The following is a 72,089-nucleotide window of genomic DNA, read 5'->3' on the forward strand; positions in this document are numbered from 1 at the left end:
AACAATTTCCAACTTGATTCTAGAAAAGCGCAACCGATTCCTCGAAGGCAATGATTTATACTTCAAAAATGAATTTTAAAATCAACAGTGCAACCGGTTGCGTTTTAGGGCGACCGGTTCCGCAAACGTAGTGCACTTTTTGTACAAATTGTCCTTGAAATTTTTTACGTGTCCTTATACACTTGTCTAATATGTCGTTCTTATCGAATCGGTGTATATCGTCACGATCCAATTCTTCAATTTCGCTTCCGAACACAAGACTCAAAATTCAAACAAAAAATACAACTTAATCGGACTTGTTTTGACACCAAAATTTTCAATTTTAATATTATATCTCACAATTCAGTGTGATAAAAATCCCTATTTTCCATCTATATATATATAAATCACCTCGCAAAAGTGGCCACTCACCGTGACATTAATTTCAATATTTATCCAGGAGAGACTGCATCATATGCATAAGCGTTTGTTTTTTAATAGATAGAAGCAATGACTTTTTAATAGAGTTTTTGTAAAAATGAGTTTATATAGATGTATAATCGCCAAATTAAAACTATAGTCTAGTCATATTTGGAAGGTAGAGTTTAAGTCCCAATAAAAAGAAAAGGGTGTGTGAGTTTTATTTTTTACAAAGTTAATAAATAAATAAAATTATATAGATGTATATATTATATATTTCTTTTTTTCGCGAGAGATCAATTCGAGAAAACGAAATAGATGTTTATGTTTTAGGTAACTACTTTTTCTTTTGTTTTTTTTCCCTCTTTTGTAAAGTGCTACTATTACCAAATATAAAAACACTCCATTAAAAGACAGTTAGAAGATTAGTAACAGAAGCATTTCAAACAATACTGTTGGTAAACAAATTTAAAATTATTTTAAGGGAAAAGTGCAAAAAAACCCCCTGAACTATGAGGAAACCTGCAACTAACCCCCTAAACTTCAAAAAATGCAAGAAACCCCCTGAACTATGCAAAAAAGTTGTAGATTACCCCATCTGGCCAAGGTCCGGTGAGATATAGCCGTTAAATTTGAATGAATTTTTTTAAAAGACGATATTGCCCTTAGAAGCATGAAATGACAATAGTGCCCTTAATTTCCAACCGTTGTACGGTTATACCCCAATATCCAATTCCTTATAATAGACCAACAAAGCCAAACACGGCTTTTACCCAAATATCCCCAAATCACGAACTCTGCAACTGCTAGGGTTTTCTGTTGTTGTTCTTGGTGGTCAATCGACTATTAATTTAGGTGATAATCGTGGTCAGAAAATCGATACAAGTGTTAGTAAGTGTTATCATCCATCTTTACTTCTATTTTCATCTTCACGATACTGTTAGTTTTCATGTCCATCTCCTTCTCGTTCTCCTTCTATGTGCGTGCGTATATTTGCAGAAAATGAGTTATGAATCATCTGCAAGACGTGGGTTTCGTGGTGTGGTGCGAAGGGGCCCTTTCAAGAATAGGAAATGTTGTTGTGACAAAAGGGCAGCTGTGTTGATCTCTGAGTCAGACGACAATCCTGGGAAGTTGTTTTTCAATTGCAAGGATAGGGTTCGTAATTTTTTCGAATGGTGGACTCCTTCAGCTGGTTTGGGTGAAGCTATACAAGAGGAACATGAAGGTCGAGTAGGTCATGTTGTGTCCATCAATGATTTCATTGCAATTGCTAAGTCAATGTTAGTTGGAAGCATGTTTTTATTTGGCCTATCAGTTGTGGTGCTATTTGTTTGCCTTTTTGTGAAGTGAATGTTGGGATTTAGTAGTATGTTGTTGTATGAATGAACATGTATTTTGGGGGTTGAATTTTTTGATTGTATGTCGTATGAATCAGAATCTTGTAAAAGTATGAGATGAATGAAAATTCAATCTGTTTTGTTGAAGGTGGTGTTGTATGAATTTTCTGATTATATGTTATATTTGTCATGCAATGAGACCAAAATTAGGTGATTTTGGTTTGCTGAATGATAGTGCAGTACAGGTTATGATAATGATTGGAAGTGCAAGGTTTTGGGGGTTGAATTTCCTGATTGGAATTGTAAGTTTTTGGCACTGCACTTGTTATACAGTTGTCTTGAAAAATGAATGCCATTATAATTCAGTTTTTGGCACTGTACCTGTTATACACTTAAAGCAAAAATGACAGCCATTATAATTCAGTTTTTGGCACTGTACCTGTTATACACTTAAAGCAAAAATGACAGCCATTATAATTCAGTTTTTCGCAGTGCACCTGTTATACACTTGAGCTGTAAGTGTCAAAGTGACACACTTAGGTAACATGACAACTTAGCTGTAAGTAAAAATGCACTGTAACTCAATTGATCTAAGTGCACTGCAATTCACTTCATATTCAATGCACTTGGTAATCTGACATTCAGTTAATTAAAGTGTTCCCAAAATAAATGCAGTAGTTAAAACACTGATAAATAGAGTGATAGAACATGTCATACATTCATAATAAAGTCTTCATACATAGACTGACAATAAACAAAAAGGCTGACAATAAACAGGTTAGTTTTATACTAGTCTTCCACATGATCATATAACATACTGACAATAAACAAAATGCCATTATAATATAACATGTCTTCACTCCATTCACTTAAACAAAAGGCTGACAAGTGTTTGTAGGTAAGTGTGTGTGCATGTAAGTGTGTGTGTGTAGGTAAGTGTGTGTGCAATTGAGTGTGTACAGGTAAGTGAGTGTGTGCTGGTGTAAGTGTGTGCTGGTGTAAGTGTGTGCAGGTGTGATTATGTGCAGGTGAGTGTGTACAGGTGTGAGTATGTGTGCAGGTGTGAGTGTGTGTGCAGGTGTGAGTGTGTACAGGTGTGAGTATGTTCAGGTGTGATTGTGTGAATGTGATTGTGTGAGTGTGTGTGTGCATATGTGAGTGTGTGTGCAGGTGTGATTGTGTGAGCGTTTGTGCATATGTGAGTGTGTGCAGGTGTGAGTGTGTGCAGGTGTGAGTGTGTGTGCAGGTGTGAGTGTGTGTGCAGGTGTGAGTGTGTGAAGGTGTGAGTGTGTGAGTAGGTGTGATTGTGTATAGGTGTGAGTGTGTGTGCAGGTGTGAGTATGTGCATATGTGAGTGTGTGTGCAGGTGTGATTGTGTACAAGTGTGAGTGTGTGCAGGTGTGAGTGTGTGTATATGTGAGTGTGTGCATATGTGAGTGTGTGCAAGTAAGTGTGCGCAATTAAGTGTGTGTGGAAGGAAGTGTGTGACCACACACTAAAATACATTTTACCTTCTGCCTATCAGATATGAAGGTTATATCATTGTATGGCCCTACAGCATCCATCAACTCTCCCATGAACCATTCCCAAGAATCTCTTGTCTCAGACTCTACCACTGCAATTACAACTGGGAACATTTGACCATTCCCATCCATAGACACTGCACTCAGTAGATGACCACCATAAGGACCCTTTAGGAAGCATCCATCTACACCAATTAGTGGCCTACAACCTTGTTTAAAACCAGCTATCATTGCAGCATAACAAATAAAGACTCTTTGAAACCTTCTAACACTTTCATCAGCAATGGGCTCAGTTTGTATTTTAACTACATTGCCAGGATTGGTTCTCAATATCAAGCTACAGTAATCCCTCATTTTACCATACTGCTCAACATCATTCCCCTCTATCATTGCTAATGCCTTTCTTTTTGCCCTATACACTTTATGTGTGGACACATCAATGTTCATTTCAGATGCAATGGTGCTCTTAAGTGTTCCCAAAGGTATCTTAGGGTTCAATGTCACTTGTTCACAATATTTGTTTGCTAAGAAGGTTGATGAGGCCTGTCCATTTGTATGAAACCATAAACAGTTAGTATGTTCTGGCACATAGGTCTTAATAATCAAGCAATCTTCATTTTCAGGTTTGCTTGCATGTATCCTCCAACCACATTCAGCCTTGCACACTGCAGTTACCATATCTCCATCATTCCTTGTGAACATTATATCAAACTTGTTTTTCAATGCACTTTCCCTAAGTGCCAACCTAAAATCAGCAGCTGACCCAAATTTCATGCCTAATTCCAGTTCTTTTTCCCCCAAATCCCTTGAAGGAATGTAATCCTGGTGCATATAACCACTATCAACACATTCATCATCAAATTCACACAGACTTATCAACTCATCACTAGGACTATACTCACTTGACACAGGAGTAATGAGTTGGGTATCACTCATTAGATAATCCCACCCTAAATCAGCATCTGAGTTGACCTCATTTTCTGCCCCATTCAACAAAAGTGCAACAATATATAATTTCACAACAGAAATTTTTCCATGAGCATCATGGTCATAAAACATCCTAAACACATCTAAATCACACTTCACTTCTCTGAATTGTTGCCACTCATAAGGTACTTTATAGAACACTTCACTGATCACCCCATACCCTAATCTAGTTGCCATCCTTTGAACCTCAATATATGACATCATGTCAGGGTCTATCTTTTCAAATTCAGTTATATTTCCTCTTAAGTATGTCATAAGGTGTGATTTCTCAAATATACCCCCATGATGAAGTTCAATGCTAAACATATCATCCATCTACAACAATTGGGTACAGAAAACCTCAATATAGACAATGACAGAGACAACCTTAATAAAAACAGCATAGACACATTATTCACTAAGTGTATAAATAATAAAGACAATGCAATCATTAAGTAACATATCCAATTCAATAATTTAAGTACATGATCATTATGTATGTCAGTATGCAATTGGGGTACAATTACATAATACACATTGCATATTTACTAACACAAGGGACCACTATATCATATAAACAATGCAATCAATAATGGTGGGTCAAAATTAAATACAAAAAAAAGAACCACTACAAGGCATATCAGGTCATTTGACAAACACAGAGGGACCACCATGTCACAAAAAGTTATGAAACAAAGAGATTGTATACTATTTTATGCAGACAATAGAAACAAACAATAACAATAGAGTAGGTTTTTAGACAGGGACTAGTCGACATGAAGAAGAAAAAAAACAGTGCAAAGAAATTGTACCTCGGACCTTTCAAAAAAATTATACATCAACTACAACATCAGAGTTCGAAAATGGCATGAATAAAAGCGAAATCTAAAAGGTCACAAAAACATCAATCACAAACTTAGCTTTAGCTTAGCTTAGCAATTTTAAGATTTTTACTTTTTAGCCTTTTTGCTTTGCTTTGCTTTGTAGCTTGGATGCTCCTTTACTTACCTCCTTACTCAATGCACCTTGTCAAGTATGAACAAACACAATAAGTAATCAAATGAAAAATAAAAATAAAAATAGAGTAAAAACATGATCAAAAGAGTACTAATCCTAATTAATTTCCACAAATTCGACGTTGCCAATCAAATCAATCAATCAATCCCCGGCAACGGCGCCAAAAACTGGTGGTTCGTCACCCTACCATCAAGTTTGGAGAGTGCGCAGCTAAGTTTTACATTTATAAAAGCCACTACTACCTTCACTAAAAATATAGATAGAGTGAGTAGGGATCGTCCTAAGGGATTGCGGATATTGCTAGGTCGAATTTTGTTGTGGAATTGCAACTAGGGCTAATAGGTCGAATGATCAAACAAATGATTGGTTAGTTGATTACGCTAGAGAGTAACTAAATTAAACTAAGTAATTAATTGCAAATAAGAGTAAGTAAAAGAGATAGAGAGAGGTCTTGGTGTTTAGAGGTCACCACCAAGCAATACATTTCTATACCATTCACAAGTGACTAATGAGGGTAAGGTGTGTTGCAACATTTGTGTGTGTGTGATTGGTTGATTCAACAAGCAAGGATGACCGATTGAGCATGTATTGTCTAAACATCATGTGAAAGGCACAACATATCTAATCAATGAAGCATATATTGTCTAAACAACATGTGAAAGGCACAATAGATCAAAACAAGTCATTAATCCTTTCCTTAAGCTCACAATCCAAATACACCACAAGATTAGAGATATATGCTACTTGCATTCAAAATCATAGAACATCAAACAATAAGCATGGATTTTCCTCTCATTTATCATCTACACTACAACTACACTACTATCATGAAATTAAACTAAGGGAGAGGCACAAACCATCAAGAAATAAGTATGAGCCATCAAGAAAATAGCAAAAGCATTCCATTAAGCACTATATTTTGACAATCTCTAAATCTATAGCATCAACACACATAGACATGCATCAATAACACAAAATTTAGAGACAAACACATGAACATCTATTCTAGCATACATAGACACATGGATAGAATGAAATGAACAATTGGAAGCATTAAACCATATAAATCATTGAATAAACAAGATCTATATAAATCAAAGTGTCAAAACAAGTATTACAACACTAATCCCTCAATAATACACAAGATTAAGGTAAAGAAAGCATGCTTGGGGCTAACTCTAGCACCAAAAGGATGTCTAGCCACTCATGGTGATGCTCCTCCAATCCTCAAGGGCAAGCTCCATGGATGAAATCTGCTCCTTATTGATGAAGAACTCTCCAATGGTGTCTCTAGCCTTCTCCTCCTTTTCTTCTACACTAAGAATTGCCTCTAAAGTTGCCTCCCTAGAATGGAATTCCTCTTCTTCAAAAAGTGCATCATATTCCTTTTATAGGTAGGTCAAGTGACACACCAAATGAGCTGGGGTCGTGCACCCAATATTCTCTAATGATTGGAGGGAGGGCAATTTTAGTGAGCTGGGATTTTAACTTTTTCGCACTGGAGGGAGTTCGATCGATCAAACCTTGTACTTGGATCGATCGAACTTGGCTGAGATCTATCGAACTAAGGCTAGATCTATCCAACTGGGTGAGGTTTTTAGGAAAAGACAAATCCAAGATATTTTGAAGATATTTATGGGGAAAAAGACAAAAGTGGTAGGTGGGTGGACAGTTGTGGATAAGATCAATCATTTGGATGAGGACAAAGATGTTCGATCAATCGAAGTATAGTGTTGGATCGATCGAACTTTGGGCTTTCTGTTTTGGGTCAAGGTTTGGATCTATCTTGAAGTGCTGAGATCGATCCATGTTGGATCGATTGAACCTTCATCTTGGATTGATCGAGAATCTTGAATGACCACCTTTCTTCCTATTTGCTTCTTTCTTTCTCCACTTTGCTCCTTTCTTTGTTTAATCCCAGAATTGCTGTTTTTAGGCTCTTATTTGGCTGAGTTAGCTTATTTTCGGGATAAGTGCCTGAAAATGGAATTAACACGAAATTAATCTAAAATGGTAATGTAAGATAGATAAAGGTTCTAGAATACCTAAGCTTAACGGGTTTAAATACGCACTTTTCAGTGCTCATCATACCCCCAAACTTAAATATTGCTAGTCCCTAGCAATGAACTAGAAAGTAAAGGAATGAAATGAACAAGTAATTAACTATGAACTAGAAAGTAATAAATGGATAACGCCACTTTCGTAGGGAACACGATTGCACTTAGCACATGCAACAAGCCTTTTAAATCCCTAGGTTACCCCTAGTGGATGAGTGAAGTCTCGTAAAGGTTTCCAGAAATGATACCCACAAACATTAAGCTCATTCTTTCAAAAAAGGCACCAATATTGCAAACAAGCATTGGGAGAAAACTACCTCAAGTATGCAATTTTTCAAACATTTCTAAGCAATCTCCCAAATTTTCAACATTAAGCAAGCAAATATGGTCCTCCACACATTAAGAAAATGATCATGTAAATCAAAACAACACTCGAATCCTTTTGAGTGGACCGGCATCAAATGAGTTGTTATCTTAACCAACTAAAGAATTAATCACATCCTTACCCTCAAACTAGCATACAAATCTAGTACCGATCATCAAGACAAAAGAGTGGACCTTTTATTAAAGCTTATTGTTCTAGGTGCACTTATTCTTTTCACTCATTTTTTTTTTTTTTTTTTTTTTATAGGATCAAAGATGGAAGCATAGTGCAATGTTTTGATCTTTTAAGCTTTCTAGCGATTCATGAGATCGAGCGTTAGGTCAATGACTCCCAAACCAGACGGTTTTAGGGCATTAGGTGTTCAAACACCCCTACGAACTTACAAACTCAAATCAACTAGGCTACAAATCAAGACAACCTCCATCTAATCATTTCCCACTTCTCACCTTTTGGGAGAAGTACTCACTTTTTTATTGCTTTTTCTTTTCTTTTTTTTCTTTTTTTTAAAAAAAAAAAAAACAAGTTCAATTATTAACCTAGAGTTTGGGCCCTCCACCTTTCGGCACAAGAAGTTCAGTGCTTGATGAGGCTAGAATCCCGGCTACTTAGCAAAAAGGGGTTGTTATCCACCTTTATCAAGAATGAAAGCTTTCAATGCACTACTAGCTCAATTGGGATATAACCAATTCAATAATCAACAAAGCATGTACCCCACAAATGAATTCTAGTGTGCGCCTGTGTTAGTGTAGAAAACTAGAGTGGATCTCAAAACAATCACAAAATCAGGATGATGTGGACCACAAGTGCAAGCATGATATCAATCTTTCGAAAAATTTATTCCTAAATGGCATCCACAAGGCATACAAGGAGTATTGGACTCTCAAGTCAAGCAATTTTTAAATTTTAAGCAATATAGTCCTCAAAAGATCAAAATCATAGCTAGTCATGAACCAATCATAGAAATATCCCTCAGATACACAAGTCATGCTCAAAATTTTAATTCCAAAGCAAACACTGCAAAGCACCATTCCCCCAAGCTTAAATGGCACAATGTCCTCAATGTGCAAAGAGAACAAAGGAAAGAGTATACTAGTACAACTAAGCAAGAATGATCGGGACTGAAGTATCCGAAGTGGGTGGCATGGCCCCCCCAAACTTGGGATAAACTATGGTCCTGAAAAGATGGCACTTAGATAAACTCATCAGAAAACAAAATGGGAAAATCAATGCACAGTAGACATGCAAGTGTAAATGGGATAATCAGATAAAGAAGTGAGAGAGGTATAAGGGTGGTCCTGAAAATCGGATAGCACTCTCTCACTGAAGTTACTATGATGTACCTGATAGAGTCAAACAGACAGATATATCAATAAAAGCATTCAATATCCATCATAGATAAATAAAAAATAAAAATAAAAAATAGACATAAAGTGCGATACATCTAGTGTTCAAAGCCGACAGACCCGGCTGCAAAAATAATAGTAGCGTCACAAATGTATTAAACACACAACATAGATAAAGAGCATAAAAAGATAAAGAGACTGGGAGTCTCAAGCAGAGGAGTCAGGGCTAGCAGAGCGAGCTCCGCGGATATCTCTGGCTAAGTCTTCAATTGCAGCCATGATCTCTGCACGGAAGCGAGCAAGGTCAGCTCTAATGGCAAGCAGGGTGTCTTCCAAAAGCTGTATTTGTGCTTCAAGTCTAGCTATCGGATCAACAACCTCAGATGTAGGTGGAGCAGAAGAATGGGCAATCTTAGTCATGGTCTGCAAAAGGAAGAGAAACACTTGCAATGGAAGTTAGTGCCAGAATAAAGAATTAAAAGTACGAAATAGAAACAAGTATGTCAAATAAGATAGACAAAACATATATGACATGAATCTATGCAGGCGATAGAATATGAATCATGCGAAGCAATATAAGTATGAAATGCATCCAATATGGAATATCACAGGCATTAGGCATATATAAGATAGCATGAATGCAAAATATGATAAATGAAGTGTATATGTGAGATCTGTGAAACTCGATCGATTAGAAAAAGAAGTGAGATCGATCACAAAAGTTGGATCGATTGAAGATAAGTGAGATCGATCTCACTACTTCGATCGATCATGACACAAGTTCAATCGATCGAACTGTGTGATGATGAAAAATTGAAAAGTCACAGATTTGTGACTATGGAAGCACGGGGCCCACACGAACGTGTTCGTGGGCCTTTCAACACATCAAATCAACAATAATAGTCACCCAAACATGGCCCACACTCCTAAATCGAACAAAAATATATTATATATATATATATATACACACATATATATACATATATATACACAGTGCTTCGAAGCTTCATCAATGGTAGATTCATCATATACAAAGCATGGATTAAACATATAAAGCATGTATGAATGAGATTAAAGCTTAAATCACAAAGTGGATCTCAGATCTCACCTCAAAACAAAGAAAGAGAAGATGAGATGCGAAGGGTTGAAGTCTGAGATGAGAGAGAAAGATTTACAACTTGGATCTCGCCGGAAATCTCGACGGAGATGGTGAAGACGATGGACACACAGTGACGGCAATGAGAGAGAAGGGGGGTTAGGGTTTGAGAGAGTTGAGATCGATCCTTGGAATCGATCTCACAACTCTCAGATCTATTTTTAAAAACATTCCCCGACTAGTTCGATCGATCGGATCTCAACTGAGATCGATCGAACTTCTCTCTTCAAAGTATTTTTGGGATTTTTGAAAAATTAAAAACTAAAATTAAAAATTAAAAATTAAAATTGAAATTGAAAAATAGAAAATATTTTTGGATTTTTTTTTTTGAAAAATAAAAATAAAAATAAAATCTTTTTGGTATTTTTGGAAAATAAAATAAAAATATTTTTGGATTTTGAAATTTGAAAAGTCAAAATAAAGTCAAACAATGAAATGGAGAACTGAGATCGATCGGAACAAGAGTTCGATCGATTGGACAAAGAGTAAAAATATGCAGGTTTTTGGCTCGGAAAATTTGGCTAAGTATTGGAACTTGAGATCGATCGAACTGTGAAGTTGGATCGATCGAATGTTCTATGATTGATCTGAAAACAAACTCGAATGATGGGACAGAGAGTTGTTTTGGATGCAGGTCCTGCAGGCTCAAAAATTTTCTATGTGTTAAGACTCGAGATCGATCGAACTTAGAGTTGGATCGATTGAAGGTCTTATAATCGATCAGACAGAGAGCAGAAATATGCAGGTTTTCCTAGATCGATGGAACAGAGAGGTGATTTGGATGCAGGTGGATGCAGGTCGAAAATTTTTCTAAGTGTTGGATGCAGAAGGAAGTTCGATCAATCGAACTCAGGTTTGAGATCGATCGAACTTATGCAGAAAGCTCAATTCCAACACAAAAGTCATGCAATCCTCACCAAAGTTCCTTTTAATGCATATGAACCAAAAACAAGTATCTAGACTTCACAAGAAATAAAATGTAAGATATAAATGGGGGAGGAATAGGGTTTTGACACCCTACGAATGCTTTTGCTAGTCTTTAACGTCTCTAGCAAGACCTTGGGCTCTTTTAGCCCAGATCAAAGATCTTGTTATGCATCCCCTCCTTATTGGGGTGGTAGATATCTTGAGTTCCATCCAACAAATGGTTCTTGGAAGAACTTGTTGGATCAAATTCAAAAGAAGATTTTGTTCCTTTGTCAATGCAATCTAAATTTTTAGGCTTCCATGCCCTTTCAAAGCACGAATTTGAAACAATGGTTTTAGAATGCAATGTTAAAGATGGTCCCTTTGAAATTTTAGCCTTACCTAAAAGCTCAATTTCTTCACAAGTAAGATCATGACATTTTTCCACAACATTAACCTCTCCTTCATACTTGTTAAATGAGTTAGGGGTTGGATTGAATATATTCAACTTCACTTTCATGTGGCCAAAAGAGATCTTCATTACTCCCGTTCTACAATTGATGTTGGCATTTGAGGTTGCCAAGAAGGAACGGCCAAGGATAACGGGAATTTGGCTCTTAGGATTGGAAACCGGTTCCGTGTCAATGACAACGAAATCAACGGGGAAGAAGAATTTGTCAATCTTAATCAAAACATCTTCAATGACACCCTTAGGCTTTTTAATGGATCGGTCGACAAGTTACAAAACTACCAACGTCGGTTTCAATTCTCCTAAGCCTAGTTTGACATAAACCGAGTATGGAAGAAGGTTAACACTTGCTCCTAGGTCAAGAAGCGCCCGATTAATTATATGCTCACCAATGATGCATGATATAGTAGGTGAACCGGGATCCTTAAACTTTGGAAGAGTGTTGTGTTACAAAATTGAGCTTACTTGCTCGGTCAAAACCTCTTTCCTTGGTGCTTGGCTTTTGTTCTTCCACTTTTGGGTGCAAAGATCTTTTAAAAACTTGGCGTAAGCCGGTATTTGCTTGATTGCATTCAAAAGTGGAAGATTAACTTTCACTTACCGAAACATTTTCAAGATTTCATTGGTTTTAGCCTTTTGCTTTTCTTTTGAAATGGACCCTTTCAAGGCGTCCGGAAATGGAGTTTTCTCAAATACTTTTTCAGAATTTTCTTTTGAACTCTCTTCAACACAAGAAGTTTTTAAATCTTGTTTCAAATCATTTTTCAACAAAACTTTTTCAACATCATTTTTCAGAAAAATCTTTTCCAAATTCATTTTGCAAGACTTTTTTCAATGAATCATTTTCAAGATTACTTTTCAAATCACATTTTGAAGCTTTCTCATTCATATGGTCATGTACGTGCAATGAAGGATGAATAAAATGTGAAACAGGATGGGTGACAACTTGTGGTCGCACCGGTTCACTCTCTTTATTGGACATTTCAACTTGATTGTCCACAACCCTACCACTTCTCAAGGTAGTCACCGCATTGACATGTTCTATGGTACACCCTTCCCATGAGGATTGGGTTTCCACAACGCATTGTTGCTTTGGTGGGGCATTCATGGGCATCTTTCCCTTCTCTCTAGCATTAAGAGTGCTAGCTATTTGCCCTACTTGGGTTTCTAGCTTTGCAATAGACTGAGAGTGAGAATAAAGCAATTGTGTGTTTGCCTCAAGAGTGCCTAAAGCATTCAAAACTTTTTCTTCAAAGGTGGGACTTCTAGAATTACCTTGGGAATATGATTGATTGGGAAAATGAAAATTCGAGAATTGATTCCCTTGTGATTGATATGGCCTATAGCCTTTGGATCCTTGGTTTTGCATTGAAGGTGGAATGTATTTCCCTTGAAAACCGCCTTGGGGAGGGTTTAAGCCTTCCCTTGGTGTTTCCAAGAGAAATTTGGATGATTTCTCCAACTTGGATTGTAATGAGTACCATAAGGATTGTTCCCAGTTGCATTGACCTGCTCATTAGGTTCATTTTGCACTTGTCCATGAGGACAATGAGAAGTGGAATGAAGAACATTAGAACAAGTCATACAAGATTCACTGGATGGACGATGAGAATGGTTAGGGTAGGAAGATACTTTGTTCACCGAGTTTTGGTTGATCAAGAATTGATCAAACCTTTGAGATAAAGATTTCATCTCGGCGGCTATGTCATTAGAGTTGTCGACTTGATGTAAGCCAACACTTTTCCTACCTTGTGTATTATTACCATTCTTTGAAGACAATGTTCTATGCAATGAATTTTCACTCATACTTTCATAGAGACGCCACACATCATCCTCATGCCTATCAATGTAAGAACCACCCATGGAAGCATCAACCATGCCCTTATAATTGTCCGATAAGCTCTCAAAGAAATATTGAACTAATTGCCATTTGGGCATGTCATGGTGTGGACACTTCCTAAACAATTCATTAAAGCGTTCCCATGCCTCATGAAAGTTTCCCCATCCCCATGTGTAAACTCTCTAATTGAAGTTCTCATAGCATTGGTCTTTGAAACCGAATAGTACTTCTTCAAGAACTCTTGTTGCATTTCTGCCCAAGAAGTGATTGAAAAAGGCCTAAGATTGTTAAACCAATATTTTGCCTTATCTTTAAGGGTGAATGGAAAAATTTTAAGCCTTAAGACTTCTTCCGGCATGTCCGTGTATTTCACGGTAGAACAAACTTCAAGAAACTCATCCAAATGCTTGTAAGGTTCTTCACTTGGAAGTCCATGAAAGTTAGGAAGCATTTGAATGGTTTGTGCTTTGATTTCATAATGATGTGCTCTAAATGGTGGCAATTGGATGCATGTGGGTGCATTATATTCATTTGGCACATAATGGTCTCTTAAAGCAATTGGTGGGTTAGCAACTTGAGGTGCAACACGAACACCTTGATTTTGAATTCCTTGATTTATGATGGGAGATTGTGGAGCATATATTGGCCTTGGCATTCCCAATGGAACTTGGCCTTATTGTTGTTGAGGTTGGTGAATGTATGGTTTAGGCATGCATAGTGGTACTTGCATGTTATCATTATGCACATTAGGATGGAGGATACCTTGTTGATCTATGTGACCAAGGTCCTCAACATGATTATTATTATGGTCATCCATTGATAGATTGGTTCTATTTGAACTTCCTCTTCCCCTAAGGTTTCTAACGGTATATTGAAGATGCAAATCTAAAGGGACAAGAATAGGTCTCAATGAACGACGACCATGCATGCACAATGCTAAACACAACAAATGACAAATACTATGCCTTCACAACAATGCAATTAGACTTCTTCCACAACCACAAATCCTATATGTGAAACAACAATAATGTAATAACAAAAAAAATTGCCTCCACGCGGGCTCACGATTTATCTACAAATGAAATGCAATGCCTCCACGCGGGCTCACGATTTAACTAAGGAGATTGAGTTGAGAAAAGCTCACAAAGGTCCTTTAGCTCTTTAATTCCAAATTAATAGCTTACCTTAGCAATTTTTAGATTTTTACTTTTTAGCCTTTTTGCTTTGCTTTGCTTTATAGCTTGGATGCTCCTTTACTTACCTCCTTACTCAATGCACCTTGTCAAGTATGAACAAACACAATAAGTAATCAAATAAAAAATAAAAATAAATATAGAGTAAAAACATGATCAAAAGAGTACTAATCCTAATTGATTTCTACAAATTCGACGTTGTCAATCAAATCAATCAATCAATCCCTAGCAACGGCGCCAAAAACTGGTGGTTCGTCGCCCTACCATCAAGTTTGGAGAGTGTGCAGCCGAGTTTCACATTTATAAGAGCCACTACTACCTTCACTAAAAATATAGAAAGAGTGAGTAAGGATTGTCCCAAGGGATTGCTGATTTTGCTAGGTCGAATTTTGTTATGGAATTGTAACTAGTGCTAGTAGGTCGAATGATCAAACAAATGATTGGTTAGTTGATTACGCTAGAGAGCAACTAAATTAAACCAAGTAATTAATTGCAAATAAGAGTAAGTAAAAGAGATAGAGAGAGGTCTTAGGGTTTAGAGGTCACCACCAAGCAATGCATTTCTATATCATTCATAAGTGACTAATGAGGGTAAGGTGTGTTGCAACATTTGTGTGTGTGTGATTGGTTGATTCAACAAGCAAGGATGACCAATTGAGCATGTATTGTCTAAACATCATGTAAAAGGCACAATATATCTAATCAATGAAGCATATATTGTCTAAACAACATGTGAAAGGTACAATAGATCAAAACAAGTCATTAATCCTTTCATTAAGCTCACAATCCAAATACACCAAAGTGTCAGAGATATATGTTACTTGCATTCAAAAGCATGGAACATCAAACAACAAGCATGGATTATCCTCCCATTTATCATCTACACTACAACTACACTACTATCATGAAATTAAACTAAGGGAGAGGCACAAACCATCAAGAAATAAGTATGAGCCATCAAGAAAATAGCAAGAGCATTCCATTAAGCACTGTGTTTTGACAATCTCTAGATCTATAGCATCAACACACATAGACATGCATCAATAACACAAAATCTAGAGACAAGCACATGAACATCTATTATAGCATACATAGACATATGGATAGAATGAAATGAACAATTGGAAGCATTAAACCATATAAATCATTGAATAAACAAAATCTATATAAATCAAAGTGTCAAAACAAGTATTACAACACTAATCCCTTAATAATACACAAGATTAAGGTAAAGAAAGCATGCTTGGGGCTAACTCTAGCCCCAAGAGGATGTCTAGCCACTCATGGTGATGCTCCTCCAATCCTCAAGGGCAAGCTCCATGGATGAAATCTGCTCCTTGTTAATGAAGAACTCTCCAATGGTGTCTCTAGCCTTCTCCTCATTTTCTTCTACACTAAGAATTGCCTCTAAAGTTGCCTCCCTAGAATGGAATTCCTTTTCTTCAAAAAGTGCATCATATTCCTTTTATAGGTAAGTCAAGTGACACACCAAATGAGCTGGGGTCCTGCACCCAATATTCTCTAATGATTGGAGAGAGGGCAATTTTAATAAGCTGGGATTTTAACTTTTTGGTACTGGAGGGAGTTCGATCGATCGAACCTTGTACTTCGATCGATCGAACTTGGGTAAGATCTATCGAACAAGGCTGGATCAATCCAACTGGGTGAGGTTTTTGGGAAAAGACAAATCCGAGATATTTTGAAGATATTTATGGGGAAAAGGACAAAAGTGGTAGGTGGGTGGACAGTTGTGGATTAGATCAATCATTTGGATGAGGACAAAGATGTTCGATCAATTGAAGTATAGTGTTGGATCGATCGAACTTTGGGCTTTCTGTTTTGGGTCAAGGTTTGGATCTATCTTGAAGTGCTGAGATCGATCCATGTTGGATCGATCGAGAATCTTGAATGACCACCTTTCTTCCTTTTTACTTCTTTCTTTCTCCACTTTACTCCTTTCTTTGTTTAATCCCAGAATTGCTCCTTTTAGGCTCTTATTTGGCTGAATTAGCTTATTTTCGGGATAAGTGCCTGAAAATGAAATTAACACGAAATTAATCTAAAACGGTAAAGTAAGATAGATAAAGGTTTTAGAATACCTAAGCTTAACGGGTTTAAATACGCACTTTTCAGTGCTCATCAACTCCTATCCTTTAAAATTTTGACAGAGACATTGTACAAAGCAAGAAAAACGCATGAGCAAAGTAACAAACACACAGACATGAGCTTGGTCAATATAAAACAAAATTGATATACACACGTATAACAAAAATCAGTTAATTAGAGTAAGAAAGCTACTGAATGCGAGTCCCAGACTTTAAGGCAAACATTTTTTAGGGTTTTATGTTGATTAGGTTTGCAGAGAAGGCCGATTTGAAGAGAAGGGCGACAATGGCTTCCTTTTCTCCTCTCTGTGTCTCTGCCGCGAATGAAGGAAGGTGGATTAGGTTTGGCTGTGTGTGGGTGATGTAAGAGATAACAATCCCTATCTAGTTGTGTTGTCCAAATGTTATTGGTCGGTTAGATTTTCTGTGCCACGTCAATAAGTGAAAATGATATCATCCACCAAACTGCGTCGTTTTATTAAAAGGGCAACTTAGTCTTTTTTCTTTTCCGATGGCCTGAGTGGGCAAATTGCAAAAAATTAAAAGTTCAGGGGGGTTTCTTGTAGTTCCGGGGGGTTAGTTGCAAAACCCCCATAGTTTAGGGGGGTTTTTTGCACTTTTCCCTTATTTTAATTGTGAAAAGTATTACTGTATTACAAAGAGTCAAACGCCTAACATGTTTTTAATCGACCCCTTTTTAATTCCATACTCTCCTTGTAGCATCCCATAATTTATTGGTAAAGTTATTCACCACACTTGAAGCATCTTCTACACATAATTAGAGGTTAACGGGTAGGAAAATATTATTTGGATTATCAAAGAAAGAACATTTTGTTTTCTTGTTGAAGATACCAGGTCCATAGGTGGAAGAGAGGATGTCAACAAACATGGGAAGTTGCGATAAAGCAAATAAGGTTACCGGAACACTTGCAGGCAAAGTGATTGGAGTAGTAACCCATCTAATTCGTTCACCGAGCACAATAACAAGAGTGGTACTAAAAGTTACCATCATGGCGGCAATAGATAACAAAAGGGTAAAAAAGACCAATTACCAGTCTGTTCTTGAGGAAATCTTCTTTGGTACATCGTGAATTGAGAATGCTCACGAACATCAACAATGAAGTAACTGAAGAGAATAGAGATATTGCGTCTGCTATAATGAAAACCATAGAAGAGTTATGCCATAGGAACTTGGGGTCCCCTGGTTTCAGTGACCTGTGGCGCCCTAAATCCTTTGGTTCATCTGCATTGCCAGCAGGTAAAGTGAAGGTTGCAGCAAACATAACAGTGACAATGATGGCGACCACAATTGTAAAAGATCCTGCTGTAACTCTCATCCATTGTTCTCCTTCTTTCACTAAGTTATAGAGATACTTTGAGAACAAATCTGAAGGAGTGTCTCCATAGCTTGCTAGCAAGAAGTCTATATGAAGATGGTATCATCCCCTCCACCTCCTATAATGCATGCACGGTTAATGAGAAAGAATAAATTAAATTAACAATGAAAGTTGTAATGTTGGCGACTTTCGAAGTCAGATTGCATATATACAACTTTGACAAATTTTGTTCGACGAGAAATTATTGGTTACAGCATCTTATTGGTACAACCAACCAGTAGAAACATTCTATTAAAATAAGGTGGCTCCACAACAGTTTAGTAAATTATAAAAAAAACCAACTACTTTGCTTTATTGGAATGTTTCTATTAGTTCGTTGTACCAGTACTTCCGTTGTAACGAATAATTTCTCGAGAACGACACAGACCCACCTGAAAAAAGTTAAGGTCACGATTTATGACCAAGAGGGCATAGAAAGAGTTAAATCCTAAAATTAGAATGTTATGGTCCTGCAAACTAACATATAATTGCCGGGGGCGGTTCGAGCCTTAGGCGAGTTAGACAGTCGCCTAAGGCCCCAACCAATAAAAAGGCCCAAAAATATTATAGTTGCCTTGTATAGAATATATTGTAATTGTTTCCTAATTAAACACTAATTCTAAAAAAATTATCTCCTAAAATAACTCTTCTTTTTTTGTTTTCTCTCTCCTTATCCATTCACGACTTTTCATTCCAGAGAGAAATTATTTATCTCCCAAAATATCTCATTTTTTTTATTTATCTCCCAAAATATCTCATTTTTTTTCACAATTTCTCTCTCCTCCTCATTCATGGTTGTTGAGTAAACCAAACCTTAACTATTACACACACTTAATATGCGCCCAAATATTTATATTCTTAAATAATATATTTTTTCTTTGTCTATCTTTATACACGTTATTTTTTACACCAACACTATATATATATTTTTTGGGCAAGTTGTACCACAGTAATTATTTAGCCGTTGTATTGGGAAGTAAAGAAACTTTCCCTCTTTTTTTAGATTTTATTTTTTTTATTTTTTCTTCTTCCTAATCCTCACATTCATTCTCTCCTCCCTCAGCAAACTCAACAAATTATAAGTCATCTCATTTCTCAATCCTCTCTCATTATAACTTTAGAATTTTCTTTCTTCTCGACTCAATATTCATTAGTTTCAAATCTCAATTTGAACGCATTTTTCTTTTATTGAAGAATTTTCAAATTTCTAAATCAGATTCTTTTTCTTTAATTATTTTTTTGTTTTACTAACTTTTGTTATTATAAATTTGTATATATCTATATTTTTCATAAATTTGTATATTTGTTTGTGAGTTGTTTGTTTGTGAGTTGTGAGTCTTGTAACTATTTTTACCCATATTTTTTAAACCAGTGATGATTTTTAATTAATTATTATTTAATAATTAATATATTGCATATTATGATATGAAAAGGCCAATTTTTTTTTTTTTTTTTTTGCCTAAGGCCCCAAGTTACGTTGAGCACCTGATAATTGCTAATTATGTAATACTATATATTTGGAGCAAAATATTGTCCATTTTCAAAAATCTAAGCATGTATCCACATGCAAAATTTGTGTGCGCTCACGCATTCAATTTCAGCTAAGTCATTGCAATATAATGACAGGGTTCTTAATTTACATATTACTATATATATTTACTATATATTTATTCATGATGTATATAGAAAGCTAGCTAGCTAAGATTAATATATAGATTACCACGTACCTTGTACAATTGTAGTTCTATTTGCACTTTCAAAGCTGCATCTCGAGCTTGATGCTGCTTTTTTGAAGCTTCATCCGAAAGTAGTCCTCCTCCTATGCATTGATCATCTGTTTCAAAGGGACATGCAACTATATGTAGCATGCTGTTCGATTCTACAAGCATTCCAGTGATTTTGTTTCTTTTTTCAGCAGTTAAACCATATATGAGGTTCCATATTTTTCCTTGACGGGAAGCAAGTGCAATGTGAAATATGGTTCCACTTTTCTTATTCCCCCATAACAAAGCGGGATTCGACCTAAGCACTTCCTCAACAAATTCAATATTCCCACATTTGATGGCTATTTTTATCGCCTCAAAGTATACATCGACAAAACCACGATCAAAAGTCCATATTGGGGAACACATGTTGCTTGATCTCCATATTCATTTCTTCCTCAACACCTGCAACAATTCTTATCCAAGTAGAAAAATTTTAAAAATAATAATACCAACTATTGGGAAATTAAGTAGTTACCATATGAATAGAATTGTAGTAGTACTCTGGTTTCATACGTAGTGCTTCAGCAACATTTGATATTAATCGTAAGTCAATTTTTTTGCTTTTTATTTCAAATTTTCGTTTTGGTACTACCAAATTAAGAGTTTACCCTAAATCTTCCTATGAATTTGAGAGCTGTGGTTTATGTGCAAACTATAACATCATAAGCTATCCGTGTAGCAAAAATTGTTTGTTAGAGTAATTGATGAATTTAATTTTTGGAACTTATAGAATAAAGTTTAGGTCTAGACTTTGAGACCCAAAAAAAAAAGGTAAGTAAAAAAAAAAAAAAAAAAAAAACCACGATCAACCAAGTTTGATCCACTGTTCAAGGTGTAAGTATATGAATTCTAGACATGAAAATGGTGACAAGAATATAAAATTCCTATATTACTTATAAGGAAAGATTTAGGGTAAACTCCTATATACAAACTCCTATCACCCCAACATTAATTAGTTTCACCATTCTACAGGAAAGATTGCATGGTATATGTCACGCCCCAAAAATTCTAACACAAGAACCCTTGTCTTATACTAAAATCTAGTACGTGACTCACATCATACATCCACCAAAATCCATGATAAAATTAGTAAGAATACATTTTATTTATAAAAAAAATCCATCAATCCAAAGGAAACTTATTACATCCCCAACTAATTAAAACTCCACCAATAAAATGAATCTTATTATAAATTGTTTGCTAAGAAACAATAATAAAACCAAAATGTGAAAAATCCGGAAAATCTTCATCTCCCAATAAACCTCCTTTGCAAGCTAAATCCATGTGCACCTGAAAGAAATAAAGGGATGAACTCACAAGTTCAGCAAGAAATTGCCAAACACTATCATCGTTCAGCAAGTCAATCCTTACTTAAAATCCATATATATACATATATATAAGTGACCATGACATATCTACTAATCATCACCATTCTATAACATTAATTCAAACTGTGAACTTGTAACCCATCTAGAATTTAAATTACTAAAATTCCACTTATCTCACATGAGCCCCTGGCTCCCCTCATACCAGTTGGCGTTCTAATGCCAAAACCTCACATGAGCCCCTGGCTCCACTCCAAATAAATGGTGTGAGTTGCATAGTCCCTGACTACCAACTACACACATGTGGCTGGGTTGTACGTCTACTCACCCAGATGGCCCCTGACCACGTCCACATACTAAGGGCACATTTAGCCCAATGGCCATAACAAAAGAGTAATTCACTCCCGAAGACAGTCCCTGACTGTACACAACAAACTCATCATCGTATAAGTCCCAGAGCTCCAACTTGTTTAATCACATCAATTAAACACTAAATATACTTAATTAATTCTTACTCATAATATCATAAGTTTATCAAACACCTTAATTAATAATTAATTAAATACTAACATACCAATACCAACTCAAAAGTCCTAATTATAATAAATTGCAAACCTGTACTCTAAATTTTAACCTCAATATCATTCAAATTGTTCTGCCATTAACTGTACACATCTTCCTCAATACCCATTCTTATCCTATTATGCCAAAACTGATTCTTTACCATTTGGTACCCAATTGACCAAACATACAATATATATATAACTTTGTCTGTAGTCTGTACACACACAAGTAAAACCCCAAATCCACCCTCTGTAACGAAACTAACACCAAAGACAGAATTCATATAAACACTTCTGTGACGCACACAATTAATTTGATCACATGGTCCTCTAGTGGTTTCGCCACCATCATTACCCATATTTCCATCTTTCCCATTTATCTAACAATCAACAACCTCATTTACGTGCAAGAAATTTTTGCAAAGACTCCTATTGGCCAGCATCATCATTACCAGAAATTATTCAATGACCTATGTAAAAATAGATACATACCTATACCTTTTTCAACACCTACTGACCTGTGTAAACATATATACAGAAATTTAACAAAAACTTGCATCTGTACCCAGAATAGAATGATGAGTTCATCCATGTAAACAATCTGTAATGTGATTAATATATATATATATATATATATATATATATATATATATATATATATATATATATATCCGGTCAACCTTCAACTATAACCCACACACAATGATCAGATTTCATTAATCACTATATTATATAATTACACCAGATCGTTAATTCATATCATCAAAATAATGCTTTATCATTCAGATTCTTGCCTAACATGAATAACATTAAGCAGTCCACCAACTAGCCCTCTTACCATACTTCATAAATCATACTAGTAACATCACCCCTCTTTACAGGAAAACCCATAATAAAGAAACAATCTATTTTTGTATATAAGATCTAGACTGCAGATGAAAGAAATAGCAACTTTGATATTTAAGAAAAGTCACTTCCAGATTCAAGACCTATATATACAATTTCTACTACTCTAACCAAAATAAAACATCATGAGTGCTATAATTAATTCATAGATAATCATCCTACTATCAATCACATAATTATATACAGGATATAAGCAAGCATTAACTTGCCTGAAATGCAATCACCACTTGAGCTTTTGCTCGCTTCAAAACAACGAACGAACGCATAATAATCCTCAGAATAGCAACGTAGGTAAAAACTGAATACACAACTAGGTCTAGATATATCCATATATATATCCAATGGTTAGGTTCAATAAGAACTCTTTTAATTTTAAAAATAACAAAATGATAACTCTGTTATTCCCTTTTAAACACAATCACCTATTTATCTTTATTTTTTAAAAAAGATAATTCCTATATAACAATATGCGTCCATAAATATATATATACACTAATAATAAATTACGGGATATTACAGTATATAACTGGAGTTCTTGAATTGAATCAATGACTTGTAACACAGTTTCAATAAAAATGAGTAAAAAAATGTTTGATTCCAACCATATATGTTCTCTCTTTTATTTTCAGGAGAGAGGCATTATTCACCTAGATAGAAAATTTAAGAAAAAATGCCCATTGCATCTTTCAATCTGAAATATAACCATGCTCTTATTCTGCTTAAAGCATCATCATTAATATAATTACAAGTACAATTAGTAAGTATGTTGAACCATGACAAGAAATAGATATGCATATGACATAAGTGTTTCACCACAATCATGAATTGCATATTAACTATACCTCATTGTGATTTGGAGGCTCAGGAGCATAGTCATTCGGGTTGTTGAAGAAGGAATATTTTGTTTTCCGGTTGAAGATACCGCGTCCATAAGTAGATGAGACCATGTCAATAAACAGGGGAAATTGCAGTAAAACGAATAAGGTTGGGAAACTAGCAAGCAAAGTGACTGGAGCAGCAACCCATCTAATCAGTTCGGCCAGCACAATAACAAGAGTGGCACCAAAAGGCTACCATCATGGTGGCAATAGATAAGAAAAGGGAATTGCAAGACAAATTATCAGTCTGGTGGGTAATGACTTGAGGAAATCTTCTTTGGTAAAGCGTGAAGTGAGAATGCTTACGAACATTAACAATGAAATAACTGAAGAGAATAGAGAGAATGCATCGGATATAATGAAAACCATAAATGAGTTTTGCTTTAGGAATAAGGGGTTCCCCGAATGATCATCAGTGCCACCTGGTAATGTGAAGGCTGCTGCAAACATAACAGTGACAATAAGAGCAGCCACGATTGTAAATGATCTTGCTATATCTCTCATCCATCGTTCTCCTTCTTTGATCAATTCATAGTGATAGTTTGAGAACAAATTTGAAGGAGTTTTTCCATTCTTGTTAGCAAGAAGTTTGTATGAAGATGGTACCATCCTCTCTGCCTCCAATCATGCATGGTAAATAAGAAAGAACAAATTAAATTAACAATGAGAGTTCCAATAAGTACTATATACATTCAATCTAGCTAGCTAGAAGCTTATTAATTTTCACAATTTAATTATGAGTCGATAGAAGGGCTTAAAGACATTACTCACTAGCTAACATTGATTTATCCATTTGCAAAAATCTTTAAGGTGTAAAATGCATTATAAGCACGTATACGACTATTCTCATGCAAAATACTTGGTTAGTGCATTTGAGTGTGCTCTCGTGCAATTTCATCTAAATCATTGCAATATAATGACAGATTCCTTAATTTCAGATATACCATTTACTTCTATGTTTGATATATAATAATTAAATTATATAATTTTCCCAAAAATTACATGGAAGTTTTAGGAACCAATGATATATATTGAAAGCTAGCTAGCTAAGATTAATAGATTTCCACATACCATGTACCATTGTAGTTCTCTCTGCACTTTCATAGCTGCGTCTCGAGCATTTACTGAATACCTTCTGGAACTGTTGATCTCCTTTCAGCCTATTTTGAAGCTTCTTCTCCTATGTACTGATCGTCCATTACTAGTGGGCATGCAGCTATATGTAGCATGTTGTTCGATTCAACTAGAATCCAAGTAATTTAGTTTCTTTGTTCAGTATTTTCTCCCGACGGGAAGTACGTGCGATGTGAAATATTGTTCCGCTTCCCTTATGCCCCATATCAAAGCAGGATTATTCAACAAATTCAACATTCCCACATTTGATGGCTCTTTTTATCTCCTCAAAGTATGCTCCAACATGTTTTGAATCAACAGTCCATATTGGGGAACACATATAGCGGAGTAGTTCATAGGCCTTCTCGTTTTCTATCTTCATAGGCAATTTTATTGTCCTAGTAACTGCAATTCTTATCCAAGTAGAAATATCAGGGAAAAAAAAAATTAAATAGAAAAAAAGTATTGGGAAAGAATGCAGTAACTTTATGAATTGTAGTACTCTGCGTACCTATTATTTCAGGAAGTAGAACAATTAGGAGACATAACATTAATCCTTTCAGAATACAGAACTCACATACATAAGAAAGCCAACAATTGAATTGTCTCATGAGAGCATAATTAAATATTAATTCCTAAAACATATATATAATATACATTGGTTTTCTACACCGCACACATCTACTTTATATATTGGCCCTCACCTTAAGTTACCACGTGTAAGACACTGGCATAAACTTTACACGTCATTCCACATCATTGAATTTTATTTTACAAGAACAATGCTTGAAAACTAACATAGAGGTGCATTTAGGTGACAAAAAAATATTTGGCCCAACAAATAAGGAAGGAGCTGCATTAACGGATATAGTCCTAAATAATCTCAGTCATAATTTGCATCAACTGACTGAACTGCTCACAAATATATATTCTCATACTTGGTGTCATCAGCTATGTCATCTATATGCATATTGCTACTGGGTATAGTAATTTTTTGTTAGACAAATTGCAAAAAATCCATCTCAATTCTTTAGATACCCCTAGTGAATAAACTATCGAATATTGCAAATATGACCATTCCCTCAACCGACTGTTAATGGTCATATGAATGACTTTTATAGCACTGTATAATGAATATATATATATAATGTAAAATAAATAAATAAATAACTAAATAGTAAAACAATTTTATAAATTTGTTCTAAAAAAAGTTGTTTGAACAAATTTGATGGGAGTTGAATTTTTTAACGACTTCGAATCAAAAGTAATAGGAAATGACTTTTATACACGTGTGATATTTTTTGCTCCTGTTTTTTAATGGTCAACTAACCTCAGGGGGTAATTAATTTGAAGGTTTTCACTAAATACAAAAAGTTTTTTTTTTTTTTTTTTGCTAAAGCAATATTTAGAGGGGTTACCTGTCTAAATATAAATATAATAGCTGAAGGGTGTTTTTTGATGTAGTTTTGGTTATCGATCTTGGGGTGTCCAATGGATACACATGGTAAAAAATTTCCTTCAAAAAGGATGCAAGGACATGCCTACCAAATCAAATTGTTTCAATGTAAAATATTGGACAACATAGGAGAGAGATGAAGAAAATACCCGATGAATAAATATATTTGAAGCCTTCGGAAATGGAAAGAGGGGATCCAGGAGACGTAGTTACATCATCTATCATCTTCTCTTCAATTACTTCTTTGTTAATGTTTCTACGCATTCTCACTTCACGCTGTACCAAAGAAGATTTCCTCAAGTCATTACCCTCCGGACTAATAATTGGTCTCGCGATGCTTTTCTTATCTATTGCCACCATAATGGTAGCTTTTGGTGCCACTCTTGTTATTGTGCTTGCCAGATGAATAAGATGGGTGGCAGCTCCAGTCACTTTGCTTGCTAGTTTCCCACTAACCTTATTCTTTTTACAGCAATTTCCCCTGTTTATTGACATGGTCTCATCTACTTATGGACGCGGTATCTTCAACTGGAAAACAAAATGTTCCTTCTTCAACAACCCAAATGACTATGTTCCAAAAAAAACAAATAACCGATGTTCCTGATCCTGCAACACAAGGTGAGGTATAATTAATATGCAATAAATGATCATGGTGAAAGTATTTATTATGTTTGTTTCCTTTGTGTTTGTTGCTTCTATTTCTTGGCTGTGATGTCCTTTCTAGCTTTTGTTTTTCGGGTAGACTTGGGGTTTCCATGACCTTGTGTATTTGGCTTTGCAATTGTTAATTAAATAAAATTTCTTAATGCTTACCTTTTCAAAAAAAAAAAAAAAAAAAAAATTCTTATAATCCCTATTTGTATAATTCTTATAATGTTTAAAATAATCCCTATTTGTACTTGTAAATTATGTGGGTGGTGCTTCAAGTAAAATAAGAGCGTGCTTATATTTCTGAAAGATGAAATGGGTATTCTTTCTTAATCTTTTTCTTAGGGTTGCCAGACCAATTATCAATATGAATATCCTTTCTTAATCTTTTCCTTACGGTTACGAGACCAATTATCAATGTGGTTTACTTTTCTTATTCCCCATAACAAAGCAGGATTCAACCTCGGGACTTCCTCAACAATTTCGACATTCCTACATTTGATGGCTCTTTTTATAGCCTCATATTATACTCCAACATGGTTAGAATCAAAAGTCCATTTGGGGAACACATATAGCTGAGTAGTTTATAGGCTTCTTGTTAAAAAAAAAAATTTGCTTGAACAAATTTGATGAGATTTGAATTTTTCAACATCTAATCAAAGTCATATGAAATAACTTTTATACACCTGTGATGGATTTTTTTGTCCCTTTTTTTAAAAAATGGTCAACTAACTTCAGGGGGTAATTTGCAGGTTTCAGTAAATACAAAAAGGGTTTTTTTTTTTTTATCTATTTATTGCCAAAGCAACATTTTAATTAGAAGGTTATCTGTCTAATATAATAGCTGAAGGGTGTTTTCTGGTATATATTTGGTTCCAAGGAATAGACATGGCAATTATTATTATTATTATTATTATTTTCTTCATAATTTGGCAAAATTTCCTTTTCACAAAGGATGCAACTACATGCTTACCCAATCAAATTGTTTCAATGAAAAATATTGGACAATATGGGAAGAGGAATCAAGAAATTACCGGTTGAATGAATATAATTGAAGCCTTCGGAAATCAAATGAGGAGATCCGGGAGATGTAGTTACATCATCTACTATCTTATCTATCATCTTCTCGGTGCACATAGAATAGACACCAATACCTACCAGAAAGAAAAAGAATAATAATATCATTTGATAGAAACACATCTGATCAAAATTAATATTCCAAGAAATAATGGAACACAAAGATAAAAGCAGAGGACTTTGAAATTTAATGATTGCAGAAAAATATCATTGGGTAATTCCCGGATAACAAAGTGCAGAACCCACGAACCGGAGGTGGCGCGTGGAGGGACTGAGAGGCGGTGAGGGCGGTGTTGATGGTGGTGGTCGTCGGTCATGAAATTGAACGGTGAGGAGAGCGCAATCCAGAGTAAAGACCACGATCTTGAGTTCTGAACTCCTCAACTCAGACTTCCAAAACTTCTGTGATTTCTGTATCTGATATATATATATATATATATGCGTGTGTGCGCGCGCGCGCGCTGAAATTTCAGTGAAATTTTCATCTTCTCAAATAACCCGTAAGGTTAGGTATTTAAAGAAATAAAAAATCAATTTTTGTCATGAAATTTCGAATGAGTTGATTCTAGAGGTTAGGTCTTTTCCAATTTAACATAGGGATTAGGGAGGAAAAGGTGTCAGTTTTAACTAAGTTTTTATGCCGCGTGTTATGTTGGAGAAGGACCACTCTGTCCCCACCGATCGACCCACATCAATTTTGGTTTTTTTTTTTTTTTTTTTTTTTTTAGTTCATCCGAGATATTCGGAATAGCACGAACCCTTAGAGCTCTTTCAACAATCTGACTAATTCCCGAGAACTCAGAAGGGCACCTCCCCACTCGGGCCGAGTAAGTCACTGCAGGGATAGAGGAGGCTAACCACAAAGAACACCCAGCGGGACTCGAACCCGAGACCTTGGGCTTACTAAACTCCAAAGTCCAGTGAGTAAATCGCTATACCATATCCGAAATGGATTCAATTTTGCTTCTTCTTATAGCTCCACTCGTTTTTTCTTTCGACCATATTTTGATTGTTCCTTGTGTACACGTACACAACTAGGGATGGCAACGGGGGCGGGTTTGGGCGGGTGTACCCTCCCCCGTCCCCACAACCATTTAAAAATCCCGCCCCCGTCCCCACCCAAAACCACAAAAAGAGGAAAACTTTCCAACCCATCCCCGTAACCGTTTAACATTTTTACTCCCGCAGGTACCCGCTTCGCTCCGCCTCGTTTAAGACTATAATTTAATTATTGTTGAAATAGATTTACTTCTTTTTTTTCCCTCATCTTCAATTCTTCACCATTGCAACTTTCCTTTTAATCAAATTCATTTGTTACTTTAATATTGTTATATGGGGTACTTAATATATAGTGGTAAATATATATACTAATGAAATAAGGGTACTTATGTAATTTGCCTATCTAAACGGGGCGGGGCGGTGTAGGGCGACCTCCCCCCGTCCTCACACCAAATCCGCGCGGATTTTTATTACATCAAACCATCCCCGCCCAAATAAGCAAAACGGTCTCCCAAAACTGCCAGAAACGGGGCGGGGTGAAACGGGTAACAGCGGGGGCGGGTCAAATTGCCATCCCTATACACAACATATGACACTTTTTATAATTAGGTACAGAGGTCAAGTCATATCAAGTTCATAAACTCATTACAATAGGACAAAAATTCTCTCGGTGTGGCCCACAATGGGCCACGTCATTTAAAAAAAATTGTTCAAAAAGTAACTCCGAGTTACTATATATTTACTATGTATGTAGTGTATATAGTTTATAATCCCCCTTTCTTTATATATTATATAGTGTGTATATACGGTAATATTATATAGTGTATACATTTTCTGAAATCCCCCCTTCTGATTTCATTTCCCTCCCAAATTGTTGTCTAGGTTATGGAATTGTAAAAAAAGGAATTGGAAGATGAATTGGAAGAAGAACGCCAAGGAAGGAATTGGAAGTTGGAACACAAGGAATTGGAAGACAAATTGGAAGAAGGGCGTTGAAGGAATTGGAACGGCAGTAGAACACATCATTGATATAGTGTATATTTTATGAAATCCCCCTTTCTGCATAGGAAGAGAAATTAGAAGAAGGGCGCTGAAGAAATTAGAACAGAAATTGGAAGAAGGGCGCTGAAGGAATTGTAAGGGCACTGAAAATCCTAAAGTGAAGTCGTGGTTCGTCCAAGTGTTCATCATTGAGTAAGAGCTTTTGAAGAAAGGTTTGAGCTCTATTTACGGGTTGTTATTCATAAATGACTTCTTTTTTCAATGCAAGAAATAGGTTAAGGTATTTATTGTTATAAAGGACCTAGGATTTGTATTTTTCATTATTTCAGTGTTTTACATATGAATTTGTGAATCGTATGAAATTATTTTTCATTACTTTCGTGAAGTGTTATTAAATTGTGGAAAAATGAATGCAAAATTCTAAAAATTTTATTCATGATAAATACTACAAAATAGTTGGGATATTCTATATTATAAGTTATGTTAGGTTTTAAAGTTCCAATTTAAGATGTTAGAATAAATTTTTCATTCTATTCCTAAGGCAGTGTTTTATTCATGATAAGTACTATAAAATAGTTGATGTATTCTCTATTATACGGGATGGATGTTTTACACTTCCAATTTAAGATGTTAGGATAAATTTTTCATTTTATTCCATTATGCCAATGTTGGTTGTAGTTTTTAATTTTTTTTTTTTTGGTAAATGATTTCAATTAAAAGAAACAAAAACTGTACAAAGGAGGGGCAAAAGCCCAAGCCTAAAGGCAGCAACCTAGAAAGGTCACAAACAACCCAGCCCATGCACAAAAACAAAGCTGTTGCAGCAGCAACTAAAAGCAAAAACACACAGTTGCAGCAACAACGAACTCTAAACCCTCATTAATCACTATGGAACACTGAACTAGGAAGACTCCACGCAGTTGCAATGGTCCTCGCAGTCTTCGAATCATGCAATTTGCAGGACATAAGATGATTTGTAACATTGGTGTAAATCAATTTTGTGACCGAAGTAGTGGAAGCCATTAGGTTCATGGCATTTCGCTTATTCTTCTCTCTCCAAATGAAATAATAAACTGAAGTAGTAAGGCATAATTTGAAGACATAAGCATCCAGAGCCTTGGTACCATCCTTCCACATAGACACAATCTAGTTGGTAATCTCATATAAATTGAAATCTCCAACATAGATCCTCCAGAGGTGTTGGAAGAACATCCATATCTCTAAAGCAAATTTGCACTTGAAGAAAAGATGCATGCTGATGACAAATAATGATCACCTCCAGTTGCATAGTAATCCATTTCTTCCATTTTTGTAAGTAAAAGTACATTCCAACATTTCTGTTAGGTGCATCCCAACATTTTCCTACTATGCATCCCAAACATGGGTGACGTGGCCATTTCTGAACCACTCATTCCAAAATGAAGTAAATGGCACACTATTTCACTGGAGGTGATTTTCACCTTGCTGATGACTCTCGGCAGCAGCAAGGCATAATTTATGCAGGACCAATGAAGTAATTAAAGCTTGGGTAGTGTATTAATATGAAACAACATATCAAAGCCCAAATGAAGACAAAACAACCTGGGCCCAATGGGTGGTTTGAGTCAGAGGAGAACCCACAACAGATAATTGGGCCCAAAGACTTGTTTTTTCCCTGCCTTGTTGCGGTCAGCCATCTGATGGTGTTGTTTTCTCACTTTTGTAGTTATAGGGCTAAGACCACTTTGGCGATAGTCTATAATGGGGTATTGAATATCTCAATGTTTATTTATTTAGGATAAAATCTTTTGAATTATCTAATATCTAAAATAAATTTTAACGAAACTAAAATGCAAAACTTTGCGATATTTGTTGATGCAAGAATCTGTACGCTCTGGAGCCCTTGGCTATTCCTGCAAGACAAGAGAAGTGATGACCGGTGTGGTGCCGGCCAAGTGCACTCTGACGGTTAAGTTAGTACTTGACGATTCAATATCCGATAACAATTACATATGAAATTTATGGCGTACCTTTTTAGGTTGACCTATGGCGTACCTTTTTTGGTTGACCGATCACTTTTTTTATAGAAGCATTAATGGTTGTAGTTGTTGAAGAGAAATTCTCCCCGATCCAAAATGATATCGTTTCCTTTTTATAAGAATTGTAACTGTCGTTACATATGGTAACCAGAGATTTTTTATGATTCCATAGAGATTTTGGGGAGGATAAATCCCTTACCCTTATCTTATTTCTCATTTGAATTTGAGTTGTTCCTTATCTATACCATTTGAGTCTCCATATCACTTAAAATTCTTATATAGTAGAATATTTCGTATCAGTAGCCCCCCATTCCCGAAATCTTGCTTATCAAGTATCGGGAATGCCAAGTCCTTCCAAGCTAAGCATGCTTGATGATTACTTTCTTGCCCCTTTTAATAAGGGAGTGGATTTGCTCGAGCTTTATGAGCTCACCCTTTAATAAGGGAGTAGTTAACCCCTCGTCTCTTTAGTAAATGAATAAGCTTTAATTATCTCACCCTTCTGTGTAGAGGGAGTAGTCAGATTCTTGTCCCTTTAATGAGGGAACCTTTAATAAGGTGTAGTCGGCCTCTCGTCCCTTTAATAAGGTAAGTAAATTAATACGAGTTTCACTCAGCTCACCCTTTAACAAGGGAAGTAGATTACTATGAGCTTCACTCAGCTCACCCTTTAACAAGAGAAGTAGATTATTATGAGCTTCACCCAGCTCACCCTTTAACAAGGGAAGTAGATTCTCCAAGCTTCATGAACTTATCCTTTTAATATGGGGAGGTTGATCCTTTTGAATTCTTTTTAATAAGGGAGATTAATTTTCCTGAGTTTCGTGTTACTCTAACTCTCCATAGGATTTTGAATCCTATATTAGGTGCCCCCATTCCATTCCCGTGCTTGCACATCAAGAGACGAGCGATTGATAAAAGTCAAGAGTAAAATCAAAGGTGCTCAAGGAACAAACACCTAAATAGGGGCACTGTTCAAAGTGGTTTGCCTTGATTACCTGCACTATAAGCATTTACAAACTACCCTTGTTGGGGCTATATTAGTTTTTGCCAGCTTAGGGACAAGTATGATAAACACATAATTTTAACAAATGAAATGAGCTAGTTTTGACATTAACCACGACGCGACAATTTGGTAAGCGTATGTAATGTGTCATTCATGGTAGACATGAACTGATCAGGTACTAAAACATTATGGGTCTTATATTTCAATTAGAAATCAAAATAATTCCCTGTTTCCCATTAGAAGGTTTTCACCAAAACTTTCATATTTGAAAGAGTATGCAATGATGGGGCTCATGTCCAAGAAAATATCACTGGAGTTGTAATGCTATTTGTCTTCCTCTTGGAATTAAAGATTATTTCAAATGTAGTTCAAAGAACAATATACTGTATTAAATCAAATATAAGAATTCCATTTATTTTCTTCCTATAAAGCAATTCAATCATGATATTTTAATTTTGCAGTGTTAAAGAATTAGTATATAATGAATTCCCTTTCGAGGGCCGAGAAGTCTAATCCCATGCCATGTATGAATACTTGACTGCATATATATATAACAGATAGAATTTCTACCACATTAGTTATCGTTTACAAACGTGGCCATGAAACACCTGGGATCCCATTCCAAACCCCGAAATACACCAACATGAAATGTGCAATTCATTAATAAAATTCCAATTAGTCTAATATTGACCCAAATAAAATAAGCATTTTTATTTTATTTATTTTTTTCGGCCTCTGTACAAAGATCTTCAATGAGACATACATTCCATTAGATTTGTGGTATTGGGTAAAATTTTATGTGATTTAGTAAACAAAGCATAAATTCCATCATTGCTAAAGTATCTATATAATTCAATGAAGAATGAGAAAAAACCATTTTCACCAACAAGTGAAGATGGTACTGTTCAGTCCTTTCAGGGGGGAAAAAAGGAAAAGAAAAGAAAATGACAAAAAGAATAAAGAAGGAAGAACAGACATAAGATGTACATCAATGATAACAAGAAAATGCGCCATCACAACCTGCCTAATTGGATGGCCATGATGCTTGTACAGTATGGTGTCAATTGGAATTTATGTTGCTTGTATTTAATAATTTACAATTCTTCCATACATAACAGAGTAAAACATTATAAGTCCTTAGACCACATTTAACGCATCAATTAATTATTTATTACATGGTCCCTTCAATTTTTGTTGGGGGAGGGGGAGATGGTTGGAACTTATTTTGACATGGGTTCAAAAAGTTTCTCCTTGTCCCTTTATGTTGTGCAATAAAGTACGAACAAAAGATAACTCAAATTACAAATAGTTTACTCACATCTTACAAGGTATAACTTCTTCTTTCAAAGTTCTCCACTTTTTCACATTCTTGTGGCATTTCTAAAACTATATGGAGATTTCTGCTTATAAATATATGTCTTTCTAATTGAGCCTGGACTAGAAAATTTTACTTATAGAACTAATTTACCAGTTTCCTCATTGTGCCCACTACTCTGCCTTCATGGTTAAACCAGATATATGAAGTCATGACATTGCAAGCTTGTACCCATATATGATGGATTAAATTGTTAACTATGATCTAATCTAACTCATGCTCATAGAAAGAAAAATGATCTGTATGTGCTCATCTGTGTAAAATATACTAGATATATATTTATACAAGATACGTAACAGAGTAAAGAATTGGATTTATAGAGTTTGAATCAACCATAAATTTGATAAAATGTAATAGACACGGGTAGAGTTGACTGTACGTACCCATTTTCTTAGTTGTAGATATCAATGGAAACAGAAATTTGATCGTCACTAAACTCATGATATATATATTTTTTTGTGATTGATAATGAACGAAACGTTGGAGTTGGCCAGTGTTGCTAACAAAGGCCAAGAACACGAACAACGTTATAGATCAATAATTTCTAGATCGTAATTTGTTGCGACTAACACACGTTTTCCACAGACGGTGCCAACTGTTGATGCAAGAATCTGTACGCTTCGGAGCCCTTGGCGATTCCTGCAAGACAAGAGAAGTGATGACCGGCGTGGTGCCGGCTGGGTGCACTCTGACGGTCAAGTTAGTACTTGACGATTCAATATCCGATAACAATTACCTATAAAATTTATGACGTACCTTTTTAGGTTGACTTATGGTATACCTTTTTAGGTTGACCAATCACTTCTTTTATAAAAGCATTAATGGTAGTAGTTCCGATCCAAAATGATATCGTTTCCTTCTTATAGGAATGGTAACTATCGTTACACATGGTAACCAGAGATTTTTTATGATTCCATAGAGATTTTGGGGAAGATAAATCCCTTACTTTTATCTTATTTCTCATTTGAATTTAAGTTGTTCCTTATCTATACCATTTAAGTCTCCACGTCACTTAAAATTCTTATATAATAGAAAATTTCGTATCAATATTTAAAAGTCGGGTGTCTCACAATAGTGGTAGGACTCTCACCCGTTGTTGTGAGAGCCACCACCCCTGTGAGATACCAAACAGTCGGATGTCGCAACTAATTATCATTGCTCAAAAACACACCAGCCACATAAAATTAGGTAGGGTCGAATAAAAAATATATATCATCTATCAAGGAAAATGAGTTGAACTGAACTCCACAAGTAGAGACCCAATATAAGTGGCTTAATAGGATCTGGTCACAGGCTTTGAATATGTTGAGCTCAAAGGGCTTGACGGGCTTCTACAAGTAGGCCAGGCCCAATTGCTGATACATATGGATGGGTATGGGGTTGGCATTCTCCATTTTTCAGTATTAGTTGAATTCCATTATCACGTAATCAAACAAAAGCATTTAATAGTCAATGATAATTGTAACCATTAGATTTATCTCCAGGAAATAATGGAGAAGATAAAGTAGGAGACGATTTCAAAAACACTATTCTTACATTAATTTGGATTGGGTCAATTTTATTTCATATATTTATTATTATTTATAAATAATAAATGACTATTCCGATGTACGTGATGAAATTAATTTTTAATATTTAAATTCTAATCTTAATTTTAAAAAGAAATTACAGAAAAATCAAAAACAATTTTTTTATTTTTTCATTTTTCAAAGCAAAATATGCCAATGGGTTGTCCGAATTTTTCATAAACATGTTTATATGAAAAATGATATTTACGCAGGCAGATAGAGTTGCGACTTCGCAACCAAAAATATTGTCCAGATAGAGTTGTAAGTTTATGGCAGCAATCATAAACTAACCACAGCCCAAAGACTTTTTAAACTACAAGAAACTCATTCATCTGAAACGTGATTTTTTTTTTTTAAAAAAAAAAAAAAAAACTAAAAGAACAATATATAAAAATGCTAAAATTATCGAGATAATTTAAACAAAAATCATCCGGTATCTTACAATGAAATAAAATATAAAAAAATTCAAATGATTTCAAAAGAAATGTCAAAAGGCTCTCGTGCAGAAGAGCTAAAGATGAACTGCTACAACAAAAACTGTATGTTATAAATGAGGTGGTGGTTCAACATTTTTTGTTTTGGTTAATTAATGGGACTCCTGAAGCTCATTGTCGGCACTAGGTGAAACAAGGCTCTCAACATAAGTATCCACTTCGAGAAAAGAATGTAAATTAGGAATGGAAGGATACCTAAATGTACTCTCTTTTGAATCATTTAACTCTAAAGATAATCTGATTTCCAACAAAATTTCACCATTCATAGAGACGCACAATGGTACTGAGTACTGATAAAACCCGGGATCTGTCAAATAGGGGATGCTGATTAATTTAGTCCAAAAATCTTTCACACTATATTCTTTCATGACCTATACATCAGCACACATAGGCATCCTCTCAAAATCTCCAGCCACAAAATGTAATCACCATCTCCATAAAGACGATGGTTAGCATCACTGCAAACACCATCTCCGAACTTAGGTTGTGCCACCTCCTTGTATGTCTCCTTCGCTAAATCAAGGGAAACAATCACCCAAGAATAATTTGATCCGGTACTGACTCCAACAGACCAATGGAGAGCTTCGTCCCGGTAAAGCCCCCAGGCGGCGTATTTTTTTGAAACGAGGTCCTCGGTAACGCGACATAAAGACTCCTTATTCTTATTTATATTTAATTTTTTTTTATTTATTGAAATTTCATTTTACAGAATAAACCTAAACTAGGAGACACCTATATTGGTCCAATCAAAAATGATTCTATCATTTCTGTATCCGCAATTCAATATAGATGGGTATATACCCCATATATGTCTCTCTTTCTTTTAACTTTTCCATGCAATTTCGAATACTTGAACGGTCGATTCTTCTTTTTCGTCTTAACTTCCGCCTTTCCGAATGAAAGCGGAGGAATGTCTTATTAGTAGATTCCAGAGGTTTCTCCCAGGAGAAGTCCTGAATCCTTCTCCAAGTATCAGTCCTTGATGTATAGACCTTCACTTGGGGAACCAAACGACTTGTGCCACGAAAGAATCCTACCACCTTGTAATCAAGAATGAACTCATCATAACCAAGCCCATATATCCCTACCCTCATGCCTGAATCCACCAATCTCTTGGATTTTATAAGAGATGGGTTCCATATGAAAACTTCATCTTTTATATTTATACAGAGCAACCCATTACAAGAATAGATATATGGAATCAAAATACATTTACTGAAAAATATTGATAAATTATTTAGAAATTTATACCAATATATACACAATTCTAAGAATAGATATATGGAATCAAACACCACTTTCAGAATAAAAACAATTTATTTCCTTCTCGGCGCTAGGTGACAATTTATAGCATAGAAGGTTTTTAGAAGAACAAGAGGGTTATTTGCAAAAGCAGAATAGTTCTTTTTAACATTTTTCAATTACCACATAGACGATCTAACTCCCTTGCAAACTATCATATTCCTAATCCATTTCTATATTCATCTTAGGATTAACAATAATTGCTAAAGGTGTTATCAAATTTGCCACTGAAGCAATAGGCAAATTAAACAAGAAAAATGCAAAACAATCACGATAATACAATGCAATAGCACATGTAGATACAACATGATTGCATTTACTTTAAATTGATTAATTTTGCAACTTATTTTGTGAAACCTTAAGAAAGAAATAGAAATTCCTCTAACAATACAAGTCTGAAATTAATATTAATTACCCACATTACCTAAAAGAAAATTAAATAATTATAAGAGCTCAGGAAAAGGAAAAAAGAGCAACGAGTCACAAAATTCTGCTTGAACATTCACTTCAAGTCCCAAATTTAAGCATAAAACTGAAAGACATTAGCCACCACAAGTTTCATTTGCTAATTGTTTTAGGAGATCCTTATTTCTTTATAAGCTACTTTTATCTACCCATACACATAATCAAGCAAAAAAAAGTCACTAAACATAATATAGCTTTCATAAAAGTATTTTGCATACCATAAATGCAGTATTAAATGAATTATACAGTGCATTACAAAAAGCAGGGAAAGAATAATAAAAGATAATCAAAATCTGATCTTACCTTTTCTATTGAAAAATTGTTAATTAATGGTACTCCTGAAGCTCATTGTCAGCACTAGGTGAAACAAGGCTCTCAACATAAGTCTCCAATTGGAAAATAGAGCCGCTATAGGAAGGAAACCTCAATGTATTCTTTTTTAAATCATATATAATTAGAGAATCTAATACCAACAGAATTTCACCATTTTTAGAAATGCACAATGGTAGCGAGTACCCAACCTCCACCGAATCTGTCAAATAGAAATAGAAATAGGGATAGGGGATGCTGACTAATTTAGTCCAAGAATCTCTCACACCATATTCCTTCATGACCCATAGATCAGCACGAGCACGAGTTCCATGGTAGTTACGCTGCACACATAAGCATCCTTTTAAAATCCCCAAATACAAATTGAAATCCTCATCTTCAGATTCTTCACCATCTTCAGATTCTTCACCATCTTCATACTTAGGTTGCGCCCCCTCCTTGTATGTTTCCTTTGCTAAATCAAGAGAAACAATCTGACCATCTTCAGATTCTGCAACATCTTCGTACTTAGGTTGCGCCACCTCCTCGTATATCTCCTTTGCTAAATCAAGAGAAACAATCACCCAAGAATAATTTGGTCCCCAAACAGGCCAATGGAGAGCTTTGTTCGCAAATTTACCAGAACCCAAAGGTGGTTGCTTACAAGGGAAGTCCTGAATCCTTCTCCAAGTATCAGTCTTTAATGTATAAACCATGACTTGGGGAACCAAAAAACCTGTACGCCAAAAGACTCCTACTACCTTGTAATCAAGAATGGACTCATCATAACCAAATCCATATGTCCCCACACTCATGCCTGAATCAGGCAATCTCTTGGATTTTCTAATGGATGGGTTCCATATGAAAACTTCATCTAGAAATTTTATACAGAGCAACCCATTACAAGAACCCACGAACGAGAACTCACGATGCATATTCTTCAAATGCAATGCAAGATCGGGCTTAAAGGATTTCTCATACAATACAGAATAAAGAGACCAAGACTCGAGAAGATAACCATCACAAGGACTATGCGAAATGATTTTGTAGTGCTTATAATCATCTTCTTCAGATCTTGACATACAACTAAGATGGGTTTTAACGAAATTCGAATCGGAAATCAAAGAGCACCATGATTTGCAAACACACCTGAATCGTAACAGAGACTTGACGGGTAGTCTGGAGAGTATTTGGTCGATGATTTCATGCGAAAGGTAGTTCGGTAATTGCTTTGAATTTTCAGTTCTATCCTCTCTCTTCTTCTTCGTCTGTTCTTCCCCTTCTTCTCCTCCTCGCTTCGACATTATGGCGTATGTCCAAAAGAAGTTGCCAAATCAACCAAATCTGGTAAATCAAAGTCGAAATCTCGCCCGCCGTTGCCTGCAAATCGAGCTCGACGACAGCGGATGGATACTCGTAGGATTTAGGGTTTGATAATTTGGGGCTGACCGAAAGGCTACGGTTTCTATAATCCCTTTAAGGCTATGTTTGATAACAGTTTTAAAGAAAAGAAATAATATCATTATTTATTTAAGGACAAATTTCTCAAAACCTTTAATACTATCAAAAAATGATCATAAAACCCCCCAATCAGTTTAAAAAATCCCCCAACAATATAATAATGTTATCATTTTACCCCAACTCTGTCAATTGGGGCCGTTAACTCAGCGTGTGATTAACAATTGCTTTGCCAAAGTGAATTTTATGACCAAAATACCCCTAGAGTAAAATGTGCCAAACAAGTGAAATATATTTATACGTGTTATTCCGAAAATACCCCAAAACTTGTTACAGTTAAAACCCACAGTTTAGTCATCTTCTCTCTCTTGCTTTTTATTCTTTCTCTACTCGCGACCATCTCCGCTCACCCTTCCGGACAGGCTTAACTACATATACTCACTTTAAACAACAATCATGAAGTTTAGATATACAAACCAATATATAGATAAACATCTATATAAAGCAAAACACACACACACACACACACACACACACACACACACACACACACACACACACATATATATATATATAAACCATTGAAAGAGAAGGAAAATCAGGAATTAATTTGTCAACTTGGATCTCTTGCTTTTTGAACCTAATTGGGTCGGGTCAGCGGATGGCCTGAATTACCGAGTTGGAAGCGAGTCAACTCACTTGGATTTGAACATTGGCCAAATCTTGAAAACAGAGTCGTCGACGTCAGCTGCTCTATGTTAACGACCGATCCCTATCTAACTAACTTACAAGTCCACTAACTAACAGATAAACGACTTGGCTCAAGAAGTAGAGAGAGAAATTAATTATTTGTAAAGAGAGATTGAAGTCCGTCCTCTACATATAGCAGACCTAGATCACCATACGCATATACAGTTTTTTATTCAGTTGATCATTTTCTCTGTAACACAAAAAGCTCTGAAAGAAGAACAAGAACGAAAAGGAAAGATCGACAATGGCGGATTACGATCCACGTCGCTTCTGCCAAATGAAGTTGCAGTATTTGACAGACTCTTCGAAGTCGAATTGGAACCGAGAAACATTCAACCGCGCGTAAACACGCGATTGCTTGCATTCAGAAAGTACGTAAGAGTGCAGATGATGATCGGCCATGGCTTCCATAGATGAACACGATAACTAAACCTGTAATTTCTTAGATCGGCCATGGCTTCCACAGATGAACACGACAACTTCGTTTTCATGGAACCCTAGCCTCTGCGGGGAGATCATCGACAAAACATGCGGTTCCAGCACTTCCTCGTTCTTCGACTCATCCTCCGGCGCCGCCGCCTCGCCGCCTACGACTCTTCTCCAGAACGCACAAGGAGTGGTTATCTCGCCGCCGTCGCCGAAGAAGCACAAGAGAATCGGAGTGATTATACTCTTGGTCATCGCAATTCTAATCCTCATTGCAGCTAATCTATGTTGCTTCGTGTTGATAAAAAAACGACAACACCAAATGTTATTGTCAAAATCAACAATGTCTAGTCCTGAGAATGCAAATACTGATGCTACAAGCAACAACACATTGATTGTTGTAGAGAATGAATCATAAGTTAAAGAGAAGACAACCCAGATTCAGATTCAGGGTGTTCAACAACGCCGTGAAAAGAGTGGATATTTAGGGTTCTGTAGCGGCAAAGTAGAGATGTATACTCTGGAGCAGCTGATGAGGGCTAGCGGAGCTGGTCGGGAGGGGTATGATGGGGGACGACGTACAAGGCAGTGATGGATAGTCGGCTGATCTTATCAGTGAAAAGGGTCCATGCCAGCTAAACTGCGTAATACCGGTGTAACAATACACACACACACACACACACACACACACACTTGTTCAATGAATCAAACGATAGCGTTTTAAGTCTAATACAACTGCTGCCTTGAATGAAACGACGGAGTTTTGATGTCCAACTATGTTGGCACTAAACGCTGTCGTTTTGTGCTAAAGGACAATATTGTAATTTTTAAAATATAATTTTTTGATTTTTTAAACAAAAGGAAATATAATAAGGGTAATTTAGTCATTTCACATACTTTTAACAGCCAATTGCCAGAGTTGGGGTAAAATGATAACGTTGCTATATTGTTGGGGGTTTTAAAAACTGGTTGGGGTTTTATGATCACTTTTTAATAGTTTTAGGGGTTTTGAGAAATTTGCCTTTTATTTAATAGTGATATTGAATCGTCTAACCTAATGTTGTAATTTTAAATTTGTTATTTATAGCGTTTCAGTATTTTAATATTTATTTATTAATATAAAAAAATATTTATTATTAAATGTGTAAAGAGTTTTAGTATTTTAGTTGTTCAGTATTTATTTAATAATATAAAAAAATATTTATTAATTACTTTAATAATTCAGTATTTATTTACTAATATAAAAAAATATTTATTAATTAATATAAAAAAATTATAAAAAGAGTTTCTATAAAACTCTAACACAAGTTACCTAATAAAATTTCAGTTACTTATTTTATTTTCTATAAAACTCTATCACATATGACCTATATATATATATTAGGTCCTGTTTGTGGTGTGTATATTTTTTCCTTTCTCTTTATAATTGGTTTCTTTACTTTTTCTTTTTATAAGCATTATTATTATGTTATTATTATTTTTTTCTTTCTAATTGATGTTTATTTTTAGAAGTAGTTGATTTGTTTTATTTTTATTTTCTCTTTCTAATTGATGTTTAGAAGTGGTTGATTTTTTTTCTTCATTTTATTATTTTTGGTTCATTCTTAATTTATTATTATTTTGAGTCATTATTGTTTTTTTTTTTTTCTTTTTCAGAAGTATCATTCCTATTTTTTCTTTAGTTTTTATTTTTATTTTACTCTTTGTAATCATACTTTGGATGGTTCAAAATTTATTATTCTTAATTTGTTGGATTGTTAAATTTTTTTCTTTACTTTTTCTTTTTAGAAGCATTATTATTATTTTTTCTTTTATTTTATTTTTATTTTTCTCTTCTTAATTGATGTTTAGAAGTAGTTGATTTGTTTTATTTTATTTTTCGCTTTCTAATTGATGTTTGAAAGTGGTTGTTTTGGTAAGTTTTTACTTTGGATTGTTATTTTTTCTTTTTATTTTTTATTTTTTATTTTTGATTCATTTATAATTTATTATTATTTTGAGTCATTGTTGTTATTTTTTTTCTTTACTTTTTATTTTTCAGAAGTATCATTATTCTTTTTTCTTTAGTTTTTATTTTTATTTTATACTTTATAAGTTTACTTCGTATTGTAATTTTTTTCTTATTTTTTATTTTTTGATATTCTTTTTTCTTTAGTTTTTATTTTTATTTTATTCTTTATAAGTTTCTTTGGATTGTAATTTTTTTTCTTCTTATTTTTTATTTTTTGTTCATTCTTAATACAGGTTTTAATGTTTTTGGGTTTTCGGTTGGACTTGATTATTAAATGAATTTGTTGCTATAAATTTTTTATATGTTTTTTTTTTTTTTTCAATTTTTATTTATTTTTTATTTTTTAGTAACAAAAACTAAATTTGAGAATTCAAATTTTCAAATCAAATAAGTTGGTAGATTCTTTCCCTTTTCTTGATGTTCACTTTCATATTTCCAAAGGTGAAGGTCATGTTACCATTTCTACAATTGATCAATGCATTGGTAGTAGCTAAGAATACAAATTTCTATAATGAAATTAAAATAATTTCTAAAAAACATTACCACAAATTACTTATTTTATTTTCAATAAAACTCTGTCACATAATTCACATTAGACAATGATATATTTAAAGAGTTTATATAAAACTCTAACACAAATTACATATTTATCTATTTATTATTAGTTTTTTAATGATAGAAAATCTATTTAAAGAAAAATTATAAATATAAAAAAATATTTATTAATTTATATAAAAATAGATTTTTAAAAGAGTTTATATAAAAATCTAACACAAATTACCAATTTATCAATTTATGAGTTTTTAATAATAGGAAATCTAATTAGACCAGAATTATTAATATAAAAAAATATTTATTAATTGATATAAAGAGAGTTTTTAAAAGAGTTTCTATAAAACTCTAACACATATTATCTATTTATCGAGGTTTTTTTTTTTTTTTTTTTTTTTTTTTTTTTTTTTTTTTTTTAATAAAAGGAAACCAAATTAGAAAAGAATATATTTAAAGAAAATAAAATAATTTCAAAAAAATGTACCACAAATTAGCTATTTTATTTTCTATAAAACGCTATCACATTATCTATTCATTATGAGTTTATCCAAGGGAAAAAAATTATTAAAAGAAAATAAGATAATTTATATAAAACACGGCCACAAATTACCTATTTTATTTTCTTTAAAACTTTATCACATATATTTATTTATTATGAGTTTTTTTTAATAAAAGGAAATCTAATTATAAAAGAATATATTTAAAGAAAATAAAATAATTTTTTGAAAGAGTTTCTATAAAATTCTAACACAAAATACTTATTTATCTATTTATTATGAGTTTTTTAAGAAAACAAATCTAACTAGACAAGAATTATTAATATAAAAAAATATTTATTAATTGATATACAAATAGTTTTTAAAAGAGTTTCTATAAAACTCTAACACAAATTACTTATTTATCTATTTATTATGAGTTTTTAATAAAAATAAATCTAATTAGATAAGAATTATTAATATAAAAAATATTTATTAATTGATACAAAAAATTAAATAATTTTTCTAAAACTCTACCACAAATTACCTTTTATTATGACTTTTTTAATAAAAGGAAATCTAATTAGACAAGTTATTAATATAAAAAATAGTCTATAAAACTCTACCACTAATTAGTTATTTTATTTTCTTTTAGTATTTTAGTATTTATTTATGAATAAAAAAATATTTATTAATTGATATAAAATGAATTAAAATAAAAGAGTTTCTATAAATAAAATGAATTAAAATAAAAGATTTCAAATCATTATTAAAACAACTAAAAAATAGGTAAAATTGGTAAGAGTTTAATAAAATAATTTACCAAATAATAAAATAAGTTACAAAACATTTATTACGTGCATAGCACATGCCTTTTCCCAGTATAATTAAATGGAGCACTTCTTTATTTGTTACATAATTAACAAATTAAAAATGTAAGTAAATTCACTACAACTATTCAGTGCAAGAATCATTTCTTTATTTAAGTGAAAAAAAAAAAAACAAAAAATAGTGTGAATTCTTTTGACTCAGAGTAGTCATAATGAAAAATAATACACTTTTTATATATATATATTTTTGTCTGTTATAAAAGTGAGGACATATCTAGTATTTAATTTTTTTTTAAAAATACTCACATTTCCTTTTCTTTTTTCTTTTTTTAACCCAGCAAAAGAACTGCCAAATCGCACTTACATCAAATATCAGATACACATCCATATCACAAGGAATCACAAAAACTAACAATACAACCAACCCCAGACAAACCCAACACTAAACTAGGTCACGATAACAGTCGTGATAACAAACTAAAGCTTAAAAGGTGTCTGAAGCACTGGGCTGACCCAATCCCACCAACAACGCAAGTCGTGATAAAAACCTAAGCTTAAAAGTTGGGCAATTTGCTTACCAACCACTGGGACCACCAAAGCTTATTATTCTTGCCCTTAGTTAACAGAGGCTAAGGAACATATAAGTCAATATAAGATGACCTTAGAGACGATAAATTAAGGAGCCACATAACCCAAGGCAATGATTGAGTAATGTCATCATTGACAGAAATGTATGGGATACTCTGCATCACCGCAACCACACAAAACAAATAAACCTTGAAAACTGCCCTTGAGAAATGAAAAACAAGAAGCATGATAAGGATAAGGATTAACGTCAGACACTGGGCTCGAGGGTATAAGTAGCCATGGCCCACCAATGACCGTAAGAAATCTTTGGCAATACACATCCATAACGTCAGCCCCATCCCAACAAAGGAATATGACGTAGGCCCTTGAACCCTAGACATCATCCAAACCAAAAACAGAAAAGAACAACCCCATCGACCGAAAACACGTTGACCAGAGGAGACCTTTGATAGAAGAAAACCGATCATCTCCCACCGCTAGAAACGACGCCGTAAACGACCCACCAAAGAAATAGGAAGCCACTGCACCACATGCAGGAAACCCTCCATCAACACGTTGTAAATGAGACTTACCAAAAAAGGCTGACCAGAAGCACCACCAACAGCCACCCAACCATATCTGTGAACCACCTGAAGAAACAGAACGAGAACAAAACAAACCAAAACCCCCCAAAACCAAACCAACTAAGAAAAGCCCAATATGTAGATAGGCCAAGGGACAGGACAACAAAGAGCAAACAAGGGTTAAACACTCCACCATATCCGCAAGAAGATAAGAAAGTTCCCAATAACAAGATAGTACTCGACTAGACACAGGGGTCATGGTTACCCGAAACTAACAAGGCACACACAGAACACGAAAGAATGAGATAATAAAGAACAACTAAAACCAAACTGATCAAGAAAAGAGAAGGAAATAGAAGGCTACCACCGATCAATCCACTCCGACAAGCAGATAAAGCTCCTATGGAAAAGGGAGGACTCTTTTTAGAAGGAGAAAGTTAGTTCCCATTCCCTTTCCTTTCCTTTGTTACTCCCATTTCCTTTTATTCTTCCCATTTTTTGAAGAATAACAAAACTAACTCATCATCAAGTATCATGTATCCCTCCTTTTCTTTTCTTTTTTTTCCAAAATATTATTAAAAGTACAAAATTATATCTCACCATTTTTCTATTTATTTATTTAATTTCTTTCCAACCAAACTCAATCCAAATTTCACTGCCCATAAGTTACACTTTAAATATTTTATCTAGTTATTTATTTATTTATTTATTGCTTGTTTGCTACAACAATAAAACCTTCTTATGGGAGAAAAGGGCAGATTCAATATTCCAGCCTTACAGGTTATTAGTTTTGAAGCAATTAGATATTGGATGCTTTCAAATTTCAAGAGTTACTTGGATGATGATTGTTCCTCTGGTACATGTATACTCGTTGGGATAGAACGAACTACAATGGCTAAATCCAAAATAAGTCCAAAAACCCAAGCATTCCTGTTATATAGCATTATTGATCTTTAGGCACCATAATACAACAATATAAGACGTCATTAAATCAATCATAGCATTTTAATAAAAATGAGAAACACAAATGCCTTCATGAATTAACTTTCAGCCACTACAACAAATACGAGTTACAAAAGTGATAATAATAATAATAATAATAATAATAATAAAAACTGCCGCGATAGACACGAACTTTTCTTCCAAACTGCTGCAACATTTTACTTTGATCTCGTTTGCTTCCTGAATCTTCTCAGTTCTAATCATCTGGTTTCTCCTAGCCCACCATTTCACTAGCTTTAATATCTCTTCCCCTTTCTTCTCCTCCTCAAGGAACTCAATCAGGTCTCTTAGAGCAATGTCAGATTCTTTCTTGTTCATTAACTTTCTCCTACTTCATTAGTTGTCACCTTGATCATCTCCCCCCATCACAAAAGCCTGAAACAAATAAATACTACTCATAATTTTTTAAATTCAATCAAATATTGTTAGGCTTCACACAGTTACTTAAGGGAAAAAACAGAATATAGTTTCTTAATCTTCAATATGTGACAAACTATTAGATGTATCCCGATTTTCCTTAACCAGATCAGACCTTAGGTGAGAATTACTAGAATTCATGGATTATAAAATTTAGATTTATTTTCTATGTGCTATTCAGATAGGCATAATCCCTACTTCACAAACGTCAATTCACTTTACACATATAATTAATGTAACGAATAGAAATGGTTTCTTCAACTTCAATATTCTCTATGTGCAGAGTCTGAAAGTGCAATAGACATCAATTGTCTAGACCACAACTGATTTTACCAACTTATATAGTTACAAAAAATATAAAAGTGCCAGCTATGCTTATACCAAAAGCATGCAGACAGGTCATGACTATACAAAGTCAAATCCCACTTTATAATTACCCATGATGAAGGTAAACGATAAGACCCTTCTAATTATTGCACAGGGAACTATAATTGAGAAAAATTAGCATACAGAAAACTTACAAAAAACATAAAAATACCATGAAACGATACTGAATTATTTTGTTAATTTTGAAATAAATTGCTTTACACAAACAAAACTGTAATACCTCCGGATTTCTGAATGCGGGTTGGCCAGATTCACTCCTGAATACCCGATGATATAAAAAATAAATCAGCACTAAACGAACACAGAGTACAAAAGAATAAAAAGGAATAAATAATTTATTGAAAGAAAACTAAACCATAATCTAATAACTAAACCTCAGAATAAATTTCCATAAATAATAAAAATATTCTGATACAATTAATCCTCCATTAATACAACTCGGGAATCCATAATATGTGGAAGCCTAAAAAATCCATAAAACTGAATAAGTAACAGTAATGACTATCTACATCTAAATAACAAAACATAAATGAATATCATAAGTAAACTCGGAAGAGTGAAGTAGACTGATCCCTGCTCACCACGAACAATCCTTTACACATGAAGAACACCTAAAAAATAATGGTGGGTCAGGCCTACAAACAAATTTTACTCTACTACAATCCAAATAGAGATCCGATACACATATACATCCTAGTCAATCCAACAATAACTAGCAATCCGTATATATATAAATACACACTAAAGGAACCTCACTAGACTATAGGGTTACCTCAACCTGAATAGTAGGCAACATGCAAACGCACATATAGTGAGCATGAGTACCTAGACTTACTAGGGCACACAACTACACTATATCTAACTACACATCCCTGGCAATATACGCACCTTAACCATAGATCCTAAGACTCAAGCTCATATCATGGCTCATAACTATATATATATATAATCCATTCTAAAACATAAAATAAAATATCCGGTATGTCATCCAACTAATTCAGTTGACCTGACATAAAAATATGTAAGATTTAACATTTTAGTTAATCCATTCCGTTATGCATGAATAGGTAGGACTTAACGTTTTTAGTTAATCCGTCCCTAATATGCCACCATCTTATACTGGTGCATATAATGCATACAATCCATAAATGATGCAACAGATAAAGTAATGCATCAAATAAATCTAGAGACAAGAAATGATAAAAATCATATACAGTCCTTGCATAAAATTAAGCAACAATAACAATCCTAAGTAGCATACATTTAATTTACATAATAAGAAATTAACATGCATCTCAAATAGATTGTTTAAACCTCCTTAATATGATTAAACTATTTAAATCTAATTATTTGATTAAAACAGTTTAATACAAATATTCTTCCATAAATTAACCCTTAGGTTAATTAAATTTCAAACTTAGCATACTACTGAATATTATGCATTTCAGTCTCTGTTTAATTCAATTTATACAATTTCACATCATTAAATTAGACCCAAACACGTCCTAAGTGCAAACCCAACATCCCTGCTTTGGGCCAAACCGGTCGACGATTTTCTCCCAGGCATCTACGGGAAATCATAGATGTCGACAGAAAATCGTAGATGTCAACCTAAAATTGCAGATGTCAACATAAAATTGTAGATGTTAACATAAAGTCGTAGATGTCAATCTAAAATCGTAGATGTCAACCTAAAATCATAGATGTCATCTAGTTTTCAAAGATGTCGACTGGTTCTCATAGATGTCGACTGGTTCATGTAAACCGGTCGACGTTAAGTGTGTAGACGTCAACCGAATTATGTAAACTAGTCGACATGTGCCCAAAACCGGTCGACATGAAACTTGACTGTTCATCTTCCCCGGCTCCAGTGACTCCGTCCTCCTCCATTAAGGGTCCTAAGGCTACTGTTTTAAGTTCAGAACACCCCTAAACATTATTTAACATCCTTATGCATAAATTAAACAAGTTTAAATCAAGTTTCATGCGTTCAAAGTTCAAATTAAATCAAACATATACATATACACATAATCTACTGTAGTTCATCTATTAGCATGCATACATGGCTGATTTTTAATAATTTAAAAGTCCTGGAATAGTCCTAAGCATGTATAGAACACAGACTAAAGGGAATGAGATAGAAGAAAAACTTACCTTACGGTTTTTGAATAAAACCCAACTCCTTTTTCTTCTTAGATTTTTCGACGACTCTTGCATTGCTGTCAAACCTCTCTATTGCTCCGTGCTAGACCCACGAGCAACCTTCCTTCCTTCCTCCTTGGGTTCAGCCTTCTCTTTTGGCCGTACCTTCTCTTTCCTCTCCTCTGTTTCTCTCTAAAACTCTCTCTGTAATTCTCTGTTCTTTCTCTATAGTCTCATGTAATATAAACCCTAGCCTCCTCTACAGGCTTATACTTACATATATATAGGCTAAATAAATCCAACCCTAATCTTTCTTCTAATCCAACTTTGCTAACTCAATGGAAAAGAAAAGAAATAAGGAAAAATAAAATAATAATACGTATATATAAGTCTACCAACTAACATAATTATATATATATATATATATAAAACCATTAACCTTATAACTATATATACATAATTATTGACATTATAACTATATATACAAAAATATATATATATATATATATATATATTCGACCCTAGTTATATTAATATTATTTTTAATAATAATAAATATAAAATCCTTATATACATATATACCCATATATATATATATATATATATATATATATATATATATGTATGTATGTACATCCATCCATGGGTAAATATACGTACCCATTAACCTCCTATCCAAGTAGTACATGTGACCCAATTATTTAGTCCATTACTACTGTTCAAATCCACGTCCTTTAATTTAAATAAAATAAAATAAAACAACATGCACAATTAAAACATTTCACTACACATAATAACAAACCAATTTATAATTAAGTCACATAAATCACACAATTCAAATTAAACAAGTAATTCAAATAAACATATAAACAAATAGCCAAATAATCATATAATTTAATAAAAATGCAGTTAAATCAATTATATAAATACCGAGACTATCCTTTTAAAATTAGGGGTATTACAAAAACCCAGCTCAAAATCAACACTAAAAACACTAATTAAAGCCCAAAACCAATGAAAATGTTTATTGAACCTCATGTAATAGAAACTCATTCAAAATGTTTATCAACATATAGAAAAAATCTTAATCTTCAGTAGAAACTCCGCAATTCTCATTCAAACATCTTCAACCAAAATCCATTCACCTTCTTTTGTTATCTTGTCAACACATAACAAATAACCCCAAAAATTAATACAATATACACAAGCTAAAAGATATATTGGAAAAAGCTTGAATTTCTTCAATTTATACGTTTCTCCTTCGGCAAACATATATAGATTTCATAGATTTTTTACATTCAAAAAATGCAAATTACATGGCACAGATTCAAAATAAAAAGAGAGCAATTATTTTTTAATACCACTACAAATGGGTAACTAGAATCAAGAGCAAATATTCTTTAATACCACTACAAATGGGTAACAAGATTCAAAAAAGATGAAGAAAATCATATATGGGCGGGGAACTAAAATTTTAGATTTAAAACAGATGATTAGGGCTTGTATGTTTAAAAGAGACGCGACATCAGGAAGAAAAAGAGAGAGATAAAAATGGAGAGAAGATAGAGGAAGAGAAGATAACGTGATAGAGAGAGCGAGAATATTGGTAGAATCAAACTTAGGCCCTAAGAGTTGGCCTACATATCATTAGGCCCTAAGAGAGAGAGAGAGTAGATGACGAGAGAGAGGAAGAGGAAGAGTAGACAAATGTGATACCCCCTAATTTCGAAACACGGGTTGATCAGGTCTGCGCACAAAGTCAGGGGATATCAGCCAATCAATAATAAGCAAGCACATAATATAAGAGGAAAAATAATAAAATAAATAAATAACGCTGAAAGGGAAAACTAAATTAATAATTAAATAACAAAACCTCTGATAACATAATCTCTAATAAAATTCCATACTAATAATAAATCTCCAGAAAATAACTCGGGAATCCATATAACGTGGACCCCTAATAAAAATCCCAAACTAATAGATAAAATAACTAAATGTCTATCTTAGAAATAAAATAATATAGAATCCTACGTTGATGACATCGGAAGAGGGAAGAAGATTGGCCTCTGCTCTGCACGAACTGACTCTACACCTGGAGCTAATGAGGACCTGAAAAGATAATAACAAAGGTGGATCAAAACCCACGAATAAGCCCTTTCTACTACATCCCAAACAGAGACCCGATAAACGATACATCCTAGTCTGACTCATATAATAACTACGTAGGTCAATATACATAAGTATACACATTATAGACTCTCACTGGATCATAAGACAGCCTCAACCGGATAGTAGGTCTCATGCAAGCGCACACAAGGTGGTCATGAGTACCTCCTTTACCAGGCACCTGGCAATATACGCCAACCCTAACCATCGATCCCGAGACCTCAAGCTCGTATCGTGGTACCTAATTAAAATATACATATATACGTAATTATAGCCATATCCTGACAATAGCACAATCTAAGGTCATAACCATATCCTGACAATGGTATGACAAAACGTATGAGTCTTGACATTTTAGCTGGACTATAAATGTATCAACAAGCCATATCCTAACAATGGTACTTTAAAGACCATATCCTAACAATGGTCCCCCATTATACACATATATACAATTCTGTATACTTAAAATTCCCATATACTATTAATAGAATTTATCTGAGTATTTTATAGGGTAGTATAGGCTTCTATACCTATTATGCAATTAACTTATAATGCAAGTAAAATCATTAACATTAATACATGCATGATTAATTATCAAAATACCATCAAAATATATAAAAATAAAATTTCTAGATATTAAAAGTCCCATGCTAATAACTTAAAATGCAAACAAAGCCATTTATCGTTTCTTAAACAATTAATATAGCATTATCCTCTACAATAATTTTTCATAAGAAAGTAAGCCTTTTTAAATAGACATTAAAATTAATAATTTGAAATTTAAAAAAATTCCATTATATTAATTTAATAAAATTACAATAGTTACTTACAAGTGAGAGCTAATAGTCAACATACAAATAACTCCAAATCAAGTAATAACTATCATATATAGATTATAACTTAAAATAATAATTCGAAGTAAACACTTGCTAGGAACAAAACTACACTGCTTGCACCGTGCTAAACTGACCCCGGACAACATGGGTCTCTACTGAACACTTTGCAAAACCCAAACATAATCAAAATATAACACAACCTTGATGACACATAGGCAGAACCGACTGCCCCTTCAACTACACCGACTTCTTACCATACATCTCATCCTTCCATCTGCAGCCCTACAATCTCTTCTGAAAACCTTTAGCCAAATCCTTAAGACCAGAACTAAATCTCAAAGTGTCCGAACAATCCATGAATAGAACAACCAAATTCAAGAAATATGCAAGAACAACAACTAAATTCATGGAATAAAATAAAAGAAAAATATATCATAATGACCCGATTAATTCATACAATCAAACTAATTTCTTTCTTTGTTATTTATACCCTAGAATCCTTCTAGAGATGAATCGAATACGAAGTCAAAGAGAATGAATAGAACAAAGACTTGCCTCAAGAGTTTCGGGTCAAAACTTTACACCATTCCTCTCAAATTTTCCAATGACGTCGGCGGCTTTCGGGTCGCCATAGTCTACCTCTGCACTCTGAATATCACTCACAATAGTCGGCCTTACCACTCTCCTCCACCTTCTCTCCTTTTTTTTTTTTTTCCTCTCTCTCTTTCTTCCTCTCCTTTCTCTCTGGTTCGTGCTGCCCCTTTCTATTTTTCTTTTCTTTTATGTTTGTGTACGGGTTCTAAATCAACCCTACAAACCCAACCTAAATTATATATATATACAACACACACTTAATAACAAAACACCAACCTATTCTAATACCACTCCCATAACACATAGGAAGACTAGTAACCCATTACTATAATATAACTACAATATATATATATATATATATATATATATATATATATATATATATATATATATATATGCACAACTAATCCTTATGTACAGACCCATTTATATATATTATGTACAGACCTAATTTGATACATTCCTTTCTTTCCTTAATCTTTCATTTTGTCATAGCCAATAACTAATAAATAAATAACTTAAATCATATAAATCCATACATCTAAATCAATATAAATATATATATAAGGTATATATATATATTCATAAATCACCATACATATATATATAAATCATATATATCTATACATATATATAAAGTTACACATATAAGGTATATATATATATATTTCTTTATATCCATATATAAAAATCATATATATCCATATATATATAATTATATATAAGGTCTATATATATATATATTCGTGTATATATATATATATATCTACCCAACCATACAAATAAAGAATTTAAATAAAAATTACGCATTAAATAAATAACACTTAAAAGAACCAATAATTAAACACTCCAAAATAAATGTACAAACAATTCACATAGTCACATAAATAATTAAAACAAAATAAATACTAAATAATTAGCATTTAGTGACAAACAAATAAAATCTTAAAACAAATGCACAAACAATTCAAATAGCCACGTAGATAAATAAATTGAAATAAAATAAATAAATAAAAGCCTTTAAAAATTTAGGGGCATAACATTCTTCTTCCCTAACAAAAGGAATTCCGTCCTAGGAATTCACCCTTTTCCTTATTTCAAAAATTCTGGAAATTTTGAACAGATGACATCTTCCCGTTCTCAAGTGGACTCGGCCTCGTTATGATGGCTCCACTGATAACACACAAGAGGGATAGTCTTGTTGTAAAGCACTTACTCACGACGATAAAGAATATGACACGGTGGCTCGATATACGTCGCATTGGCTGCAACTCAATCTCGCCAACATCTATATGCTGATAGCGATCCTCATCTAGCAGAATTTTCAGCAATATGAACACATGGAAGACATTATGGACCAGATGTAGATGATCTGAAAGTGCTAATCGATAAGCTACGGCTCCGACTTGATCTGTAATCATAAAAGGACCGACAAAACGTGGTGATAACTTTCCCTCCTTCCCAAAGTGCATTACACCCTTCATGGTAGACATTTTGAGCAACACCTGATCCCCCACCTGAAACTCTAAACTGCGAGTACGACTATCTGCATAACTTTTCTGCCTACTCTGGGCAGTGCGCATGCGGTCATGAATAATAGAAATCTTCTTAGAGGTATCCTTGATAAATGCTGGACCCAGAAATCTGCTCTCACCAACCTCTAACCAACAAATAGGAGATTGACATGGTCGGCCTTACAACGCCTCAAACGGTGCCATACCAACAGTCATCTGAAAACTATTATTGTAGGCAAACACTGTAAGTGGCAAATAATCCTCCCAACTGCCCTCATTATCAAGCATACAGGCACGAAACATATCCTCCATGATCTGATTAACCCTCTTGATCTGGCCATCAGTCTGAGAATGATAAGCAGCGCTAAGATGTAATTTGGTACCCAAGGCCTGCTAAAAACTCCCCCAAAATCTCGATACAAAGTTCGAATCCCTGTCTGACATAATAGACATCGATATGCCATGCAGCTTCACAATCTTTGAAATGTAAAGCCTCGCCAACTGTTCTAAAGTGAAATCAGTGTGAATATGAGTTGATTTGGTCAACCTATCAACAATGACCTAAATAAAATTGTGGTTCTTGTTGGAATTGGGTAATCCTTCCACAAAATCCATAGAGATACTCTCCTATTTTCACTCCGGTATAAAAAGTGACTGCAAGGAACGAAATGGTCTCTGATGATCAATCTTGACCATCTGATAGGTACTACACTTGGAGACAAAGATGGTTATGTCCCTCTTCATACCTGCCCACCAAAACTGTCGCTTCATGTCTTGATACATTTTATCTCCACCTGGATGGATAGAGAACTCAAATTTGTGAACCTCTGTCATTACCTCTTTTCTCGAATCATCAGCAAAAGGTACTACTAGACGACCTTTGGACCTCAAGCCCCTATCTTTCCCAATAGAGTAAAATGGGACATCACTACTGCTGGTCCATAAGTTGTGCCTTCAGTACTTTGTGGATAATAGCAGGTGTAATTACTATGCATGCCACAAAAGCATCAAACATCTCATCTATAGTCTTCAAAGGATTCCATTCTGTAGTAAACATTACAGAAAAACTAGTATTGGGTCGACGACTAAGTGTATCTACCATTACATTCGTTTTCCCTGGGTGATACTATATAGAGAAGTGGTAATCTTTCATAAACTCCAACTACCTATGCTGCCTCATATTTAGCTTCTTCTGCTTGAAGAGATACTGCAAACTCTTGTGGTCACTAAATAGTCTGAAGGACTACCCCAACAGATAATGCCTTTAAATACGTAAGGCAAATACTACAACTGCTAACTTCAAATCGTGCGTCAAATAGTTAACCTCATGAGGCTTAAGCTTACGAGACCCATAAGAAACCGGTCGTTCTTCCTGCATTAAAACACATCCCAAACCCTGCAAAGAAGCATTTGCGTAGACAAGATACTCTATCCCGCTCTGGGGAGTAGCTAGAACAGGTACAAAAGTCAACTTGCTCTTCAGTGTGTCAAATGTAGTCTTACAATGCTCATCCAATACAAATGGTATACCCTTCTTAGTTAGATGGGTGAATGGGGCCGCTATCTTTGAAAACCCCTGGATGAATTTACAATAATATCCTACCAATCTCAGAAAGTTATGACTCTCAATGGGTGAGGTAGGTTGTCCCCACTCTAAAACAGTTGAGGCCTTAGCTGGATCCACCGTTATCCACTTCTCTGACACCACGTGACCCAGAAACTTCACCTTTTGTTGTCAAAAGTCACACTTTTCGAACTTGGCATACAACTGGTGCTCACGAAGTATCTGCAACACTATGCGAAGATGTCTAGCATGGTCTTCCTTAGACTTAGAATAAACCAGAATATCATCGATGAATACAATGACGAACTGATTTAAGTAAACCCTGAAGACCCTATTCATCATGTCCATAAAGACAGCTGGCGCATTAGTCAACCCAAAAGGCATGACCCGAAATTCATAAGATCCATATCTAGTTAAAAATGCTGTCTTAGGAACATCCTTCTCCCTAACTCAAAGCTAATGATAGCCAGATCGCAAATCAATCTTGGAGAAGTAAGTAGCTCCCTTCAACTGGTCAAATAAGTCGTCGATCCTGGGCAAATAATACTTGTTACGAATAGTAACCTTATTTGGTGTCACCCACGCAGTCGCGGCCAAATTTGTGCAAAGTGGACTAAGATGAGTGTGGCTAAGTTTTACATTTACAATTTGCTACTACTACCTTTCACTAAAAATATAGTTAGGGCGAGTAGGGATCATCCCAAGGGATTGGTGGGCCATATTAGGTTGTGGTATCAAGATTAGAGTTAGTAGATCGAGTGATCAAAAGATTGGTTGGTGATTGAATTATACTAACATGCAATTTAAACTAAAGTAAACAATTAAATGCAATAGAGAGAAGATAAGAGAGAGAGAGATCTTGGGGTTTAGAGATCACCACTACGTATAGCTTTTCTACACCCTTAATGAATGATTAGTGAGGGAGAAAATATGTATTGCAACAATAGTGTGTGTGTGTGGTTGTTTTAATAAGCATGAATGACTAATTAAGTATATATTGTCTAAGCAACATAGTTGATAGCACAATATATCAAACTAAGCCATTAATCCTTTCTTTAAGTTCACAATCCAAACACATCACAAGGTTAGAGACATATGCTACTTGTATTCATAAGTATGGAACATCAAACAACAAGCATGGATTGTCCTCCCATTTAACATCTAAACTACAACTACACTACAATTAAGCTAATGACATGAAATTAAATTAATTAAACTAAGGGAGAGACACAATCCATCAAGAAATGAGTATGAATCATCAAATAAACCACAAGAGCATCTATTAAGTACTATGTCTTGACAATCTCTAAATCTATAGCATCAATACACATAGACATACATCAATAACACAAAATCTAGAGAGAAACACATGAACATCTATTCTAGCATACATAGACATATGGATAGAATGAAATGATCAATTGGAAGCATTAAACCACACAAATCATTGAATAAACAAGATCTATATATATAAAAATGTCAAAACATCTATCACAATACAAATCCCCTCAAAAATACATAAATCAAGATGTAGAAAGCATGCTTAGGGCTAACTCTAGCCCCAAGAGGATGTCTAGCCACTCATGGATGGTGTCTTCTAACCCTCAAGGGCTAATTCCATGGTAGAAATTGTTCATCTTCTTGGTTGATGGAAGAACTCCAAGCTTATGTCTCTAGCCTCCTTTCTTCTTTTCTTCCCCACTAAGAATATGATATGGAAATTGTGTCAAAAGTCTTTTTTGTAAAAGTGGCTTATATTCCTTATATAGGTAGGTCAAATGTCACCCCCAATGACCTGGGCTCATACGCCAATATTCCTCCCTAATGATTGGATATGAGACAACTTTTAATGATCTGCAAATTGAATTTTCTCGTACTTGGGGAAATCAATCGATCGAACATTTTCTGAGATCGATCGAACATGGCTGAGATCTATTGAACTTAAGCTAGATCGATCCTCTATGGCGGCGCCTTTTTGGATAAAGACAAATCTGAGATATTTTGGAGATATTTTTGGGAAAGAGACAAAAGTAGTAGGTGTGGTGGTACTACTGGATAAGATGGAATCTCTTCGATCAATCGGAAGAAGGTTGGATCGATCGAACTTTGTGGGATCTTTGGATAAGGGCAAAATAGTTCAGATCCATCTTGAAGTGCTGAAATCTATCAAAGTTGGATCGATCGAATATTTCCTAATATCGATCGAACTTACTTAATCTCCATCACTTGCTTCCTTTTGCTCACACTCTGCTCATTTCTTTGATTCATCTCAAGATTGCTTCAATTATGCTTTTATTTAGCTGAGTTAGCTTATTTTGGGGATAAGTACCTGAAAAGGGTAATAACACAAAATTAGTCTAAAACGGGAAAGTAAGATAGATAAAGGTCCTAGAATACCTAAGCTTAAGGGGTTTAAATGCGCACTTTTCAGCGCTCATCATTATTCAACTCCTTATAATCTATACTCAAGCGAAGTGAGCCATCCTTCTTTTTCACAAACAACACTGGTGATCCCCAAGGTGAAGTGCTTTTATGAATGAAACCCTGGCAGAGAAGTTGCTGAATTTGATCATTCAGCTCTCGCATTTCCATCGATGCCATCTTGTATGGTGCCTTAGCAATAGGTGTAGTGCCTGGAGCTAGCTCAATCACGAAGTCTATCTCTTAACTAGGTGGCAACCTTGGAATCTCTTAAAATACGTTCAGAAATTCCTGTACAATCGGTAAACTGTTGTAATACCCCTAATTTCAAAAGGATAGTCCTGGTATTTTAGTTTATTTGTTTTATTGTTTAAATTGCATTTTTAAATTGTTGAAGTGTATATGTGTTAATTTTGTTGCTGATATTGTGGTTAGTTATTTAATTTTTCATTAGTGTGCTTTAATTGATTAGCTAATTGTTTTAATTTACTTGATTTAATTATTTAAGTGGTTTAATTTAGTTGTTTTACTTAAATTTATTTAATTGAATTTAAATTTAATTGTTTAATTGCCTTGATTTAATTCAATTTAATTATGTTTCACATTACAGTAGGGTTGGTTGCATATTTGGTATACACATAAGTAGCAGACATGATTTTAACCTAGGATTACTTATGGGCCGAATTATACATGGATTAGGGTTTATAGTTTAAGGTTATAAATAGGGTTATACGGTGGTTTAGGGTTTAAGAAAAATAAACCTAATATGTCTTTGGAAGCAGAGAGGAGGAATAGAGGAATTTTTCAGTAAGAATTGCCGGGAACCTTCGAAGACGGCGTAGAAATTTTGAATAAAAGTCTCAAAGGCAAGTTCTGTCTTAACTCTCTCCCTTAGGCTTCATGTTCTTTGCATACTTAATAGTTCCAGGATGGATTACATGTGTTAATAAAATAAAAACGTTATCTGTTTCATGGTTCGAATTTTAATTGTGACAGTATGTGTTTTTACCTGCTAAATCGTATAAACTTGAAACTTGCCTGTATAATTCTTTATTTACACCCATCTTAGCAATGTAATAAGGACTTAAACAAGGGGTGGTAATCTACTGGAACTCAGTTACAAGTTCTGGGAACCTAAGCAGTGACGGGCCGGGGGGGTAGACGATGCCGGAAAAGAGAACACGGAGAAGAGGAGGGAGAGAACCGACTCCTTTTGGATTGGAGCCGGCTCCTTTTACTTGGAGGTGGGTCCAAGGCCTTTGGAGGGGACTCCAAGGCACTTGGAGGCGGCTCCAAGTATTTTTGGAGCCTGCTCCATCTTTTGTTTTTCCAGTTTTTCCCGTTCTGTGATTTTGTTTTTCAATTTTCAGTAAGGAAGGTCTTTGGTAGTTGATTTTCTAAGTTATTCTGAGAAAAATAGATATTGTAATGGATGTTTAGAGATTGTCGAGAGGAAAATTAAAGTCTAAAGGAACAGAAGAACATAGATTTAGACACTGAGTTTAACTGTTGAAACTGTATGAAATTTGTATGTGCTTGGCAAACCTGTGGGATTTTGAATAGTTTAATTCTTAATTATTTTAGAAGTTTCTGTGAGAGTTGTTCACTGCTATTATCATATTCAAAGAATAGAAATAGTTGCTAGGAATCTATGTTTACCTAAGATAAATTGGTGATTAAATTTCTAGAATGCGGTGCATCAATCTGTTGAGCAGAAAGTTTCAAGTATGATAATTTACTTATATTTATGTTGCATGCCATGGAATTGAATGAGACAATATTTTTTTAGGCTCTGTTAATTATATAGAAACTGGGAATAGAGTTATAATACAGATACAGTCCTGGGTGATCAAGTTATGGTTTCTATATTGGTTTAATTAAGCATGCTAGTTAATCTGCTCTAACATGCTTAGTCTAGAATTCTTGGTATTGACATTTATATGGGCAGTATTTTATCGACTGTTAAGTTAATTAAGCATGTTGATAATTTGCTTTGGTATGCTTTGTATGGAGTAGTTGATACTAATATTTATATTTTCAATGTTAATTAATTTTTGGTATTATTTAAGAATGGTTGCTAATACATTCTAGTACGCTTGGTATGGAACTATTGATATTGTTATTTAATTGTAAGTACTATATCAACTGTTGGATGGATGGGATTGTATGCACCGGTATGGGACGGTGTCATACTAGGTTTGGATTAGCTCAAAAGAAATTGCTAAGTCCTACCTATTTTGGAATAAGGGCACGGGTTATTAAATAAAATCCTCCTTATATTAATGAGTCGGTGCGGTTGAATACGCCGATCAACTTATTGGATTTCTTGTGGATGGTTAAGAACGTAGTTGAGATATATTTTTATGATATCGCGACATGAACTTGAGTCTCAGTGTCGACGATTAGGGTACGTATATGCAATTGGATATGTAGCTAGCTGTGAGGGTTGAGATATACCCTATTTAGGTTTAGGCACTCATGCCCACTCAGATGCGTTTTGTGTGATGCCTTCTATTCAAGTTGAGACCCTCTTCATGGTTTAGCGAGTGTCCAGTAGTGTGGATATATTTATGTATGGATTAGTAGCTATTGTTGAACTATTTAGTATGTACATGCGTATCGAGTCTCTGCTTGGATTGTAGTAGGATAGAACTTGTTCGTGGGCCTGACCCACTTCTATTTTTCAGGTCTACGTTAGTTCCAGGCTTAGCTTGTTCGTGCTGAGTAGAGACGATCTTCCATTCTACCGACAATGTAGGATTTCTTTCCAGATGTTGGATTTGGATTTTATCTTTATTTTTACTTTCATTTAGTTTGGGATTTTTATTAGGGGTCCACTAGAGATGGATTCTCGAGTTGTTTAACTTATGGAGGTTTTGGATTATTGGGATTTAGGTATATATAATATTAAAGGATTTTATATTTTAGTTTCGTTTAGCTCTTAAAAGTTTAATTATTATTTCATTTTGTAATCTGTGTTCGTTATAACATATTAATTGTTTGATATCCCTCGGGTTTGGGCCTGGGCCTGATCAACCAGTGTCTCGGATCCGAGGGGTATCACAGTTGGTATCAGAGCACTCCAGGTTCAAGTGTCTCTAAGATGTTTTGGGTTAAGTCTTCCGCGTAGTGTTTTGTCTTGATTAGAGCTTAAGTTTAGGATTTATTGTATTCCTTACGGTTCGTTTAGGAATGGTACTGATGTCTGTCTCTTCTTGTTAACAGATGGTTAACGCTAGAAATGGACAAAACATGCAAGGAACTAGGAAGGAAAGGAGAGCAGTATGTACGCAACAATATCTCTTACGGCGTCAGCAAATGGAGGAAGAGTAGCAAATGCCTGGGTTTCAGGATAACATGGGTCAGTTTCAGGAGGAACAGGAGAATGTTCAGCAGACTCTGGACCAGGTCAGAGAACCAGAGATTCCTCCTCACCTCAATGACCTCGTTTCTCGGGCTATAGAAGTTGGGGTAACAGCTGCACTTTGGAATCAGCCTCAGGTACAGTCGGCACCTCTACTAACACCTGTTGTTCAGACTGATACTTGGGAGAAGGCTAGGAGTTCTTTTACAAAGGGGAGTCCACTTGAGTTCACAGGCTCCACCAATGCGAGAGCAGTTCACCAGTGGAAACAGGATATTAAGCGACATCTTCGCTTGGCTCAGTGCACGGAAGTTCAGAAGCAGATGCTTGCTACCTTCAAGCTAGTTGGGGATGCATTACAGTGGTGGGAGTCAGTTACCACCACAGAGGAGAGGATGACTTTGACTTATGATCAGTTCAGTACGCGTTTTGATGAGAAATATTTCCCTTATGTAGTCAGGGAAGCCATGAAGACTGAGTTTTTTAATCTGCAGTAGGGGAATATGACAGTGGCAGAGTATGAGCAGTAGTTCACACGCTTGTCTCTCTTTGCACCGGAGGAGGTGGATACAGAGGAGAAGAAGCGCAACAGTTTCGTCAAGGGACTGATGTGGTTTATCAAGAGAGCTATTACAGGTAGTCCAGCCTATACTACCTATGCTCAGGTGGTAGACGCCGCTCTACAGTAGTATCAGTTGACTGTGGATATCAGACAGGCCAAGGGTGAAAAGCGGGGTGACAGAAACTCTACTAATTAGTCAGCTGAGAAAGGGAATAGGAACGGTCATCGACAGAATGACAAGAGCAAGTTCCATGGACAACAGCCTTGGAAGAAGCATAAGGGTGGATCAGATGCTCCCAGGGATGTGGCACCTGTTCAGCGATAGCAGAATGGGGACCGCAGGCAGGACAGGGTCAGCCACAAACTAACCGACAGAGGAGGCCATTTGGTACTTTCTAGGGTAGTTGTTATACTTGTGGAGAGCATGGTCACATTTTCAAGCAGTGTGCTATAGGTAGACAGGGACAGAGACAGGTGCAGAAGGCGCCAATGCCTTTACCAGCTCCATAGGTTCCTCGGATTCAGGGACAGACATATCTGGCTTTATCGGCACTGCCGTAGCCTCAGGGACAAGTACCGCAGCAGTTACATTATGGCAGGGTATACAATCCCAAGCCACAGGATATGTAGGCACCTCAGGCTGTTGAGGGTAAGTTTCCTATACATGGTTTTCATGGACGTGTTTTATTTGATACGGATGCTACACACTCATTTGTAGCTAGGAATTTTGTTGTATTATCTGGGATGAGGATGAGGGTATGCACTAGACCTCAAGGTATTTCTACACCATTGGGCGATACAGCTATTATACATGAGAGTGATGGGCCAGTGGCACTAGATATTGACAGACTCAGGTTTCTAGCTAATCTATTGGTCCTGGACATGCACACTTATGATGTGATACTTGGGATAGATTGGTTGTCTCACTACCATGCCCAAGTTAATTATTTTGATAGGTCTATTGTGTTTACCATACCTGGTCAGGACATGTATGTCGTCGTCATGCCGCATTCTAGCGGAGTCATTAGCACCTATTTGTTCCATGTGGAGGAGGAAATGGAGGAAGGGACTACTGTATCATTGGATAACATACCGATTGTACAGGATTTCCTGGATATATTTTAGGAGATTCCAGGGTTGCCACCCAGTCGCGAGATCAATTTTTTGATAGACTTAGCTCCAGGAACTGCGCCTATTGCTAGGGCACCTTATAGGATGGCACCAGTAGAGATGAGAGAGTTGAGGGATCAGATTCAGCAGTTACTCAGCTAGGGCTTTATTCGTAGGAGTACATCACCTTGGGGAGCACCGGTTCTGTTTGTGAAGAAGAAGGATGGTTCGCTTCACCTGTGTATAGATTACAGGGAGTTGAACAAGGTTACTATTCGTAACAAGTACCCTCTACCCAGGATCGATAATTTGTTTGATCAGTTACGGGGAGCCACATACTTCTCTAAGATTGATCTGCATTCTAGGTATTATCAACTAAGGGTTAGGGAGCAGGATATTCCTAAGACAGTGTTTCTCACGAGATATGGTTCTTATGAGTTTCGTGTCATGCCGTTTGGGACGACTAATGCACCTGTAGTGTTCATGGATTTAATGAATAGAGTTTTTTTGGCTTATTTGGATCAGTTTGTCATTGTCTTTATTGATGATATCTTGATCTATTCTAGGTTTGAGGACGACCATGCTAGACATCTTCGCATAGTCTTGCAGACGCTTCGCGAGCCCCAGTTATATGCCAAGTTTGAGAAGTGTGAATTTTGGCAGTGGGAAGTGAAGTTTCTGGATCACGTGGTGTCAAAAAAGGGAATAGCAGTGATCCGGCCAAGGTTTCAGCGGTGGTTGAGTGGGGACAGCCTACTTCACCTATCGAGATTCGGAGTTTTCTGGGTTTGGAAGGATATTACTGTTGGTTCATCCAGGGGTTCTCCAAGATAGCAGGACCACTCACTCATCTGACCAAGAAGGGTGTACAGTTCGTGTAGGATGAGCACTGTCAGCGAGCTTTTGATGACCTGAAAAGGAAGTTAACTTCTGCACCAGTTCTGGCTAATCCACAGAGCGGGATAGAGTATCTTGTCTACACGGATGCTTCGTTGTAGGGTCTTGGATGTGTTTTGATGCAGGAGGAGCGACCGATTTCTTATGGATCTCGGAAGCTTAAGCCTCATGAGCTTAATTATCCAACGCGTGATTTGGAGTTGGCAGCTGTGGTCTTTGCCTTACGTATTTGGAGGCATTATCTGTTGGGTGAGTCCTTCAAGTTATTTAGTGATCACAAGAGTCTACAGTACTTGTTCACTCACCGGGAGCTGAATATGAGGCAGCGTAGATGGTTGGAGTTTGTGAAAGACTATTATTTCTCTATACAGTACCATCCAGGGAAAGCGAATGTGGTGGCGGATGCACTCAGTCGCCGACCTGTTGGTAGTCCTTCTGCCTTATTCACCACTGAGTGGAATGCTTTGAAGAATGTAGATGAGTTGTCGGATGGTTTTATGGCTTCAAGATGGTTACACCTTCCATCATTCGCAAGGTTTTACAAGGACAACTCACCGATCAGCAGTGTATCGACAAGGTTGCAGAGATAGCTTCCGGAGAGGTTCCATTCTACTATGTTGGGGCTGATGGAGGTTTGAGGTACAAGGGACGGTTAGTAGTACCTTCTGCTGATGATTTGAGGAAGGATGTGATGACTGAGACTCACCACTCTGAGTTCTCTATTCATCTCGGAGTCGATAAGATGTATCAGGATATGAAGCGGCAGTTTTGGTGGGCAGGTATAAAGAGGGACATTACTTTATTTGTCTTACGATGTAGTACTTTTCAGATGGTCAAGATTGACCATCAGAGGTCGCCAGGAGCTCTACAGCCACTACCAATACCAGAGTGGAAATGGGAGAGCATTGTTATGGATTTTGTGGAGGGATTGCCAAACTCTTTCAAGGATCACAACTCTATTTGGGTTATCGTGGACAGACTGACGAAATCAGCTCACTTTTTGCCTATTCATACTAACTACACTTCAGAGCAGTTGGCGAGACTTTACATTGCCGAGATTGTAAAGTTGCACGGCATCCCATTGTCTATTATATCGGACAGGGATTCGAGCTTTGTGTCAGGATTCTGGAAGAGTTTTCAGCAGGCTTTGGGTACAGAGTTGCATCTTAGCACTACTTATCATCCTCAGACTGATGGACAGACTGAGCGGGTGAATTAGATCATGGAGGATATGCTTCGGTCGTGTGTTCTTGATTTCAAGGGCTATTGGGAGGATTACCTACCGCTTGTGGAGTTTGCTTATAACAATAGTTTTCAGAAGACTATTAGGATGGCACCATTTGAGGCGTTATACGGCCGATCGTGTCGATCGCCTGTTTATTGGATGGAGGTTGGTGAGAGCAGATTCTTGGGTCCTGAGTTCATCAAGGATACTTTTGAGAAGATTGCTCTTATTCAAGATCACATGCGTACTGCTCAAAGTAGGCAGAAGAGCTATGCTGATCGTCGCACTCGTGCTTTAGAGTTTCAGGTTGGGGATCCGGTTCTACTCAAGGTGTCACCTATGAAGGGTGTAATACGCTTTGGGAAGAAATGGAAGTTGTCACCACGGTTTGTCGGTCCATTTATGATTACGGATCGAGTTGGAACTGTCGCTTATCAGTTGGCACTTCCGGATAATTTGGATCGTGTCCATAATGTGTTCCATGTTTCCATGTTGCGGAAATTTCTGCGAGATGAGGATCGGTATCAGCATATCGATGTTAGGGAGATTGAGTTGTAGCCAGATGCAACTTATCTGGAGCCACCGTGTCGTATTGTCGACCGTCGGGATCAAATCCTTCGTAATAAGGTTATCCCTTTGGTTCATGTTCAGTGGAGTCATCACAATGAGTCTGAGTCTACTTGGGAACGGGAGGATGTCATTCGCTCGCAGTTTCCTGAAATTTTGGAAGAAGGTAAGAGCGAATTCCGATGACAGAATTCCTTTTGTTAGGGGGGAAGAATGAAATACCCCTAATTTCAAAAGGTTAGTCCTGGTGTTTTAGTTTATTTGTTTTACTATTTAAATTACATTTTTAAATTGTTGAAGTGTATATGTGTTAATTTTGTTGCTGATATTAAGGTTAGTTATTTAATTTTTCATTAGTGTTCTTTAATTGATTAGCTAATTGTTTTAATTTACTTGATTTAATTATTTAAGTGGTTTAATTTAGTTATTTTCCTTAAATTTATTTAATTGAATTTAAATTTAATTGTTTAATTGCCTTGATTTAATTCAATTTAATTATGTTTCACGTTACAGTAGGGTTGGTTGCATATTTGGTATACACATAAGTAGCCAACATGATTTTAACCTAGGATTACTTATGGGCCGAATTATACATGGATTAGGGTTTATAGTTTAAGGTTATAAATAGGCTTATACAGTGGTTTAGGGTTTAAGAAAAATAAACCTAATACGTCTTTGGAAGCAGAGAGGAGGAACAGAGGAATTTTTCAGTAAGAATTGCCGGGAACCTTCGAAGACAGCGTAGATATTTTGAACAAAAGTCTCAAAGGCAAGTTCTGTCTTAACTCTCTCCCTTAGGCTTCATGTTCTTTGCATACTTAATAGTTCCAGGATGGATTACATGTGTTAATAAAATAAAAACGTTATCTGTTTCATGGTTCGAATTTTAATTGTGACAGTATGTGTTTTTACCTGCTAAATCGTATAAACTTGAAACTTGTCTATATAGTTCTTTGTTTACACCCATCTTAGCAATGTAATAAGGACTTAAACAAGGGTTGGTAATCTACTGGAACTCAGTTACATGTTCTGGGAACCTAAGCAGTGAAGAGTCGAGGGTGTAGACGATGCTGGAAAAGAGAACACGGAGAAGAGAAGGGAGAGAGCTGGCTCCTTTTGGATTGGAGCCGGCTGCTTTTGGATTGGAGCCGGCTCCTTTTACTTGGAGGTGGGTCCAAGGCCTTTGGAGGCAGCTCCAAGGCATTTGGAGGCGGCTCCAAGTATTTTTGGAGCCTGCTCCATCTTTTGTTTTTCCAGTTTTTCCCGTTCTGTGGTTTTGTTTTTCAATTTTCAGTAAGGAAGGTCTTTGGTAGTTGATTTTCTAAGTTATTCTGAGAAGAATAGATATTGTAATGGATGTTTAGAGATTATCCAGAGGAAAATTAAAGTCTAAAGGAATAAAAGAACATAGATTTATACACTGAGTTTGACTGTTGAAATTGTATGAAATTTGTATGTGCTTGGCAGACCTGTGGGATTTTGGATAGTTTAATTCTTAATTATTTTAGAAGTTTCTGTGAGAGTTGTTCACTGCTATTGTCATATTCAAAGAATAGAAATAGTTGCTAGGAATCTATGTTTACCTAAGATAAATTGGTGATTAAATTTCTAGAATGCGGTGCATCAATCTGTTGAGCAGAAAGTTTCAAGTATGATAATTTACTTATATTTATGTTGCATGCCATGGAATTGAATGAGACAATATTTTTTTAGGCTCTGTTAATTATATAGAAACTGGGAATAGAGTTATAATACAGATACAGTTCTGTGTGATTAAGTTATGGTTTCTGTATTGGTTTAATTAGGCATGCTAGTTAATCTGCTCTAACATGCTTAGTCTGGAATTCTTGGTATTGACATTTATATGGGCAGTATTTTATCGACTATTAAGTTAATTAAGTATGTTGATAATTTGCTTTAGTATGCTTTGTATGGAGTAGTTGATACTAATATTTATATTTTCAATGTTAATTAATTTTTGGTATTATTTAAGAATGGTTGCTAATACATTCTAGTACGTTTGCTATGGAATTGTTGATATTGTTATTTAATTGTAAGTACTCTATCAACTGTTGGATGGATGGGATTGTATGCACCGGTATGGGACGGTGTCATACTAGGTTTGGATCAGCTCAAAAGAAATTGCTAAGTCCTACCTATTTTGGAATAAGAGCACGGGTTATTAAATAAAATCCTCCTTATATTGATGAGTCGGTGCGGTTGAATACGCCGATCGACTTATTGGATTTCTTGTGGATGGTTAGGAACGGAGTTTAGATATATTTTTATGATACCGCGACATAAGCTTGAGTCTCAGTGTCGACGGTTAGGGTGCGTATATGCAATTGGATATGTAGCTAGCTGTGAGGGTTGAGGTATACCCTGTTTAGGTTTAGGCACTCATGCCCACTCAGGTGCGTTTTGTGTGATGCCTTTTATTCAGGTTGAGACCTTCTTCATGGTTTAGCGAGTGTCCAATAGTGTGGATATATTTATGTATGGATTAGTAGCTATTGTTGAACTATTTAGCATGTACATGCTTATCGAGTCTCTATTTGGATTGTAGTAGGATAGAACTTGTTTGTGGGCCTGACCCACTTCTATTTTTCAGGTCTGCGTCAGTTCCAGGCTTGACCTTGTTCGTGCTGAGTAGAAACGATCTTCCATTCTACCAACAATGTATGATTTCTTTCCAGATGTTGGATTTGGATTTTATCTTTATTTTTACTTTCATTCAGTTTGGGATTTTTATTTGGGGTCCACTAGAGATGGATTCTCGAGTTGTTTAACTTATGGAAGTTTTGGATTATTTGGATTTAAGTATATATAATATTAAAGGATTTTATATTTTAGTTTCTTTCAGCTCTTAAAAGTTTAATTCTTATTTCATTTTGTAATCTGTGTTCATTATAACATATTAATTGTTTGATATCCCTTGGGTTTGGGCCTGGGCCTGATCAACCCGTGTCTCGGATTCGAGGGGTATCACAACTGTCCAGTGCTACAGTAATCTCCTCCTCAGACTCCTCCTTCATATACAATAAATGAGTGCTCGATCCCCGGTTATAATATGGCATACCGATGATATACATATACCGACCCGATATCGCAAACACAATAGACTTATCGTGATAATTAACCTGAGCATAGAAGTGAGATAACCAATCCATCCTAAGTATCACATCATGAAAGTGCATGTCCAGGACCGTTGGCTAGAAATCTAAGTCTGCCCATATCTAGTGTCACAGGCCCATCACTCTAACGCAAAATATAAGTAACACCTATAAGTGTACCAATACTATGGGGTTGATCACATAACTGTATAGTCATCCCAAATAATACAACAAATGAACTAAACACAAATGAATGTGTAGCTCCTGTATCAAACAAAACACGCCCAAATCTAACGTCTATAGGAAACATACCCTCAATAGCCTGAGGAGTCTGAACGTCCTGTGGTATGTGGTTATACACCCTGCCATAATACAATTGCTACGGTGCTTGTCCCTGTAGTGGCGTGGCGCTGGTAAAGTTAGGAACGCCTATCCCTGGTGAGCCATTCTCACATCGGTGGAGCCTAAGAACTTAGGTTGGCTCCCCTTTGTGAAAAAAAAAAACTCATAACCTTCTCCCAAGAATTAGCCTGAACTACCGGTACTGGTACATGTGTCTGCTGAACATGTGGCTAATTTTGAAGTGTAGCTACCACGCCTACTACTACAGTCTGAACAATGATGTCAACTAGTTGAGGAGGATACTCTACACCTCTGCCCTAATGTTGGTCCTGACACTGAGACTCCTGAGTTTGCTGTTCCTCCTCATGAATTGTAATGACCCGGTTATTTTCCTTCCTTTCCTTTTTCTAAAATTTTACGGATAAATTTTTTTTGTTGAATTTTCTTTTCTGAGTTTGGTTACTCATCACTTAGTGTCATCTCAAGTGCTCGAAAATGGTTTCCGAGACTCTTTCCTTTGGATTGACAACTTCTTTTAAGGACCGAGTCATTTCCATATTTTTATTTTTTTGACACTATTCACCTTTTGTCTTTTTCCCGAGAATGATTTTCTTCGCGTAACCTTACTTTTTGTGCTCGGATTTGGTTCCGATTTTGTATGCATCCATGATATTTAAATTACATGCTTTATGTATTTTTACTTTTTTAGAAAAGTATGCTAGTTGTTTACTTTTACGTAAAAGGGCATGGATGCATAGTTTCTTAAGAAACATTATTTATTTTTGGGGTTTTTTTGTAATTGTAGAAAGTAATTATTTTATTTCTTAGGGACTTTTTTGTAATTTATTTTGGAAGATATTTTCAAAAATGACCTTTTTGTAATTATCGAAAAGTGTGACAAGTGTCATATTCTCATTGGTCCACTTGTAAGCATCTCATTGGTTCACACTTGGAAGCCTTGAATGATGACATGTGGAGGGTGGAGATTCACCCACTTGTTGTCCTAACATTGGTGCACTTGTTGGCTTGGATTGTTGACAAGTGTAGGCTTTAAATTAAGCCTAGAATGAACCATTGGATTAATGACAAGTATAGGCTTCTAATTAAAGTCTAGCTTTTGTGTGTGTGAGGGGATGATGCAAGACTAGGTGTGTTTGACTTCCATTGACCAAGTGAGTGGAGGAATACACTAAAGTGTTTTAATTATTTCATTTTACACATAAAACTTCTTCTTCATCACTTAGAACCCTAGCCACCATTGAAGGAAACCATTAACCTAGGCTTAAAACCTTGGTTTTGATCTCCTTCCACTCACCTTAGACCTAAGAGCTTGGAACACAAAACACTTGCCTCACATTCCTTTATATAACCCTGAAGGAAATTGTAAAATTCCTTTGTTTGCTTTAGATTCAAGAGGAACAATCCTCTTGTGAGGTAGGAGGTGATTTAGGTTTTTAATTTAAGTGTTTTAATTATTTTTATACCTTACAATAATTTGTTTACATGTCTTATATTTAATTTTTAAATTAATAGGTAGTAATACCTTGCATGAAATTAAGCTAGGACATGATATTCTTGAAGGCCATGACTTGATATATAACTTGTATTAGTATAAAGTCATTTAGAGTTGTTTTAGAATCTAGAGATTTAATTATTTAAAATTAATTAATTTCTATTTAATTGTTCTACATACTTAATTAAGTTTTTGAGTTGATATATGTGATTACCATGATAGTACCATTGGCATATAATTACTTGGAGTCATTTGAAATTGATTTAAATTCTAGAGAAATTAATTAGTTAGTTTAATTAATTTCTATTCAAGTGTTACATTCATTTAAATTGACATTTGACTTGATATAGGTAA

The 72,089-nt window shown here is 35.2% G+C and overlaps 3 protein-coding genes, 1 long non-coding RNA gene and 1 pseudogene across 5 annotated transcripts; 1 reads left to right on the forward strand and 4 right to left on the reverse strand.

Annotated features, from left to right (window-relative positions):
• Nucleotides 1-2,094: 2,094 nt before the first annotated feature.
• Nucleotides 2,095-4,564, reverse strand: LOC132316625 (uncharacterized). Its single transcript, XM_059815100.1, has 2 exons — nucleotides 3,251-4,564; nucleotides 2,095-2,178 (listed from the first exon to the last, which is right to left on the reverse strand). The coding sequence occupies exons 1-2, from the start codon at nucleotides 4,562-4,564 to the stop codon at nucleotides 2,095-2,097; spliced, it is 1,398 nt and encodes a 465-aa protein (XP_059671083.1).
• Nucleotides 4,565-13,497: 8,933 nt separating this feature from the next.
• On the forward strand, nucleotides 13,498-13,595 carry LOC132267774 (small nucleolar RNA R71; annotated as a pseudogene).
• A 7,329-nt stretch (nucleotides 13,596-20,924) lies between these two features.
• Nucleotides 20,925-28,403, reverse strand: LOC132267110 (uncharacterized). 2 transcript variants are annotated; one of them, XR_009468868.1, is made up of 6 exons: nucleotides 28,058-28,403; nucleotides 27,765-27,884; nucleotides 26,232-26,688; nucleotides 24,585-25,031; nucleotides 23,478-24,127; nucleotides 20,925-21,131 (listed from the first exon to the last, which is right to left on the reverse strand). It is a non-coding gene; the product is annotated as an uncharacterized LOC132267110 (long non-coding RNA). The 2 variants fall into 2 exon arrangements; XR_009468867.1 differs by having other exon boundaries at nucleotides 23,478-24,131.
• Nucleotides 28,404-36,361: 7,958 nt separating this feature from the next.
• On the reverse strand, nucleotides 36,362-37,363 carry LOC132316626 (uncharacterized). Its single transcript, XM_059815101.1, has 3 exons — nucleotides 37,120-37,363; nucleotides 36,699-36,782; nucleotides 36,362-36,576 (listed from the first exon to the last, which is right to left on the reverse strand). The coding sequence occupies exons 1-3, from the start codon at nucleotides 37,361-37,363 to the stop codon at nucleotides 36,362-36,364; spliced, it is 543 nt and encodes a 180-aa protein (XP_059671084.1).
• LOC132267111 (F-box/kelch-repeat protein At3g23880-like) lies at nucleotides 36,926-39,830 on the reverse strand. Its single transcript, XM_059768165.1, has 2 exons — nucleotides 38,340-39,830; nucleotides 36,926-37,309 (listed from the first exon to the last, which is right to left on the reverse strand). Exon 1 carries the CDS (start codon nucleotides 39,647-39,649, stop codon nucleotides 38,363-38,365), a length of 1,287 nt encoding a protein of 428 aa, XP_059624148.1. The 5' UTR covers nucleotides 39,650-39,830; the 3' UTR covers nucleotides 36,926-37,309; nucleotides 38,340-38,362.
• Nucleotides 39,831-72,089: the final 32,259 nt, after the last annotated feature.

Source organism: Cornus florida, unplaced genomic scaffold, assembly GCF_030987335.1.
Source record: "Cornus florida cultivar Cherokee Brave unplaced genomic scaffold, ASM3098733v1 CherokeeBrave_3.0.0_Hap2_Chr07, whole genome shotgun sequence".
NCBI lineage: Eukaryota > Viridiplantae > Streptophyta > Magnoliopsida > Cornales > Cornaceae > Cornus > Cornus florida.

Coding starts and splice junctions, on each gene's coding strand:
- LOC132316625 (XM_059815100.1), bottom strand. CDS start 4,564: ATGGATGATATGTTTAGCATTGAACTTCATCATGGGGGTATATTTGAG. Junction 2,179..3,250: donor TCATATCTGATAGGCAGAAG/GTAAAATGTATT, acceptor AGTGTATAACAG/GTACAGTGCCAAAAACTGAA.
- LOC132316626 (XM_059815101.1), bottom strand. CDS start 37,363: ATGAGGGTAGGGATATATGGGCTTGGTTATGATGAGTTCATTCTTGAT. Junction 36,783..37,119: donor AAGAAGAATCGACCGTTCAA/GTATTCGAAATT, acceptor CCCTTGATTTAG/CGAAGGAGACATACAAGGAG. Junction 36,577..36,698: donor CCATCGTCTTTATGGAGATG/GTGATTACATTT, acceptor CCTATTTGACAG/ATCCCGGGTTTTATCAGTAC.
- LOC132267111 (XM_059768165.1), bottom strand. CDS start 39,649: ATGTCGAAGCGAGGAGGAGAAGAAGGGGAAGAACAGACGAAGAAGAAG.